At 35.7% G+C, this 72,089-nt stretch overlaps 3 protein-coding genes across 5 annotated transcripts; 1 reads left to right on the top strand and 2 right to left on the bottom strand.

The window, feature by feature from the left end:
* Positions 1–32,441: 32,441 nt before the first annotated feature.
* LOC136810492 (uncharacterized) lies at positions 32,442–35,486 on the top strand. Its single transcript, XM_067067059.1, has one exon. It carries the CDS (start codon positions 32,543–32,545, stop codon positions 35,384–35,386), a length of 2,844 nt encoding a protein of 947 aa, XP_066923160.1. The 5' UTR covers positions 32,442–32,542; the 3' UTR covers positions 35,387–35,486.
* Positions 35,487–39,544: 4,058 nt separating this feature from the next.
* LOC136810484 (protein O-mannosyl-transferase 2-like) lies at positions 39,545–59,348 on the bottom strand. 3 transcript variants are annotated; one of them, XM_067067051.1, is made up of 21 exons: positions 50,818–51,233; positions 50,615–50,699; positions 50,236–50,340; positions 47,498–47,606; positions 47,025–47,133; positions 46,836–46,901; positions 46,530–46,623; positions 46,032–46,138; positions 45,672–45,864; positions 45,212–45,278; positions 44,876–44,936; positions 44,236–44,314; positions 43,640–43,794; positions 42,879–42,973; positions 42,607–42,683; positions 42,386–42,457; positions 42,226–42,276; positions 41,736–41,841; positions 41,372–41,512; positions 40,633–40,744; positions 39,545–40,191 (listed from the first exon to the last, which is right to left on the bottom strand). In XM_067067051.1, the coding sequence occupies exons 1-21, from the start codon at positions 51,162–51,164 to the stop codon at positions 40,086–40,088; spliced, it is 2,337 nt and encodes a 778-aa protein (XP_066923152.1). In that variant the 5' UTR covers positions 51,165–51,233; the 3' UTR covers positions 39,545–40,085. The 3 variants fall into 3 exon arrangements, with proteins under 3 accessions (XP_066923152.1, XP_066923151.1, XP_066923153.1); XM_067067050.1 differs by lacking the exon at positions 50,818–51,233 and adding an exon at positions 58,923–59,348 and having other exon boundaries at positions 39,779–40,191; XM_067067052.1 differs by lacking the exons at positions 46,836–46,901; positions 50,818–51,233 and adding an exon at positions 58,923–59,348 and having other exon boundaries at positions 39,779–40,191.
* Positions 59,349–59,747: 399 nt separating this feature from the next.
* Positions 59,748–71,160, bottom strand: LOC136810483 (transmembrane emp24 domain-containing protein 10-like). The gene is made up of 5 exons (XM_067067049.1): positions 70,925–71,160; positions 62,520–62,631; positions 61,559–61,635; positions 61,145–61,271; positions 59,748–60,763 (listed from the first exon to the last, which is right to left on the bottom strand). The coding sequence occupies exons 1-5, from the start codon at positions 71,099–71,101 to the stop codon at positions 60,639–60,641; spliced, it is 618 nt and encodes a 205-aa protein (XP_066923150.1). The 5' UTR covers positions 71,102–71,160; the 3' UTR covers positions 59,748–60,638.
* Positions 71,161–72,089: the final 929 nt, after the last annotated feature.

The raw sequence follows: 72,089 nt of genomic DNA, 5'->3' as shown, positions 1-72,089 counted from the left end.
GAACCATCTAAACGTGTAATAATACAAGTGGATTCCTCAAAAGTTTTCGGTTGTCCACATATTCTCGTGTCAACGTGTCTCCTCGGATTTCACGACTGATCTTTACCTTACGTCTATATGTTTTTTCTCTCCAAACTGGTTAATTTCAACCGGTTTTTAATGTTTTATACGAAAAATTAGTTACCTATCATTTGGTTAAATTCTGTTTGTAGGCAAAAATTAATTGTCGTCGTTGTTGCAGCCAACATTGTTAGCATAGATTGCACCCCCCCTGATTCTGATCAAGTTCAAATCAACAACAAGATTAATCATTGCCAATGATAATATGTGATCCTCCAAGCGATTTTAAGTAAATAAAAATCTTTCCGGCAAACATCAGAAAATGATCCGCCACATTGCCGGCAATATTCGATAATCGTCCGCTCACTAATAGAATTAAACCCGGCAATTTATCGGTTCACGAAATCAAGCAATTTTTTTCCTTCTCAAACCTATAGACGGAAACTTTCCGGTTACCAGCCGTGAACGTCTATTTTTTGAAGGCAATTTGCCGACAATTTGCCGGCCTTATGGATGCCGGCAGACGAAGAATAAAAACATTCTAGCATTATGTAATCAATATACGGTATATCACGGAACGAAAGCTGCTTGCGAATTCTTATAATTCCGGCTGTTCTGTGAAGTATTTTTATTATACACGAGGTTTCTCTCGGATCAGATTCTTTCTTTACCATTTCAACTGGAGAGAAGAAACATGTTCATTCAATCAACAAAAGTATGAACAGAAAGTAAAAACTTCAACTTCTTGAACAGATAGACACACACCTTCCACAAACTTTGCTCAGAGCTTTCTTGACAGTGAATATATTAATTTTCTGCTGAACTTGAGTGAAGAAGAGTCAAAGGAGGTATGTAGTTTGACTTGGGACTATTATACTGTCCAGGGTTTCGGTAGCGTGGGAAGATCTATCCCACGTCACAGAAATCCTGAAAGCAGACGGGTAATCTATATCAATCTAATTACCAGTAGTAGATTTGTTATAAAAGTCAGTGCTGCTTAAGGAAGAGCTGAGAAAGGTTTCTTGGAGCAGATTGGGCTGCTTGACAATGAATAGAGAGGGATTGCTTGAGCATAGAAGGTGTAATCAGAACAATGTTTTGAAGAAAAGAAGATGAGATTGAGATGGGCTTTGAACATAGGTGTCATGGAAATGTCAGACGTGTATGCTAAATAAATCATAACATGGGGCTGTGGGCCCCCGGGGGGGGGCACTGGGTTTGCGGACTGACGGTATGTGCGGGCCAAAAATTGGCTTTTAAAATTGCACCCTTACAGTGCAGCTAAAATCAGTGAAAATCATACCCTTAGAGTTAGTCTAGGCGCTGGGGAAACTTTCGTATGCAAATCACTGCGTACAGTTGAAACCTTTTGATACGTGTTATGTATGTTCTAAAGTTTCTAAAAATTTTGGTCCCGTTCCCGAGGGCGGTGGCACCAACCCTGGAAACGCCCTTTTGGGCGTAAAAAATCGTTGCTTGGGTGGTTCCGCCAAAAGTGGTCATATTATATACCAATCGACGCGAAATTTTATACTAATTTAAAAAAAGGTTAACCTTATGGGCAAAAAGATCAAGTGTTCAAAAGTTATAAGCATTTGAAATATCAAAGGTAAACGTGTCAGGCAAAAATGTTGTGAAAAAATATTTTATTAAAATAATAATTAAATAAGTGTTTACAAATTTTTTTCTATATACGACTTTGTTAGAACTATATACTTATTGTATGTCTAGTTACGTGTAGGCGTATCATGGAATTCTATTTATTAGGTCAATTTCAGTTCAAGTTAAAGCTTTTATTTGCTTTTTAGATATCCTCATTCGTGGAATTGAAAATTTCAAAATTTTGCAGTTATTACAGAATTACATTACGAAGTTCTTATCTTAGCCTTTGAAATATTTTGTAAAAATGTTTTGAAATACTGAAGTACTCAGTCAAGTCAATAAATAAACAAGGTAATTTTTAAATAAAGAATAATATTGGTTGACTAGTTTTCAAAAGTAAAATCACCTGACATAAGGATTTTTGCAAGAGTCAGACTTACAGTTACAGTATTTGCAACACGACAATTGATGTTTTCGGCAGGAGCAGACTGTTTCCTTTGCACACTTAACACATTTACATGGCATAGGAAAGTCTTCTGGTAAAACATCGGTGACTATTTGAGGAATAATATCCTCACAAACAACATCTTCCTCCTCCATCTTGTAGCCAAAGTTTAACGGGTCGATATCCATCACTGCCAAAAAAGTAGCACGCAACCAGATAAATGCTTGCAGGAACGCCCATTTGATGTGAAAGTAGATACTGGAAGATGTTGAGGGCAGCCTTTCGAGGTTTATCTCAGTAGCCTTTTTGTGGTAAACAAAATTTCGAAGGCTATCGAACGTCTTGAAGTTAACATCTTTGGAGACACACCGAATCAGAAAACCCTCCGCGTCTTCGAGCACACGTCGATTAATAATCTCAGACTGACCGAAGGCAATTAAACCAGAGAAGTTTCCCGTTGAAGCCATTTTTAATGCAGACGTCTTAGTGCCAACTTTGCTTTGCTCTCGCAACCTGAAATCAAATGAATAAAATGTTTAATAAAAACGTTTCATTTAGATTAGAAGACTTAAGTTTTGACGGAGAATAGCAACAAATTCAATGCGAAAAAAAAACAAATTATAGTTTGCAAAATTCAAGCTAGACAGACTCATTCTTTGTTGTCTGTTGTTATCATCCTCTGGTGAATGTGAAACATCATTCGGTCATCAGCTTCTTCATGATTGCACCTTAAGGACTCGATATCATGTGGCGGGTTGACGGAGCATACTTTGATGCAAGCGGTGACGTTTTCTTCGCCGGCTCCACCTAAATAAACAGGTGTGTCGTTTATATAATTTTCTTGCACCCACTTGATAAAAGCTTGTTGGAACCGCATCTTATTCTCGGAAGATGATCAAAATCGATCCATGTCAACAGGGAGGTGTTGTTTCACGTTTTTTATGTGTGTTTCTATGGGGTCTTGTTTGCTTCACTGATTGCGCTCACTCTGTTTAATGCTACATCTCCAGTAGACATCAAATACTATGTCGATTCTCCTTGATCCTTTTGAAAGTCTTGAGAACATCTTCCAAAAAACACCAAATAAGTCCTCGTAGGTGTCTAAACGCATCTTTTTCGTTGAAACTTTTCGAGCGTACGCCATAAAATCGATGACTACGGCAGTTGGCAGGTCAGACTGTTGTAGTTCCGTAGGATGTGGTTTCTCTAGACGATCTTTTAACGCCCTAGTGAGCTCTGACTTCGGAGACTTTTCAGGTAAAATGACGTTGAAACAATTTCGTGTTTGAGGAGCCTTGAGACTTCAAGATTTTGCAATCGGGAATAATCGATCATTCGAAGAAAGTGAATAGTCTCCTTGTTTACGTCAGGGGGTGTCCAGTTCTTGCTTTTTCTCTTGGATTTTCTGGTCTTAAGAATTTTGTCAAATAGCTTCACAACTTTTTTCTGTAAACGTTCTTTGACAAATTTGCAGTATGCTGCCTCCTCACCCTTTAATAACAAATAAATAATGTCGTACCTGAAGGTATTATGATAGACGAAGGGTACTAGGGTATTTAAAATATTCTTTAAGAGTATTTTATATGAAATGAGGCAAGGTAAAACGATTAAAGAATAATTGATACCTTTTTGACACATGTCAACAGAAATGAAGATGACTCGGCTTCAAGAGTAGCACCGGTTGCAAGGTTTCTTATTGATTTCAACTCGAGATCAAAAGGATTGCCACGACTGTTTCACTTTTCTTGGTGGAGAACTCGTGATGTAATGAATATTCATCTTCCTCATTAACGCCGGAAAATTTTCTAAGCAAATTGGAGTGGTTGGACTTTTCGTGCTTTATCAGATCCCATTTACATACTTCATTTCGTCTCTTTATACCAATTATTCCGGATGAATTTTTGGCTTGTTTGTTGTATTGTGATTCCAACGCTTGATCCATGGGTACTGCACTGACTTTGCGGTTTGATAGTTTTGCAACAAAACTACCCTGAACGAAATCTTCATGAATTAGTGGAACTTTGGTGGCATGAGTTAGACTGTCTTCGAAATAGATATGCAGCCAACGTTTGTAATTTGTGCGGTCGAATGCAAACAAAAGTGGTATTGCACGTTGTACGGCGGAAAGTTCTTCTTCCAGTTTCCTTCTCGATGGGATCGCTTAAGGTCGCGTAAAGCTGGGTAGATGGTGCTGAGAAAGGTATTCCAAAGAGCAAACTGATGGCTACTTTGTGTACCATTGGATTGGAAGGTTTCAAACTCTTTCGAGGATGCTTCAACTTCAACTTTCCATCTTTCTTGCAAAACTAGTTAATACTACACAAAATTCAAATTCCTCTTCAGCGTAAGGAGACATTTCCATTCATTAAGAAAAAGAACATTTTAGATAAAAAGATCAATGGTTAAATTATGATTCAAATAAATAATTCAATTATCGTGAAATAAATAGAAACAAAAAAGTGTTAAGAAAAAGGTGTTAATCTATAATGGGCTTTTCCAGAAAAAATCTTACCCCAACTGTTGTGGATACTCATTTTTCGAAGTAAAGACCCCCCTGAATATCCACTCTTAAAAAATGCTCAATCCCCTGGATATCCTCTCTTATGAAGATGCTTACCCCTGGATATCGTATTTTTTTTACTTGAAAAGACACTTTAACCCCTGGATATCCGCTCCCTTGTAGATATTTAACCCCCTGGATATCCACTTTTGAACAAAAATGGTTAACCCCATGGATATCCGATATCCTCAACAGGGGGACACGGACTATTTCTGGAAAAGCCCAATATCTGCTCTTTTGAGTCATTAATGACGTTTAAATGGCTAATACGAGTAGATAATGCTTTAAACTACCCTTCCACATTCAAACGTTAATAACTTTTGAGAACTCGATTTTTTTGCCCATAACGTTAACCTTTTTTTAAATCAGTATAAAATTTCGCGTCGATTGGTATATAATATGTTCACTTTTTGCGAAACCACCCAACCAACAATTTTTTACGCCCAAAAGGGCGTTCCCAGGGTTGGTGCCACCGCCCACAGGAACGGGACCAAACTTTTTAGAAACTTTAGACCATACATAACACGAATCAAAAGGTTTCAACTGTACGCAATGATTTGCATACGAAAGTTTCCCCAGCGCCTGGAGTAAGTGCATTTTCCCCCAAATTTTCGATCCCTTTCGTGCAAAAAAAGGTCAAAATTCTAGCATTTTTGGTCAAAATATCTAGATTTTTCAAGAATTTTCTGAAATTTCTACCCTTACATAGTGCATCTCTAGTTTTTCCGACCCTTACAGTGCATTTTAAACATATTGGAAAAGGTACCCTTAGGACCCGCACATACCCGTCGGTCCTTTTGCCCAGCTGCCCCCCGGGTGTGGGCCATAGAACAAACTTTGAAAAGATGAAGATCCTATTTTTGTGTTGGAGTGGAGACAAAGTCATGTGGCTGTCTAGGCTTTTTGAATGGCCGTAATGGAATAGAGTTGTAGACAGTTGTCTAGGTGAGAAGAAAAGGAAGCATTTAGGACTCCCCCTAGAGTTAGGTGTGCCGGCAGGAGTAAACACTCTTTGCTTTTCTAGAACCACCCATCTTCTCTACCAAGAGACATGAATTCGATCAGGCGTCATGTCTCTTCAACTTATACCTGTAGACGTGGAACATGACATATCAGTGGAAGGATTCAAAGACTGTTATGTGCCTGAGTGAAGCCTCCAGAGGAGAGTGAGAAGATTGAGAGAAAGAAAAAGAGATGTTGAAAGAAATAGGTATTTTGAAAGCAGCGGGGAAGATTAGATGGTGGGTAAATGAACATAGAAATATTCTTACATTAAGGTGAAGTTTTGGTGTCTGTTGATGTGAGTAAGGTTCCGATGGTGGTGTTATTTTTGTATACTGTGGTCGGTCATGGGATGGCATTTGCCAATTCCTCATCTTCTTCTATGATCATTAATGGTAGATCTGATGTACTCATCTTTGTTTCTGTATAGAATGAGAGGTCCTATGGTTGCCACCATAGAGCAAAGTGTGATGGGGTATTGACAGGGCCTTTGCAATGTTGCGGTTAATGAGGGATAGTGGGTATCAACGAGCCAGAAAAACTTTGGTAAGGAAATTCAGTTATTTTGTTAGATTACGGTCATCGCTGATTATGAGAGGTTGTATCGTAGTCCTTGTGAGTATATAAATCCTTCTTTGACATGTAGGGGGTGATTTGATTGAAAGTGAAGGAATTGAGAGCGGTCCGTGGGTTTTCTGTATATAGAGGTGTGGAACTGATGGTTAGAGATAGAAACTGAGAGGTCTAGGAAGTTGATTCTTTCTTTGGAATGTTCGAATGTGAATTTTATTGTGTCATGGATTATGTTCATGAATTGTTTGAGACGGTTTAAGTCTTCATCTGACCTAATGAAAAGAAAACGTTGTTTCCAAAGTGGGATGTATTGTTGGAACTCCATGAGTATTGCTGCTTCAACATCAGCCATGAATAAATTTGCATATTGGGGTGCGTATCGTCCTCCCATGCTGGTACCATTGTTTTGTATGTAGTGGGAATTCAAAAACCGGAAATTGCTGTGTTTCAAGACGTGTTTGAGTAGTACTTTGATGGCAAAGGGGGAAGGTGCATTTAAGTGAAGCAAGTGCATTTAAGTGAAACAGGTGCGGAGATTGTTTGTAATGTCGGGAGGTGGCTTCCAGTCCATCACCATGAGGTATGTTGGTATATAACGAGATGACGTCTGCAGTAACCATGGTGATATTGGAAGGTGGTGGGCCGAATGAATCGAGGATAGTGAGCATATGTTTTGTGTTTTTATGTGTGAAGGTAGGTGTTCAACAAGTGGCTGCAGATGGTGGGCAATGTAGCGGGAAATGTTGTCGGTTGGACCATTAAAGCCAGACACAATGGAGCGAATTGGATTGTTAACCTTATGTATTTTTGGTAAGTCATAGAATATGGGTGTGCGTGGTGGAGCATGAGGTTTGAGATATTTAGCAGTGTGGTCGTTGATGTGATGTTTACTATGAAGGAAGTTGATAAGTATTTTGGTATCATGTGTGATGTGGGGTTTTGGATCGAATTCAGATATACGATACGTGTTTCAGTCGTTGAGGTGCTCTTCAAGAATCTTGTTGATGTATTGGTCTTTATCCATGACAACTATGCCACCACTTTTGTCGGCCTTCTTTATTATGAGGTCCCGGTTATTTTTTAATTTGAAAAAAGATGGGAGGAAATGGTAGTACTCAGTTTGAAGGTCTTGTTCGAATGGGACCAGTGGCGTATTATCGAGTTATTGGAAAAAGTTGTTGACAGTTGGGTGGTTGCTAGAAGGGGATTCCATGCGGTAGGGCCTTTTTTTGGTAGTTTTGCGGTTGGTTGCTGATCTTGGTTTTCTTGGTGGACGTTATTGATTTGGTTCATTGGGTTAAGTTGGTTGAAGTATAGGGAGGTGTGAATTCTTCTTTTCAAGTCTTTAATAACCTCTGTTGGATTTGACTGTGGCTTTTGAATGATGGAATATTGGGTGAGAAGTTGAGTCCTTTGGCCAAGATGTCGATTTCATATTTTGAGAGTTGGTAGGTGGAGAGGTTGTGTATTAGGGTGTTGTTGTAGGTATCGGTGTGTTCCTGGATGATTGATTTTCTGATGGAATTTTCCGGTTTATGGTGATGCCAGTGATGAGAGTGTGGAAATAGGTTACGGAGGCTTGGGAAATGATATCTTCTTGGGTGAAAGTTATTAGGTCTTTGCATGGTGGCTGAATAAACAGAAAGTGATGTCAAAAACTAGCTTGGATTTAGAGGATGTAGAAGAGTAAGTTGAAAGGTGGCTGAGTAAACAAAAGTGATATCAAAAGCTAACTTGGATGTGGAGGACCAGGTTGAAAGGTGGTTGAATAAACCAAAAGTGATGTCAAAAACTAACTTGAGTGTGGAGGAACAAGTAGGAAGGTGCCACCATATCCTCGCATATGGGTTGAAGGGATATATGTAGCGATAGAAGGATGTATTTTAAACGGAAGGACCAGAGTTTGTGGTTTGGGAATGCTTGAAATATTGGAAGAGATAGAGAAAATTTTAGAATTTAGTAAGATTAGATAGAGGGAAAGGAAATGTTTTATATCCCAGCAGACTTCAATGTTTAAAATGAGTAGGTTGTCATTCTGTTGTGGCAAATTGAAAGTTTAGTGTTATAAAGTGTGAAATGTTAAATCATGATATTGATGTTAAGACTATTATAACGCAAATTATTAACAAATTTGTTTGTAATACTAAAAACTTGTAAAAAAAACCATTTGTAGGAAACCATTTGTGAATAGAGTTTATCATTGTTGAGTTTTAGGTGTGCCGCTCAGGTAGCAATGTGATTGGCGGTGTACGTCATGATAGTACCAAGAACGTGTGCAGCTAGCTCCGGTGCACAGCCGTTTCCAAAGAAAAAGATAATTAGTTGGAACGCCTGTCTATCCCTGATGGGTTGAGCTCTAAAAGCTCTTTTTATATGCTGTGGCCTTGTGTCTGTTGGGAAGAAGGCGTCCCCATCTATTGTGTTAACAATTGACTGTCTGTGTTGGCGTGAGAATGATCTTTGGATATATTGGTTTTTCATGTTGGTGTGGGCGTGTGAGTTTGCAAATGTAGGTTAGTTCATGCTATAATAAAGGAGATGGTGTTGTAACTTTAAACGTTGATTTGATGAGGAATAGTTACTTCAACAAGAGGACTGAAGTTTTTCAGACTTTTTATGTGTATGGAATGTTTATTCTGGTCGAAGAGTGGATGTATAGAATGAGTGGAATAACAGGCAAAACAATCTAAGCGATTTAGATATCGCAAACCCTTATGATGTGATGAATTTCAGTGCTGAAAAATTGTATTAGAAATTTTTAGAACTTATGATAAAACTTAAAGAAATGAGGTGGTAGGTTTTAGTTTGAAGAAACAAACGTGTTTGAGCTTGAGATTCCGCATTAAGAGGAAACATGGTGTCTTGTGAGGTCTTGATATGATCGGATGTGTTAGACATTAGTGTGTGTACAAAGTTTCAAGGTAATGAAAAGATGTTGCTTGGAACTATGTGAAAATATATTAGAAGATTAAAATATTAAATATGGCAAAAAGAGATTATAAGATGGTCAGTAGTTAGTGTTCATAAATGTTTATAAAGATATTTGCGGGCTTCTTCATTGACTTTGTTCTGTATTTCAACGGTTATTCCTCGTAACATTATGGTTTTTATGGCGGAGCGTATTGTGGAAAGGATGTGGCCAGCGGGTTTGAGTCACTGGGGTTGTTATGGAGATGTTGTGGTTGTTGTGGGTGTTGGTGTTTGTGTTGTCATTGGAGTTGTTGTTGTGGATAGCAGTTGATTTGATGTCTCGGTTTCCGGTGATGTATTGGTATCTTCTTTGAAGTTTGGTATAAATTTTTGTTTCTTCCTGGGGGTTTCCAAGGTTTTGTAAGGTGGGATGAATTTACGTTTGCGTTTTCTTTTTGTTGATATTGGTGCTTCCGTGTGGGTGTCTGGTGGGTTCATCTGAAATAGATTGAAATGCCAGGTTTCGGATTGATACATTAAAAAATTATTAATAATAATAATAACAATAATAATAGGAATAATTATGGTTGTAGGATAAATAAGTAATTGTGTAAAGTAAGAGTTAGCTGTGTTAAGGTTTCAATTTAGTTAGAGTTGCATTTTTGTTAGAGTTTTTTAACTTTTTTAAAAAGTTTCAGTTTATGTGTCGGTTATTGGAGAGTCTGTACACGTTTTTCTTGTGCATGTATGGTGAAGTGTTGCTTGTGGCAGTAGCAGTAAAGATGTTTTGAGTTAAGTTTGAGTGATAGTCACCAATGTGTGGTAAAGGACCGTGCCTAAATCAGTTTTTAGTGATTATGATTTTTTTTAAATCTTTATTAGGAAAATCATTTTCTATGTTATTACTTTGTTTTTCAGACATGAATCAATTCTGTAATCTTAATATGCTTATCAGAGATAATGATGTTTTTGTGGTGGCAGGATCGAAAATATAACTGACCTTAAGACCCTCTTTTAGAAGGTATATGCAAATAGTGGTGTTGCAGAGGAGGGTATAGAAAATGAGTGGTATTAATTTTAGAAAGGTTGTGGTTTTCTTGTAATTATGAATTAAGAATGAATTACATATTATGATCAAAGAGTTTGAAAGTTTATATAAATGGTGTCACGAAAAAATGAAGTTCTTTAGCATTCATGTGTCTTTTGATACGTTTTGGAGATGGTGGTGTGATGTTTATAGTTTGGATGGTTTGTTGTATGGTGGTGGTTTTGGTGATTGGTCTTTTGTTGGTAGATGATCAGAGGTTCTTCATAGTGGTTTGTTGTTGCAGACGTCTGAGTGGGGGTTTGATCATTGGCCAATTCTTTGGTGTTGGGAGTCTTGGTAATTTTCTAGTTTTGGTCATAGCTGGTCTTGATTGGTGTATTGAAGACATTTTCTGGGGCGTATGTGGTACTAGAGTTGTTGAAGTCGTAGTTGGTATGGTGATCTTGAGGATATCTTCGTCACTGATCGTGAAGTTGAATTCAGAATTTTGTGAGTTGGGCATCAGAGTGTGCTTGAGGTACTTGATTTCGGTTGTTTCGATTGCCACCGTAGAGCGTCTTGATTGATGTGTTGATGTGTTGAAGTCGTAGTTGGTGTGGTGATCTTGAGGATATCTTCGTCACTGATCGTGAAGTTGAATTCAGAATTTTGTGAGTTGGGCATCAGAGTGTGCTTGAGGTACTTGATTTCGGTTGTTTCGATTGCCACCGTAGAGCGTCTTGATTGATGTGTTGATGTGTTGAAGTCGTAGTTGGTATGGTGATCTTGAGGATATCTTCGCCAATGATCGTGAAGTTGAATTCAAAATTTTGTGAGTTGGGCATCAGGGTGTGCTTGAGGTACTTGATTTCGGTTGTTTTGGTTGCCACCGTAGAGCGTCTTAAAGTTTTAATTGAAGGTAGATCACGTATATTACCTCCCAGAACATTCCACTGAGATATGCAGTACGGAAAAAAAGTGTTATGGAAACGCTCAGTTCGTATATTAAGAGGATAAATAGGATTTCTTGTTCTAAGGCCACCTGGTGCTGTAAGTCTTACTGGCAGGTACTTACGTAAATACGAAGGGGCTAAATTGTTAATAATTCCATAGAAGAATGTCATTCTTCTAGCAAAGCGCCTGTCAGCAAGACTTTCAAGACCAAGTTCTGAATATAGTTTTTCTTGGGACGAAAACAGCCTGTTATAGCTAAACAGGCATTATATTGAATAGATTCAAGCTTCTGCACAAAGGTAGCATTTCCTGGGCGGTCATATACGATATCACCATAATCAAGATGAGGCCTAATGAAAGATTTATAAATAGTTTAGAGATCTCCTAGGCACATGCTTGCGAAGTCGGTTAATAGACCAATTGCTTTATTGGCCTTTTTTATCTTCTCGTCTAGATGGCGATCAAAAGAAAGTTTTGAATCTAAGATTAGATCAAGATGTTTCTGGTACTCACTGGTCGCGATATTAGAATTATTAAAGGAGATTACTGGAGCATTAGGAGGAGTGAGTCTACAGGTAAAATAGACTTCCACAGCTTGTTTAGAAGGGTCAGGGCTGAAAGACAACTTCCATTGACGAGCCCACTCACTTATCCTGGCAAGATCTCTGTTTAGTACCCCAAGGCTCAAGAGCTGGTCCATCACAAGGGAGAATAAGGAGGTGTCGTCAGCAAAGATTTTGGGTTTTGACTCTAGGTTTAATGGGAGATCATTAATGTAAATTAAGAAGAATAAAGGACCAAGAATCGACCCCTGAGGTACCCCAGCATTGATCCTCTTCCACTCAGACGTTTTCCCATTCAACACAACTCTCTGATGCCTATCATCAAGAAAGTTACGTATTAAGGAAAGCAGAGGTCCGGTTACCCCATAAGATTTGAGTTTAAAAATCAAGCCATCATGCCACACCCGATCGAATGCCTTTGAAAAATCTAAAAACACCCCCCTGGTATCTAGAGAAGGATCTTTGTCAAACCCTGTATAAATATCATGCGTTATGGATAACAACTGAGAAATGCAGGAATCCCCCTCCCGAAAACCAGACTGACAAGGAGAAAATAAGTTGTTATTTTCAAAATACCTGTAAAGTGTATCATAAATACACTTTTCATTATATTTTACCAAACACAGGAAGAAGAGACGCTGGTCTGTAGTTTTTGGCTATGCTCCTGTCTCCCTTTTTATAGACAGGAACCACGTTACCTTTCTTCCACTGTGATGGGAAGATGCCAGAGTTGATAGAAAGATTGAATATGCTAAGCAAAGGTTTTACTAGAGACTTACTACAGATTCTGACCATACGAGTAGAAATATTATCCCACCCATGGGCTTTGTTAACATTCAAAGAATTAATAATAGACTCGATTTTATCTTCTTCAAATACAAGATTATCCAGTCTAGAGCTAGTAAGAAATTGTTCAGGTGGCAAAACACTGCCAGTATCGATAAGTGAGCATTGGTTTGAGAAAAAAGAGTTAAAAATATCGGCCTTCTCAGAAACATCACTTACAAGGACGTTTCTTTCATTTCGAATAGGTGGAATTTTCGGGGTTTTACGTACGTTCAGAAACTGCTTCAGAGTAGACCAGTATTTCTTACTTCCTATGTTTGGATCATTTAAAGAGTTGCCAAGACGAGAAAAATAACTATCCTTGGCAGTCTTGATGGCCAATCTGCACCTGTCAACCATGTCATCAAGTGTCTGACCATCTAAAGGATTTCTCCATTTTCTCCAACGACGATATATCTTAGCCTTATCCAAAAGCATCTGCTTAATCTCAGGAGTCATCCATAACGCATCTTTGTCTCTGATAGTGATAGTTTTATTTGGAACAAAATTAGAAATAATATTAAGTATATATTCAGAAAGAAGGGCAACACGATCTTCTACGTTGAGTCCCAGAAAGGAGGTTTCCCAATCAATGGCATTCAGGGCAAGCACGATCCCCCTCTCATCAGCACGAGAAAAGTCCCAAATCTTGCGTTTATAAGCTGGAGGGAATATAGTTCGAAAGTTTAGTTTTACGAAGGGTATCTGGTGGTGGCAACGTGGATTAAGTGAAGGTAAAACCCCGGAATCTAAAATAAGAGTCCGCGAAGATCAATGCAAGAAGGAGAACACCCAGGACGAAGATGAGTCGGCTCATCAATTAGTTGATGTAACCCATATTGTGAAGCTAACTCGCTAATGTCCTCTCCCTGAGAATTTGTAATGTCACCAGTCCACCAAACTGAGTTTCTTACGTTAAAGTCAGCGAGGAAAATAGCTAAAGTAGGAGAAACATCATAAATATTTCTGATAGTTTCCTCCAATTTTTGTTTAAATGCAGAAAATTCTTCTGCATTTTGACTAGGAGTTCGGTAGAGAAGACAAAGAAGAAGTTTTTTCGAACCAGAATTAACTTCACAAACAAGGCACTCGTCAAGAGAAGACAACTCAGGCCTTCTCTCAACAGAAAGACCCCTTCTATAATAAAGACAAACACCACCTATTTTTGAGTTAGATGGGTGATCACATCTGAGCAACTCATAATTTTCTATCTTCTATCTCGAATCATCGCTCTCGATAGAGGAATCAAGAAACGACTCACCAACACAGAAGATGTCGAACTTATGAGCACTCAGAAAGGCAGTAATTTGAGCAATCTTTGAAAATTTATCAACCCAAACGCTGTTTAGATTCCAATGAGAAATTGATAAGGTGTTATCTTCCTCTCTCGGCCCCGGGCTGGACTCGATATCTCCCGCTAAAAGAAGTAGAATAGGCTGAAAAAGTATATAAAAATATTGTAACCAGAAAAGATGTAAACGATAGGGAAGAAGATTTGGTAACCCCCCAAACGTAAGATTAATACACAGACTTAATCTCCCGAAAAGATATTTGCAAGAGCTAAAATTTTCAACGCACGCTCTATACTGCTGTAGACTTATTCCCATATCAAGTCATCCGGTTCGACAAATCCAAAACCTAAACAAACCTTACAGATGTAGCTCCAACATACACATAAAATAATAGTAAAAAAGGTAAGAGAAAACATTATAGAAAAAAAAAAGAGTTGATAAAAAGTAATTAGGTAGAAAATACTCAAACACAAATGTAATGGTAATCACACCCGTAATCAAATTGCAGGTGATAAAAAGACAAAAAGAAAAGCAATTAATAATCACTTTCAGTGTAGAAAAAGGGCATTATATAAAATGCAAAAACGGCAGATGGTTTAAAAATGTTATAAGAGAAACAATGTAGAGTTTGACGAAAAACAAAATCACAACAGAAAAAAACTCTATGTTTTCAAGATCTTACTCTTGAACGAATCAATATTGTCAAAAAAATTGTATTGGTTTGACTTCAATCTCGCAACAGTGTTGCAATTGATGTCCGCAAAAACAAAATCAACGTTGCAGTCCTTAGTGATAAACTCTTTAGCTTCATCCAATAATTTCAACCGCTTTTTTGTTAAGTCCAAGTAAACTTTGATGTTATTTTTTGCTTTTTTTCTGGCCTTGTAGATCGATGTACGTTTATCAAAAGAATAAAGTTTGACTATCATAGTACTGCGTTCTTTGTCTACACGATGAGCTCTGTCAATGTCTTTGGTTCAATAGCAATATCCATGTCCTTACAAACTTCGATGACCTTTTTAACACAATCAGCACTAGATTCGTTTTCCCTTTTCTCGATGCCATTGATCCTTAAACAACTCCTACGTGAATACTGCTCTTGATCGTCACTTTTTTTAGTCAAAAAGTCTACTGTGCTACTCAAAACAGCATTTTTGTCCTGAAGGATAAGCAAATTTTGTTCGAGGAATGATATTCTCTCCTCATGATCCACAGACTCTTTTTCAAGTGAGGCAATCTTCTTATCCTGATACAAAATGTTCTCATTAATCTTGTTAAAGATGCCTTTGATCTCAGCAACATCATCCTTCGAGGCCAAGTTTTCAAGTCTGTTGTCTAATATTTCTTCTATCATCTTAGCAAGTTCAGTTGAGCTTCTTGTCTTTTGACTCGTAATAACAATTAAACCAGAAGAAGAAATCAATAAACCAAGCCAAAAAGCAACAGAAAATCAAAAAACCAATAGTCAAGCAAAAAGATTGAGCAAAAAATTTCAAACGCCCTTTTTTAAAAGACACGTTAGCACATCAAGAGCATGACCGCACACCACGGGACTGAATCATGAAAAATGATTCGTCTTGATCTTGATTGATGTGTTGATGTTGTAGTTGGTGTGGTGATCTTTAAAATATCTTTGTCACTGATAGTGAAATTGAATTCAAAATCTTGCGAGTTGGACATCTGAGGGTAATAAGAATGATGATTCATGAGGATATTTGTTTTAGGAAAAATTTATGAGTTTTTGACTTTCAAAAAAATATTTAAATTTTTTAATTTCCAATAAATGTTTTATTTGTTTACTGAGCTGAGATTTGTGTGCTTGAGATGATGTTATTGCGTATTTTACAATACGCAGACAGAATTCAATAAGAATACAGTCATTTTGTATTTTGTATTCGACTTGAATTTAAACTTTGAAGCAGAAATATAATGTTAGCTCCTAATGTGTACTCAAAAGTCCCAAACTCTCAAATAATTTCTCATGTTTGTATAGAGTCTGCTAAATTGCGTGCGTTGCGTGCAGCGCTGTTTTTTTTCCTAACATGGACGGAAGTATCATCGACGGTCGGGAGTATCTCATTTTTGTTGTTTGGTTTTTTTTTTTGGAATTGCTTAGGTCAGGGTTGGTGGTAACGGCTTGTCACTGTGCCGGGTGCATACTCGCAGGGTTGCTAGTAACGGCTCGAATTTCAGTCAGGTTAAAAAAGGGGCAATTTTACCCATATTATAATAACATTACCCCCGTCTTTTTTGTCATCTTATAAGTATTTCCAAATTTTGTGTTCTATTGTGCGAGTGTAGCTCAACGGATAGTGCGCTGTGTTTCTGATCAGAAACTCTTTCATTTGGTGGGTTCGAACCCCGGTCGGGTCGATATTTCAAGGTTTCAGATAAGTTTAAGATACTCCCGCCCGTCGATGATACTCCTGACCGTCAAGATGAGATACTCCCGACCGTCGATGATACTCCTGACCGTCAAGAGGAGATACTCCCGACTGTCAATGATACTTCCGTCCATGTACGAAAAAAAATTTACGCGTTCAGCCTAGCGTGGGTCAAACTGTTGTTCTTTTTTTAAAGGAGTCTTTTGACTCAAGGAGAGCAATCTCTAAAGAAAGTATTTACGAAGCAGTGTCCGCATCGTAATACGGTGGATTTTTTGTCATTTTTGTAGATATATGTTTTTATGTGATAAATTAATTGAAGATTAATGAAATAATTGATTAATGGGAAGTGTTCTTGAGGTCATCAGTTGAATACTGTCATTCGAACGAAGCTTTCGGCCCTGATTCAATAACTTCATCGCGACAGTGGGCCAAATTGTACAACCGAGTTGAACAAAGTCCTCAACTTCTCATTTTTGTAGTATGTATGTCAGTAATTGTTTTGTTATAAGTGTTTAGTAATGGTTTATGTTTAAAGTAGTGGTGTGTGTTTAAGTATGAAATAAGGATGCTTAGATAGAATAGAATAGAATAACCATGGAAGAAAAATTAGAAGATATAAAAGGTAGATGTGATAAAAATGAGAATAATCCTAAAAGTAAAAATGAAAATGAATAATTACCTTCGATAATTGGAGAGTTAGAGTTGATGTTTGCCATGTTATCTCGAGTCTTGTTAGAGTTAAAAAAAAGAAGATTATTTCACACTAAATTTTGGCAATTTCTTAAGAATACTTAACCCTCATCCAAAGTACACTATTCTTATAAAAAAAGCGTGTTTGTAAAATTCAAAAACAGTATTTTCCAAATATTTTGTCAAAACTTAGTCAAGGAAACAAAATTTTATTTCAGTATGAAGACTAACTTTAATTAATGGCAAATCTTAATTTCTGTTTTAGTTAAAATTGAAAAAAATTGAAGTGTAAATTAAGACTTTGCAATTAAGCCCCTCTGACGTTTTTTAATCTGTTTTCTGTATGCCTTCAACTTGGCACCAACTTCCTTTTTCAACAATGATCTCAGATCTTTATGAAGCCCAAACTGGTGCAAAACAACATCAAAAATGATTTTTATTTCCTTTTTTCGTTAAACTTTTTGTACCCCTTGACCCTGTCGATGTTTGATTGCATAACCACATCATGGTCAAAGTCTTTAATTATTGAATTTTGACCCATTTTAATGGCTGCTTTGAACTTGTAGTCACTTATACTTTCACATTTGATTTTGTTGTTGTTGGTCATTTATCATTTGAGATGGTATGTTATGGTTGATCATTTGAGATGGTTGTTGGTCGTTGATTTGAGATGGATGGTGGTAGTGGTTAGTTGATTGAGGCAGTTGGTTGTGGTGGTTGGTTGATTGAGGCGGTTGGATGTTGTGGTTGGTCGATTGAGGCGGTTGGATGTTGTGGTTGGTCGATTGAGGCGGTTGGATGTTGTGGTTGGTCGATTGAGGCGGTTGGATGTGGTGGTTGGTTGATTGAGGCGGTTGGTTGTGGTTAGTCGATTGAGGCGGTTGGATGTTGTGGTTGATGGATTGGTGGTGCTGAGGTGGTTGTTCGTCCTGTGTGTCAAGTTCTTGAAGATCGAAAAATGCTGCACGGTCTTCCACAATTTCTAGATAGCTACGTTGATCCTTACCTGCTGCCACGAACGCATCCATGTCATTGCGATTGTTAGTTACCAAATTTTCCAGCCTACTCAAGCGTTCTTTCATCTCTCGCATTTCTGTCCGCAAAAATGTGTCCAAATTGTCAATTTTATTAATGAGTGCGCTCAATTTGGAATTGTCCTTTGGTGTCTCTTCCCTTTCATTGTCCATTTTCATTTTCAGAGCTTTGATTTTCTCTTTCAGTTCAGTATTTTCTTTCTTCATCTGTACCATCATTATTTTATTTTCTCTTTTACGCTTATTTTGTCATTGTCTCCGCTCTCTGTTTTTTGTCTGCGCCTCGCGTTTTTCGGCCAATTCAACTTTAAAGGCATCATCTTTGTAAAATATTTCAATCATTTTAACTTTTCTTAAAAAAAATAATTAAATACATCAAAGATAAATTTCATAAATTTAGAGTTTGTCGATATCACTTGAGGGAGTCCATCCTACTTTGTCAACACCTGACCCCTTTCTTATTTGGGGAAATTCCCTTTTGTCATATTTAGGGAAAATGAGTATTTCTCGAGATTGGCTTGGTATTTTTTTCTATTTTTTTGCATAGTGATATAAAATGGTAATATTTAATTTCTGATGGAGTTATGTAAAAAATGTAAACAAAAATCGAAATCGAAATCGAAAGTGAAAAAAGGACTTACAAGTAATTGTTATTGCTGGTTAAAAAGTTAAACACTTTAATGTTTTAAATATGATGTCAAAACGTAAACAAATTCGATCATGCCAACGTCAGGTTCAGATTCACTGTCAGATTGTGTTGATGATTAAGAGAGATTCGATGTTGCGGATGCTGTATTGTGCTTTTTAGAAAAATTTGGAATGTAGCGTTTAGACGTGGCAATGTTTATTTGAACGATCGTGTTGTTGAAATCGACAGTTTCTTCATCCTCGCCATCTGAATCGTGAAAACTAGAGATTCGATGTTGAATTTAGATTTTTTTGTCGTTGGCTCTTCATTCAGAGTTACCTCGGCCTAAAACAAGAAAATACTTACATTATTTAACGGTATTAAATTAGATTTTATTAAATCTCACCCATTTAAAGATCGTACAGATCTCTACAGAGCAAAATAATCCCCCAGAATTTGATAAGAAATAGCTCTTTTATAAAAACTTGTCAATTATAAAAAAAATCCATTATACTCATGGATTTAACTGCTCTTCTAAGGCTGTCATGTCGGATCCATTGATCATTGATAAAGATTTTAAAGTATTTGTCGACTGATTGTCCTTGACGGCTGCAATGTCGGTCAATCGCTGGAAACATTCCATTTTTATTGATTTGACGAATTTAAAACACACAGAACAAGAATGCTCTATCTATCTTTGTTTGCATCTCTATTTTTTTGTTTACAAATAAGCGCCCCATTTTTATTGTTTTGATTATGTTGTCTTATTTCACATACATGTTTCTGTAATCTGGATAATCCAGAACGTATCAGCAGATTTTCTCTCTGCAGTAACAGCAACGAAAGACCCAGTTGAAACAAACTCTGATATTGGAAGGTTGTCATCCTCGTTATTTTCATCATCTTCATCACCATTGTTGATATTTTCATTTTCATTATCAAGTTGAGTTTCGAACGGTGATTCACCTGATTCATGTCACCACACAATAAACTGTATTCCTGAAAAAGAGCACATGATCCAACTTCATGGTTCACAGATGCACAATCTACAAGCTGCCTTGAGTGTGGTTGAGTTTGGTTTGAAGATTATAACTTGAAATTTAGTTGAACAACCGTTAACCGTTGCAAATTTCATTTTGCTCCTCTTTCATTTTCAAGCTGCTTTACATCAATTTCTTTCACATAGTAAGTCGGATGTGTCCTATCTTTATTTTTTGCTAAAGAACTCAACCATGTCAGATGACGACACCCACATGGTCAACCTCTCATTTACCGTGGCCAGCAATACCATAAATAATTTTGTTTAGTTTGTTACATGTTCTGAACATGGTAAAAATACTGAGTGGACTCGTACTGATTGCTACAGCTATCACTCTTAAAGATGGTTGCGTTATCATCTTCTAGATCTGCTATTTGAATGACTTCTTCAATAGCAATTTTCACAAACACCTGGTCATGTTTTCTTGAGTCAGAGAAATAAGGATCGTATGATTTTTCTCCTAAGCATTAAGCAGCCCAGAATAAATAGATATTTTTGTATTTTGAACAATGGAGAGACTGGAGCTCGTATTTTACAGGGACAGTAAGGTTTTCAGAAAAGTCGATATCCAAATAGCATAGTTCGCACCCCCCCCCTTTATAAAGGGGGGGTAGCGATGTTCAGAAAATCTCAGAAAGGGGGGGGGTAAGAGAATTTTTTCTAGAAAGGGGGAAGTTTTCAGAAAGGGGGGTTCATCTAGAAAGGGGGGGGGGTAAGAAAAAAGAAAGTTATTTTCAATTTAGTGTATATATACCAGTTCTGGTTACACAGTCTGAAAGAAGTTCACTTTTACCTTTGATCAAAGCGTACACCACCAAATTCAGATTTCCTAATTATTTGCTTATTTACACTAAATGTTCTTGCTTTTTCACCGGTAGAATTATGGTAGGATTTTAAAATTTTGAGGGGGGTAGCATCAAATTTTAAAAGGGGGAAGAACCTAGGGTAGGGGGGTAGTGACCCCCTTCCGAACTATGAATAAGCAGCTTGAAAACATTTTTACCATTGAACTCTTTGGAAAAGAAACAGAACGGTAATGTTTTAGTTGGTTTCGGTGGTGAATCAGTTTAATCAAACCAGAGTCGATGAATTCATGATGGTCATGTTGATGTCGTTTTTAACAGCTTTCAATTTATGTTTCATCTCTGCCTTTTTTGTGATGAATGGGAGTTTCTGTAATGGACAATATTTTCGTTGGATTTTTCTTGTTAAATTAGTAACAAGAGGGGGAGAAAGTGTCTACTTCGCGACATTAAAAAAGAACGAAACAATTGTCCGTCGATGACTTCTTTTTTACCTTTTTGAGCACTGGGTTCTTCGCTTCTCAACCTCCAATTGTTCTTGTATGGTTAGTTTTGGCATATACACATGGATTTGTTTTGAGTGCCCAAGCAACACCGTCCAAATAAAATTCCGTCAGTCCAAAAATGTTTTTCTCATAGTCACGCGCAAACTTTTTATCACCTATCGATGGATGGATATTGTTTCAGGAATATTGGATAGACAACGCATTTCTTTCAATCCAATTTTTCTTGTTGGAGGGTTAGAATTTCGTCCTCTTTTCGAAGATTTTTCTCTTTTAAAAGAAGATTTTCGTTTTTCGATCGTTTATCAAACTGCGAGTTTTTGAAGGAGCCGCCTTTTAATTAAAATTTAGTGATGTGTTTTGTGGTCGCGTTGTTGGGGATGTTACCTGGTCATTACTTCTTCCGAAGTCTTATGGATTTGTCTGTTCGTATAACTTTTGTAGCAATCAGGATGCCAATGAACATCAGCTGCTTGTTTTGTCCATATGTTTTTTGCATTAACATCGACTCGGAAATTTTGACACTCCCCTCTTGCAATTAGTGCATCAATAAGTTAGTCCTTGTTCTGTTGGATTTCTCAATGCTTCTTTTTTTAGCATACTTTCCACATATCAAGCCAAGTTTTACGGGGCTCACAGCCTCATCGTCGTTTTCTATGGTTATAAGTATTAATATAGTTTTGTATTATTTAGTTTTAACATTTTTGGTATAGTTAGAATCGAAGTAACGAAAGTGCCAAATGAATTTCAAATTTTGAAATTTGAAAAGAAGTAAAAATTTTCAAATTTCAAAATTTGAAAAATGAAAAATACAAAAAAAATTTGATTTTCAAATTTTGAAATTAAAAAAAATTGTTTATACCCCAATCGACGTAATAAAAGTGCCAAAAGAGGTTTTTAAATTTTAAGTATAAATAAATTGGGCTATTCCATTTTTAAACTGTACAGGGGTATTGACGAAATTTTCAAGGGGGTCTAAGCCTTGATTTTCCAAGGGGTTTTTGTTCCTTTTTCAGCTTTTCCAAGGGGGTTATTCAAGGTTTATAGGGGGTTCTCCCCTCATAAACTGACATCAGTTGTTTTCCAGCCCTTTTTCACAAAATTTAGTTTTCCAGAGGGTTTGTTTCCCAATTTAAAGGGGATAATTTGCTATTCAATATTTCCAGGGGGGGCTAGTGAAAAAAGTTCGTCAATACCCCTGTATAATTTTTTTTAGAATAGCCCATTAGAAGGTTAGCAATCTGTGTTGACGTCAACAGGAGGTACACTAAAAGTGCAATAATCACCTTAAAGCCCTGCAATTCGAGTGATTCTATCTTTAAGAGAATTGATTGGTTGATTAACGTCACGTGACCCGTCAATAGACTTTTTGGACCTACCTCCGGGTGCCCCGGTGGAGGTTCTATAAATTAACCCATGTCCGTTCGTTCGTCCGTTCGTCCGTCCGTCTGTTACCAGCTTTTCTCAGGATTGGCTCATTAGTTTTTTCTGATTTTTTGCACAATGATGCAAAATGGCAATGCCCAGAACGTGACGGAGCCCGATTTTTGAGAAAAAATTTATTTGGGCAAATTTGGGCCAAAAACTATCTAAAAATAGGGTTTTTTGGACTTTGTGCAAAATCCTGTCATTACTTTTTTCTGATTTTTTGTACAAAGATGGAGGGCAAGATTCTCTAAAGAATGGCTGAAGTGGTTTTTCCCGGAAAATTCTTATTCGCCTTAAAAAACGGATTTTCGTATTTTGGGGGAAATTCCCTTTAACCAAATAAGAAAATATAGCTTTTCTCAATGTTGACTCATTATTTTTTTCTGATTTTTTGCACAATGATGCAAAATGGCAATGCCTAAAATGTGTCGGAGCCCGATTTTCGAAAAAAATATATTTGGGCGAATTTGGGCAAAAAACTGCCTAAAAATAGGGTTTTTTGGACTTTGTGCAAAATCCTGTCATTACTTATTTCTGATTTTTTGTACAAAGATGGAGGGCAAGATTCTCTAAAGAATGGCTGAAGTGGTTTTTCCCGGAAAATTCTTATTCGCCTTAAAAAACGGATTTTCGTATTTTGGGGGAAATTCCCTTTAACCAAATAAGAAAATATAGCTTTTCTCAATGTTGACTCATTATTTTTTTCTGATTTTTTGCACAATGATGCAAAATGGCAATGCCTAAAATGTGTCGGAGCCCGATTTTCGAAAAAAATATATTTGGGCGAATTTGGGCAAAAAACTGCCTAAAAATAGGGTTTTTTGGACTTTGTGCAAAATCCTGTCATTACTTATTTCTGATTTTTTGTACAAAGATGGAGGGCAAGATTCTCTAAAGAATGGCTGAAGTGGTTTTTCCCGGAAAATTCTTATTCGCCTTAAAAAACGGATTTTCGTATTTTGGGGGAAATTCCCTTTAACCAAATAAGAAAGTATAATTTTTCTCAATGTTGACTCATAATTTTTTTCTGATTTTTTGCACAATGATGCAAAATGGCAATGCCCAAAATGTGACGAAGCCAGATTTTTAAGGAAAATTTTTTTGGGCAAAAACGGATTTTCGTATTTTGGGGGAAATTCCCTTTAACCAAATAAGAAAGTATAATTTTTCTCAATGTTGACTCATAATTTTTTTCTGATTTTTTGCACAATGATGCAAAATGGCAATGCCCAAAATGTGACGAAGCCAGATTTTTAAGGAAAATTTTTTTGGGCAAATTTGGGCAAAAACAGCTTAAAAGGTTTTTTGGGCCTGAATGGTTTAAGTGATTTTCGTATTTGGGGAAATTCCTTTTTACCATTTTACATTATTTAACACACAAGCTTTATTTTTCCATTCTGAATTTTTGTACAATTATTGTCACTTTTTTGTTATTTTCATCTGATGTTAATCATTAGGTAGGTCCATTCAGCATGTTGCTTGTTGTTCCTAGTATACAGAAGTGTGATTTGCACACACTGTAACACCATAATTTGACCTTAAGAACGTTTAGGTAATCAACTTTACCATATAAGGCAAAGAAACCACGTTATGGGGGTTTAGAACGATGTTTACTTTCGACTAATAGTAATATAGCCTGATATCTGAGACAATAGGCAAAAAACAGGCTGATATTTTGTCCCTTGAATTTCACGAATATGTTTTTTCAAAGATAATTCTATTAGTTTGCTTCTTAAATTTCAGATAAATGAAAAAAGTGTGACAAATATAATTTTTAAAAATTAAACCTTTAATTGGCACTTTTATTACAACGAGCTTTGTCCAATTTTAAGCAATACTAAAAATTTTCCATTTTTCATTTTTCAAATTTTGAAATTTGAAAATTTTTACTTCATTTTAAATTTCAAAATTTGAAAATCATTTGGCACTTTCGTTACTTCGATTAGTTAGCATCCGAAAAAATAAATTAATTATAATTTAGACAAAGAATGAATGTTTCTTGCGAAACAATAACAGTGGTTGAGAGCAGTGGGTTTTGTGATACAGCACTCATCATTGATTGATTTTGATTGATTGATTGATTGATTGATTGATTCAATGATTGATTGATTGATTGATTGATTGATTCAATGATTGATTGATTGATTGATTGATTGATTGATTGATTGATTGATTGATTGATTGATTGATTGATTGATTGATTGATTGATTGATTGATTGATTGATTGATTGATTGATTGACTGGTTGACTGGTTGATTCACTGGTTGATTCACTGGTTGATTCATAAATATCTTGTTTTCTTGGAGGGATGAGAGAAACGGTTAAAAGGGTCATCAGAAAGAGTATTGAAGAAACTTTATGTGTCTTTCTTGCAAAACCATCACGACCCTAAAAAGATGGACGTCTTTCGAATAAATTCATCACCCTTTGGTCCGCCGAGGGTGGTTCTTTTGGTCGAGGACCACCACCAGTGCAATTTTGGTGTCTTTTAAATTTGTTAAACGCGAGCTTTGCGTCTGGTTTCATGTTTTTGAATTTCGTTTGGATACCATAGCAATTGTTCGAGGTGTAATCCCAACAACATGAACGTTGCTAGCTATTTTCGGCCAGTCACAAAGTTCATCGGAAAGAAAGCGTTGCCATTGATGGTGTTGGTTAAATCGAAGCGAGGGTTGTGTCGTATTGTGAAATGTAGGTATGAGTCCATTAACTCATGATAATGATAAGTATCGAGGAAGGTTCTAAAGTCCATTCTAAGAGAGATTTGCATAGTTCTTATTGTCCAATGAAGCTTGCATTTTGCTTCTAACAAGGGTAGATTTTGAAATTATTGTTTTGTTCAGCCTATTTGTTTGTATTGTGAAAGGAAAAAATTTAGGAAATTTAAAGTATGATATTGCAATATTTTTCTTTGTCATTTTATGTTTATTTGAAGTCAAAAATGGATTTAAAAAGTGTCGAGTTATATTTATCAAGGAAAGTACGTTGGTTCATCTTTGACGATGCAGTTTTACTTAGCATGATTAAAATAATTAAGTGAAATTAAGAAACCACGACTGAGGACTGAAGTCTCATCCTTGTCTACCGTCCCATTGGGGATTCTCAAGAGGTTTCTCTGATATGTGTGTACCATTAGGTGTACCAGCTAAAACTTCGCCTTTGTCAGCACAGCTGTTTTTCAGATAACTTGATGACAGTTGGGTAATTAACATCGTTATGGTCGATTAATTAATATTTTCTTCCACGAACTATCCAGTGTTGTTCACGAATTTTAGCAAGTGTAGTTTCAATACAAAAGTATGTACATAAAGATAAAAAGCAGTTTGGGGTCTGAATATCTTTCAAGAATACGCTCTTTCTGTGCTTTTCTGTGCTATCTAAAGAACATTCCAATTAAGTTTGGAGTTACACACAACACTTAATTCAAATTTTCTCGAGCTCATTTCAATTGATTTTCAAAACAATTCAAACGTATTTTTGAAAAATCTTCTTACCTGCAAAGAGGGCAGGTACCACCAGTATAAGCATTCAGGCATGTGGAACAATCAAGAATTTGCTTACAATATTCAGAAATCTCCATAGGAAATGCCAAGTCGCGACAAAATGTCTCCTTGATCGGATCAATGAGTCTAGTTGACCAGATGGCATCTTCAAGACCACTGATATTTCGGATGTTGGGGATCAAAGAATTTTGCTTCATGGTGCAATGCATGGAATCCAGCTTTTCGATCATCTCTCGATTGGCGATTGCGCTTAATTCGAATTAATTCAATATTTCTTTAATCTTTCCAAAGAAAAGAGACCAGCAAAGATTTTGCAATTTTAACCTAAAAGCGGCGTTAATTTTTATCATTATTTCTCAATTTAAAGTATTTTGGGTATGATTCGAAGACGAAAATTATCCATTGTTTTACTCCATATCTAAAACTTCAGTGAAAATTAATATATTTTAATTGATTTTTGATGTAATTTTCAACAGTTTACTACTGAAAAATTGACATTTTAATTCAAATTTTTGTCATTATTTACTAATTTGAAGCATAAGTAGTCATTTTTACAAATTTTGGCGTTATTAACGGCCCTAATTGGCGTAAGCACAAAATTAGGCTGTGGCGTAAAAGAGGCCGGCGTTTAATCAGGACCAGCGTAAAAAGGGCCGATAAGGTTTTTATTTCTTGTTTGTGAGATGATTTCGCAAGGCTTCCCTTTCGTGGTCGTGATGTTCTTTGATAGACTTGAAATGGTCTACATAGTGTCCTGGTTGGGTCCCTTCCTTTGAAAATTGAAAAAAATCCCTCTGCACCCCCCCCCCTTTTAGTTCCCCTCCCTAAGGTTTTTAAAATAATCCCCCTACTTGAAATTTGAAATTTTGATTTTTTGCTCATAACATAATACTGCTTCTATTCATGTTATCTCGTCCCTATATACAAAGAGAAAATGTAAGTTGTCACCACCTCGAATATAAAACACTATTACATGTTTTTAGCTTGAAGTTGAACAGATATATTTTGACACCAGAAGATTAGTTAGGGTCTTTTTCCAATAACTTTATCGCTTCAGAATATTCTGCTGATCCTTTGACAGGAATCTTGAGTGTTGCCAAGAGATATAGAGATAGGGTGTTGCCAAGAGATATAGAGATAGGGTGTTGCCAAGAGATATAGAGATAGGGTGTTGCCAAGAGATATAGAGATAGAGTGTTTCCAAGAGATATAGAGAAAGGGTGTTGCCAAGAGATAAAGAGATATAGTGTTTCCAAGAGATATAGAGAAAGGGTGTTGCCAAGAGATATAGAGATAGGGTGTTTCCAAGAGATAAAGAGATAGAGATAGAGTGCGTTTCAATACTTCTTGGCGATAATTTGTTTCTTTTTGGAGAACAAACCATTTAGAGGAAAGAATAACTCCGCTCTAGTGGTGACGTGTTTGATGGCGTTGCCAACAGAATCATGATGAGGGCGCACTGAAATGTGCGAACATTATTCCAGTGTCCCCAGATGATAGCATCTCACTGAGCACATCGACCTGCTCAACATGGTTTTCCTTCTTTCATCTTCTTCATAATCCACCTTCTAGAAAGATGTAACAGGAGACATTATCCAAAAGGATGATAGTTTCATTATTCGAAATTTCTGGAAAAAAGGGGGTGAGGACACTATGCGTCGATCATAATTTCAGTCAATTGAAGACCAGCATTCACGGAGACCCTGTCACACATCGTCTTTGCAGTTCGTTGCTGAATTGTTGTTTTGATTTGGATTGGATTTCCTTCACCTGTAGACCTTTTGGTGGCTCCATGCAGTGGCGTGGTGGCAGGGGGGCCAGGGGGGCCACCCCCCCCCCCCCCCAGCGGAGCCCTTTTGAGAAAGGGCGCCCAAAAATAAGGGACGCCAAGAAGGATTTTTCAGGCGCCCATATCGAAAGATTGACAAATGAAAAAACAAAAATGACGCCCCTCATCACCTCAAAATTTTCTGGCTCGCTTCGCTCGCCCACTCCCTTTTTTGTGTTCATAATGAGCGTATAGAGAGGGGCGCCAAAAACAAAAAATCTTTAAAAAGGGCGCCATATTTGCTTTGGCCACCCCAGAGAAATTTTCCCACCACGCCACTGGCCTCATGTAGCCTTTTTTAGGATATTTCTTTGTAGCCTAATCAACTTTCTGCTTTCACATACTCCAAACCTTCTTCATCCACTGATACAATAGTTGGGATTTCGAAATGGATGTTTTCATCATCATCACGATCCCCATGCTCAAATAGTTCATTTTCATCAACAACAATATGACTATAGACTTCATCTTGTGGTATGACATCGCCAATTATGGGTATATCCTCATCAAAATCAATTTCTTATAGTTCCAAATACTCTGTTTCTCCTTATAAGCCAATCGCATAGTTACCTGAGAAATGAGTCATTTTTTTTTTACCTATTTACCAGTGGATACCCCTTAAAACCACGTACCCCTTAAAACCCACAATGTTGCATTTTTGGCTTTCATAACTACCTAATATAACTATTTAATTTTATGTGGTATGTTTCACTTTTTTACAACCTCTTATAAATGTTCTTTCATAAAATACCAAATTTTAAGGATTTTAAAGATGCTAAAGTATCTTAAAATTCGAAGTTATTCAAAATTTTATCAAAAATCCCTTCAAAAAATCAGGTTTTTTGGACCTAGAAATTACACAATTGAATTTAAGGTCATAAAACCTATACTTTTTAGATACCTATACTTATGGTAGGTATGAAAAAATCATTTTCATCTTCGTGAATAGACCCCAACGAAAATGACAGGCCCTTAAAATTCTACTTTAAAGCACTTTTATGGTGATGATCAATAAAATCTGAAAATCGACTTTCTCAAAACCTGGTCATGTTGCATACCAAAATGTCACAAATTTGATGGAGATTTAGAAAAACATTAGAACCATAGGTCAAAAATGAAGCGAATGAAGGTTTTGGCCTTTCGTAGCCGTTTTTGACGAAAAAACCACACACAATTGCATTATGGGCATGAAATCCTGAAAAATGAAAATATTGTTGTGGGAATGAATTTCTAGCAAGTCTTTGAACCATTGAATCACGCAGCAACACCAAATTTGTATCCATCAGCTTGAGTATCCCGTTAGCAAGGGTCGGACTTTGTGGTTTTTAGCCTTATTTTTGTAGGTTTTAAGGGGTATCTTGATTTTAACACATATTTTTGAGATCATTTAGGTACTAATGGTATATTCATAACATTAGTAACTTTACAGTGAATCACTGTTCAAAATTTGAGGTCAAAAGAACTTTTTTGTAAAAAGTTATTCGAGAAAAACCATTTTGTAGGTTTTAAGGGGTAAATAGCTAAAACTGCACTTTTTCACTTCCTCGTGAAAAACTGAAAACTGTTTTCTACAAAACATCACTGCTAGGGAAGACAATCATAGACAACGTACTTTCAACACAAAAAGTTTCAGCCTTACACTCCAACTAAACAATGAGATAGAGGGTACCACTTTTTATTGTGGGTTTTAAGGGGTATCCACTGGTAGTCATAACTTCTGAAATATCAAAGATATATTGATGAAACTTTCCATAAATGTAACACAACTATTAACAATGTGAAAAATAAAATAAAATTCTAAAAATAGCAAAGACGGGGGTAATATTGGCCAGGGGGTAAAGTTCTATATTTTTCTTTTGACAGGTTTTTCTAGAGTTCTAGATCATTTCAACTAAATATTTTTGGCACATAGCTTTGTAATGAGAAAACGAAGAAAACTAATGAAATTTGTAAATTTTTGGATTCTGAAGGAGTGAAACATTTTTTTTTTAAATACTAAATTTTGCTATGAGTGTCATGAAAACATTAACTTACGGTATATTGAAAACAAGCGAAAAATGTTATAATGCCAATCAAACGTATAACCGTGTTAGCGATACCGCAAAAATGAAACAAAGCCTTTTTGCTTTTTTAATCCATGACACAGATTCATCAGGAACAAAACAAATTCTTACTTCCAAGGACACGCTTTCAGATAAAGGCTGGTTAGGTAAAGCCACGATAGTGGAAGGGTCAGCAGATAAATTGTCGCAAGGTTCGGCTTCATCGATGAATTGAACTGTATCTGTGTTTGAATTAGCACTTTCAGTTGTAGATGAAATAGTCATATCAATATCAGTATCAGCTTTGTACTTGATAATGTTCTTCAAATTAGCAGGTTTTGGTTTAGCGGGTGCCGGCTTAGCGGAAATTCTAGAGGGTTGACACTGTTTCACTGGTTCATTGGTTTGATGGAGTTTTAGTCGATTGAGTGGTGTTTGAAGATTTTGTACTTTTCAAAGGTTTGGATTGCTCTATTTGGTTGACTGAGACAGAAATAGCGGTGGTTTATTTCCTTTTTTTTCGACAGGCTGTGTTTCAGCTTGATTGTTGGATTTGCTTCGTAGTAACTTTCCTGACGTTTACTTGACGAAAAGTTTCTAGAAAAACCACAATTTTTACAGGTAATCCGAAGAAATTCAGATAGTCCCTTTTTGTTTCCGCTAAATTCTGCTCTGCACTTCCCGCACGCAAAACTGGAGGATAATACCCCAGCAAAGGGTACTGTTGCGTTTTATCTTATCGGTACTCTTATTTTTAAGGTTACGGAATTTTCTTTTTGCGATTTTTGCAGCAATTGAATTTTTCAAGGGAGAAGATTGAAAGATTGACTGATGATAGAATGTTTCACAGAATTCTGGATTGTAGTCTGTTGTAGTAGCAATTTGTGTGGTAGATGTAAAATAATCAGTAAAATTTAGCGCAGGAATCTGTCTTGATTTACTTTGCATGAAAAGCATGAAAGAAACAAAGAAAATCAATCCAATTTTCTCACCCGGAAAATTTTCGTCAATGAATTTTGAAAAGCGTTCACCCGTGATCCGCCAATCATGCTGTTTACAAAGTACCACGCCCTTCCCATGAGATATAGCAACAAAGTTATACATTTTACCATTACTGCCTTCCTTTCTACCTTTGATTGTGATCGATAATCCTTCTCTTGGTTTCAACAAGCCCATGGAGAAGACTGGACGCGCGTGCTTCACCGTATTGGTGCGATGAGCGAAACCAACTCCGTCAAAATAAAACGTTTCGTTCTTGGTCCGAAAGATTCGGCACGTTCTTCAGTGTCCGAGCAAACTTCAAGCGCTTTTTTAAGTCCTCTTTCGATAGAAAACCTGACTGTAACGATAACCATGCTAGCGTAAAATAGAACGTAAATAGTTTTCTTCTCGTATTTTCATGGCAGTAAAAGAAGCTCTCTGCTCTCTGATCTAAGTCGATGCAAAGTTCTAATAATTAAACGTTCATCTCTGAGACTACTCAAGACCCTTGGTCTCCCAGGGTTGGCTCTTCTTGCATCTCTCGGAATGTATCGTTTACTTGTAGATTTTTCGGCGTCTGGCGAGTATCTTCTTGCCAGGTCAGCATAGGACAAACCAATTCTTTGATGTACAGCTCTGATCAAAACACATACTTGTTCGAAAATTACAAAATCTGCGCAGGTATTACGAATCTGCCCAAATACGCACGAATATGAGCAATTAATTACAAATTTGCGCACAACATACTTCTTTGTAAAGATTCTAAACTTAGAGCTAGAGTTGATCAGTTCTATTTCGAGGTTCTCATCCACACGAGTAATATGTCTCTTTTGTAATTGTCCAAATTGTTTTTGTAAATGTATTGGGTCTTCTTTGATGTAGGTAGTCTATAAAATTTGAGTTCCTTCCCATAATTGTTAGTTCGAAAATCATTTAAGCAAAGTGATGAACTTCCAGAAGACTTTCCCGTTATCTTAGAACTGAGTTTTTTCGACTGCAAAACATGAGAAAAGTATGGCGGTCATGTCGCCTCGTAAAAACGTTCCTGCACACGGGACTTTGGCTAATAACATCAAAACGTCTCTTAGAGATTTATAAAGTTATTTTTCAGTTTTCCCAAAAATATTACAGTCCCATACGGGTATTCGCATTCGCCTGTTGGACCGTCGGGCATTATCAGATTTAAGTTCATATCGGTGATATAGGAGTGGCATTTTCGATTATAAATTCACGGGTATTTGTCTATAAAAAATTATAAAAAATACACATTGTATCTTTAAACTCCACATTTATTATTTATTTTGATGCCACTAAGACATGTCTAATTAGCAAGATTTTGTAAGGAACATATTATATCGTATCTTTTGTAGCTTTTTGTAGTAATTATAATTTATCATATAGCATAATATTATATAACATTGAAAAAAATATATACAACCTACTAGATAAGTTTTACTCTTTTAATTTGAAATTTTTTGGTTCTAGAAATTGAGTTACAAGCTATTATGCTCGAAAAATTATTTGCTTGCCTAATTTCAAAAAGCGGAGCCGACTCTTTTCGGTGAAAAGTTTGACAAAAATCGAAAATAGTTTACATTATTTTTTTCGAAACACTTTGAAGAAGTAGTCATGATGAATTTCGGAAGCCATTATAAATCAATATCGACTTTTGAATACTCCATACAAAATGCTCAAATATTAAAATTTTATCTCCACTGTTTGCCCACCTTCAGCATGCTATTTCATTTTCATTTTAGAAGAAATTCAAACTACAACGAAACAATTTAAACCGGCAAAACAATAATTTGCAGTGATGTTTTAATTTAATTGACACTTATGGGACATATTATGACGAACTTAACATGGCTGACAAAATTGAGGACCAGAATGAAAATGACGAACAAAACAAAGACCAACCAAAAGAAGACGATGGCTTCCCGTTCCGAAAACGTTTATCTTCGTTCAGGACTTTCTTAACACATTTTTACGTTGAACAAAAAGAAAACCCGTTCCAAGCTCTCATCGGGCCTGGTCCTGGAAATACACAATCATTCTGGCTAACACATTTATGGTACATCTTCATTCTATCCTTTATTCCGGTATGTAGTTTACTATCGACAGTTGGTTTCATACAACCCTACCTCGCGAGTGACAGCACGTTATGTGATTGGAAACGTGAACCGAAAACATGCGAAACGGTTATCATCGTCTTTATAACATACCGAATCGGGTTTTCGGTTTCGATTTTCTTCTTATTCACAGCTTTATTGTTGAGTAAACGGAAATCAAAGGATATTCAAAAAGAAGGATTCTCGACGCTCCATACTGGTTTTTGGATCGAGAAAGTGATCGCCGTGCTTGTGCTCTGTTGCGTCACCTTTGCGTTCCCGCCCGTCGTTTTTGACGCCGTATGGATCTACGTTGTCCTCCTTGGCGACCTTATACTGTCTACCGTTTTGTTGTTCTTGCTTTGTGATTTCATAACTTTCATTTACGAATTAATGGTGAATCGTTTGACGAAACAGAAGAAACAGAATTGTGAAAAATCAGTTGAAATCGTCCTGTGTATCGTGGGTTTTATACTATTGCTCACTTGCCTGTTAAGCTCTATTTACACGATCGAATATACAGATGATAATGGAGGAATCGTCGTATACTTGACGTTATTGACTATATTCTTGACAGGACAATTAATTTACGTCTTTTATGGACGCAAAAATGAACTGTACTACTGTTTTTATGCATCGATATTCTGCTACTTCCTATCCTGGAATTTTCTTATCAACTATAGGACATACACTGAAACCACCGACAAAATGCAGCATGGGATATGGACTGCGTCAAGTGTAATTATGTTAATTATTCTATACATGTTGGTAATTTACGCAGTCATTCGACGCGACGATAGAGCGCACTTTTATTATTTTCACTGGATTGTGTGTTCAGGGGGTACCGTCAATCGAACAGTTATTGAGCCTGACTTAAAACCACGTTACGTCAATCCAAACGAAACGTTGATATCAAATTCTTCGTTTGGGGGTGTCGATAGGAATTACGCCCCACATGATTCTCTTGAGTACGATGTAGTCTATAGTGAATCGTTTATACATTTATTCATGTGTTTGGTTTCGCTAAAAAGTACAGCAGTCGTTACGAACTATCGCGTCCTGATGGAGATCAACGAGGAGTTACAAGCTCATATTTCGACGGCTTCTATCATAACATTGTTCATCACAAGCGTTCTGGTTTGTATTTTATTCACCGCATATCTCGCTGTATCTGCGGATAATGATAACGATGCTTTATCGGTGGGATTGCTTTTAAAATCTATCATTCGAATTATTGGTTTTTATTTCAGTAAAATCATGTTTGGACGACCCAATGCATTATCTCGACCTGCCCTCACGAGACTTGTCTATTATATTTTCTTCAGCTTGTGTTTTATTTTAGCGTGTGTGACCATTTCACCGTCCTTCAAACATTATTTTCAACGGATTTCATTCTTTTGTGATCACGTGACTTCTATGGGAGCCTGTATGAGTCACGATCCTGCATTCACAACCCTCTACCGAATCTTTGCGACCGTTGCTATATTTTTCATGTTGATTGGTTTGGTGACGTCATTCATTAACCCTTCAAATCGATTACGTAATGATATCTATAATGGCTGCTGGCCGGTCAAAATTATATTATTGTTCGCAATTTTCGCTTGCGTTGTGAACCTACCGAATAAGATGAGTAGATATTGGTTATACTTCGATTTAGTCTCAATCCTAATTTTCACATTACTGCAATTGTTTTGCTTAATCGATGCGATCACTATAGCTACACAGTCGTGTAAAATGGACAACAATAGTTCAATAAACGCGAGTTCCACCGGTATTACGATCCTTCTTTACGCAATATCGTTAATCGCTTACGTCAGTTTTTATGTATATTACGCGCACAACTATCAGTGCGCCGTCACTCGTTTCTTTGTCAGTATAAACTTGGTTTTATGTATATCAGCAAGTATTATATCTATCCATCCAGATGTCCAAACTGGGAATTTGCTTCTCTCCGCCGTAGTGACTTCACTTTGTATGTATAGCACGTGGTCCGCTTTGAATTACAACCCTGAGGAAAAGTGTAATCCGCTAGCGCACACGCTGATGCTTGTGGAAGCGCGTCCAGGACGCGATGTTGTTTCTGTCACAGATCTCTTATTTTTGTTTATCACGCTTACATACTTTATCGTGCGTGTAAAAGAAGTGAGCGCGAGTGCATACGATTTATCACTGAGTTTGATCGTGAAACATCTTATGAAAAGGAAAACTGATGAGATAAACGTTATGGAAAGACAGGCTGAAGCTGAGGATAAAGTCAGAGATTGGCTCGATAAATGTAAAGATGTTTCTAAAGAAACTATTGATGAAAATCGTGCTAAACATACAAAGCGAGGAGAGCAAGATAAAGATGAGACAGACTTAATGTTTGAAAAAGAAGACTATTTCAGTACACTTTTCACATTGAGCATGGCGTGTTCGTATTGTTTTCTACTGCTCGCTCATTGGTTGGAACCGATACCGGGGTCTGGGTTCAAGGTTAGCCTTCATTGGGCTATTATGTCGGTCAAATTGATTGGAAGTAGTTTTTGTGTTTTGACTTATATATGGATATTAGTGCTACCGGTAGTAACTTCAAAACTATCTGGAGATGCAGTTTAAAATAATGCATTATATATTACAAAGCAAATTTAGTTGTATCTGTATTCGCTTTAGAATGGTCTAGCCTCTTGCAAGCCAAGAATGTAAAACATCATAGAAATATTCTTCTCTTGTTTTTTAATGCAGTTTTTGACGATATTGCAAGAGAAAGGGATACTTTGATCGGTAACCTACTTTTGTATAAAAGAACGAAACGTCATCATGAATTTTTAATGTTTCCTAGAAAACCAGTTGGTTCCGACAATTTGAAACCTGCGAGTAATTGAGCAAATATGATGTGTGTCTAGTCCTGACATCTCAAAATGAAAATTAGGAAAGTAAAAAATGTACTGCATTATCGTAAATATTTTCACTTGTTCTTCTCTCCACTGACGAAAGGCTGAATTCTTTATAGCGATATCGATAACACGATGACAATGAAAATGAATTTGAGGATTTTACTTTTCATTTTAGCAATCGTTTTTAACGTCAATGTCAAAGGTAAGGTTTTTTTGAAAATCTTACATAAGGCTCCGCCAGCAGACCCAACTTTTACGCATGTACACTTTTTTTACGAAATTCACGCACTAGGAGTTTCACGCTAACCCGGATTTTCAGGAAAAAATCTTGAAATTTTTCGGAAAGAATCAGGGAAAAACATTTGAAAATCATGGATATCTGTATAAAAAAAAGAAAAAATGACGTTTTAACACAAAATTAGTGCAGAATCACGCATTCAACGCAATCAAAAAGTGGATTTTCACGTTCATGCAATTCATGCACTTTTCTTTCGATTTTCACGTTCATGCAATTCATGCACTTTTCTTTCGATTTTCACGCATTCACGCAAACTGCTGGGGAGGGCTTATGTTGAATGGTCTTATGGAATGAAAATTATATACCGTCGTTTTGCACAAGATTTTACTTCCCACACTAAGATTCTCCTGACTTTCCGGTATTTGCCGCTATTTTCGTGGGATAGCCGGCATGAGATTGGAAAGGGTTTTCTTCTAAAGGTACGGAAAATCTTGTGTTTACTTACGAAACTGTCTAACTTTTCAAAGCTCATTTCTCAACTACCCAGATTTTTATTTTTTTCCGATTTAAAAGTGGCGGTAGAATCTTAGTGCGGAAAGTGGAATCTTATGTAAAACGACGGCAATGCTTTGAAATATCAATTCAACAATAAAAATAGACGATGGTATTGTCTGTTTACTTCAACAGCAAAAATCGCTCATACTACGCTGTGTATATCTCGACGAAAGATTTTTGAAATGATATATGGAACTACACGCTTTTTTTTATAAGAAAGGTGTAAATCCATTTCATCATGGATATTCTTAACTTTTTTGCGAAAATCATCCTAAAATATTCTTACAGCATTCTTATTACTTGGGGTTAATTGGCAATTTATAATTTAAAATGCTCTAAAAATGACATTCTTAGCTTGAGTAGCAAAATTCCATGATGGTGAAATTCTTAGCATATTCTTAATTATTTGGCCATTTTCATCATGGACATTCTTATAAAGTGTATTCTTATTAAAAAAAAAGCGTGTATTTTGGCTTTATACTTTAATGGGGTAAACTTTTGCGGGGACTAAATTTCGTGGATTTCGCGGATTTGGGTGTCATCTGCAAAAATCCGCGAAATTAAGTCCCAATGGAAATTTGGAAGGGTCTCATCCACGAAATATTTCTAAACAAAACTCAAAATATGTCAAATAAATCCTTTTTGAATGGTTACTTGCATCAAAGAGACGCAAATAATGTGTATTTCAACAACCAACATGTATGATTTGACAGTGAAAGTAAAAAAAAATCGTGAAAATATTGACACCTAATAGTGCCACCTGCGAAATTAAGTCCCCACAAAATTTATGAATTTCGTGGATAGACCCAACCGTGAAAGTTTATCCCATTAAATTTAATGGAGATTTTGAATGGAGTTACACTAGGTAAAATCTTTTGTGCTTATCTCTGATTCCAGCAAGAAGCCAACTAAAAAATACAAATGATGAAGCAGTGACCAATGACGTTGGTGATTTGTGTGTTGGACGTGTACCCTTCATTGTGTACGCATATCCTCACTCGCGTTCCAAATATTACATTTGTCGGAATAACGGCCAGCCTGCAGTTCGTGAATGTCCGGGTTCATCAGAATTTGATGCTGCACGAGTTAGGTGTCGCATAACTCAACAATAATCAAGACAGCATTTTGCCTGTTTCTAATATGGTCAAAAGGCCTTTTCATAGATAACGATTTTTGAAGTAAAGTCATAGGGTATGTAAGTAGGATTTATAATGTATTAGAAAATATATCTCAGATTCAATATCTTCTATTATAGCCCTGCAATACAACTGTCAATCATTTTTAAGAAAACTGATTGGATGATTAATGTCACGTGGCCGGTCAATATTTCCCCATAGTGACCAGTTATGAAATTGACAGCATTAAAATGTCAATTTTTACGATGTAAAACAATAGAATACACTTGTTAATTACTTTTATTACTTTATTTTTGCAGGGCTATAAATGGATTATTAACCTCAGAAGCCTGTCTCTCTTGCAAAATATCGACCTCGTTCGCTCGTATTGGACCTCGCTTCGCTCGTTCCAATACGTCACGAACTCGGTCGATATTTTGCCAGAGAGACCGGCTTTTCGGTTAATAATCCATAACAACCACATTCGGATAAATGAATCCATCAATTTACTATTGTAAATATAATGAAGGGGGCAGGAAATCTTTTTCTTCAAATATGACTTGATTTACCGGGTGTGTCAAAAGTAAGTTACCCTCCTTGAATACACCTTTTTGACCGTAGCCACCAATTGACGCGCAGGCATTTCCTTGTCCGCTTATTCCCACTAAAACCGTCCCAGTCCTTTTTCGGCAAAAATGTGTTAAAAAGGATTGGATCGATTAGTGGTATATAAAGCGGACAAGAAAATGCCCGCGCGGTAATTGGCAGCTACGAAAAGGTGTATTAAAAATTCAATTCAAGTTTTATCAATTTTAAAGAATCAAGCCTTTTTCGTTGGAAGAAGAATAAACTTAAATTCTAATAGGTCATTTGTCAGATTTGGTCCATTAGATCAAATGCTATGCTACAGTAAATAAACAATCTTCTGAATCTTCTTAAAATTCGCAATTTCTGAAATTGCGTAAATTCGTCAAAAATCAACCTATTTAATTTTGTGTTGATTTACAAGATATTTTTAACTTTCAAAGGAAGTTTACTTGTTCAGCCTAAGATTTTACATTAATTCTTTATTGAAATGTAATTTTTACACGACGAGCTACTTTTTTTATGACAACGAAACTAAAATGTTGTGCAAAATAATGCAGTTATTAAAATTTGATAGTTGATTTTCGACGTTTTTGAGCAATCTCAGAAAATGATTTTTTTTTTCATTTTGGCGTAACTTTCGATCTTGTTGTCCAAATTTGAAAAAAATACCCATCAAGGTTTTATTATTCTGAATCTATAGAACTCGAAAGATTTCACATTAACCCTTAGACCACGAGGGACGCGTATGCGTCCAAAACAAGCCAAAATACTGAGCCTCAGACTAAAGGCCATAGCTACTGACCACTTGATTTATAGGAGCATAAACCAGATGCTTTTATAAAGAGTATAAAAACAGCTTTCCAATGATTTACAAGCTTTTATTGCACTTTAAAGTTTTGAGTTTCACAAAAAATTAGAAAAATTTCAACTTTTTCAAAAAAAACAACCAGTACGCACAAAGGGTTAAAGAGATAGTTTCTTTTTTCTGGCACACCCGGTAGTTTGATCTGGATTTTATTGCTGAAAACCACGGGACTAGGACTAGTAGAGCCTATTGTAGTTTACAAATATTAATGAAAATTAAAGTCTGTCTCAATATAATCTGCAGCGGTGACAAAAAAGGATATAACTTTTTTCAAAGTCTTTTTTCTATTTGATAATATTCCACTAAATATCTTTTCAACGAGCACAACATATCTATCTTATTCGAATTACAGTCTTTTTCGTCTCAGCTGCAGATTATATTGAGACAGACTTTAGGTAGTTTTCTCACCTGGTATAGCAAGATCAGATCTGTGACACATCTATTGTCTTTTGACCACTTGTATTTTAATATTAAAGCACTTTGAGATGTTGGACCCACGAAATAACTTCAAAAATAAACTTGTGTAATATTTCAATGTAATATTTCTGATAATGTGTACTGTTACTAGATTCATAAAAATAAAAAATGACATTAAAAAAATTACAAAACAAACAGAAAAACATACATACTTCAGCTAATTCATGCCAATTATTTATCAAAATTCTTAAAAATTATATACTTTTAAAGCGTAGAGTATCATCTCCAAATAAATAATAAAAATATCTACTTGTTATTGAATTAGCCAAGCCCCCCAAATCATAAAATTTTCTAAAACTAGCAGTATAAAATCTTCATTTTGCATGGTAATTGCAGGCTGATTATGGCCTCTGTTGTCATGAACAAGTACTTCCCAAGAAGTTCCCTTTTCTTTCACAAAAAAACAGCTTTTTTTATTGGTGCTTAATTTATGCTCAGTAACCGACACTGCCTAATTAGCCGTTAAATTTATTACAGCTCCAGATTGTTCTCAAATATATTCTAGTTTGGTCTAGAAAGTGAATCTGTTAAGGTTGCTTCAATAAAAACTGTTTGATCGTCATTGCAGCATAAAAATGTCCATTTAAATATCCCAAGTATCGAGCCATCGATAAGCAGCCATGGTTTGGTTGGGTTGGTTTCCCATTGGTCCTGACATTCCATATGATAAACCACGGAACATGCAAAAACTAAAGAAAATCAAGGGAATAAATAAGAAAGGGTGTATGATTCAATAAAACAATACAAGTTTTTTAAGGCGATTTTAGCAAGAATTAAGGATTATTACAAAAATTAAGATTTTCTTAACTACCCCTTCGTTCTAATTTGAATTGCATAAATATATATCACACCAATTCGAAGTATTTATTTTCACACAGAAAAACTGAAAAAATATCAACCGTTGTGATTAAAGTTTAGCGACGATAAAACTTTTTTTTCTGAGTGGATAGTAGACTAGAGTCTACTTTTGGCTGAACTTTGCTTTTCGATATTTTTTATGACGCTGAGTTCAGTGAAGTACCATCCACTCTATAGAAAATGCTTTAGACCCTGGGCTAAGTGGGTAGCAAAGTCCTGGTCCTTTATAGCTCCCTGGCTTGGATAATCAAGATTAGTTTAATAATACTTACCTTGAAATAGCGATGGCTAGAACTGTGGATAAGCAAAAGTAGTAAACATGCTTTCTTCGTTCACCGCTGAACATATATGAAACGGTTCTTGACACGTGCTCTAATAAGATGCCTAAAAAGAAAATAAATTTAAAAGATTTTGAATCATGGTCCCCGGTATGTCAATCGAATTGAGGGGCCAAAAAAATATGTCGAAGTATTTTCGAATTTTCACCCTTATTTCACCCCTCTATACGGTATATATAAGCTTTTTTTAAGTAAAAAAAATTACTTTGCAAAATATTGGGGGGGGGGGCATGTGAATGCAACGTCTGATTCTGTCTGCTTTTGAAACAAAGACGTAGATTTGGATGATAAAAACAACCTCATCCCCGTCTCAAAGCTCTCTCAGTGGAGATGAACATTTCTATAGAAATACCAATGGAGATAGGAAATCTATTGCAATCAGTTCAATAACGCCAGTGGGAATGGTTTCAGAGTACAATTTTTACATCTTGGGTATAAAATCATAGGGCAATTTTCAAGTGGGGTTAAAATTTTAGGGTAATTTGTCCAACGGGGAAGATATTTTTGGCCAATTTTTCTAGTGGGGATGGAGTCCAATGGGTATGTGACACGGGGGTGTAAGAAAATTGTCGTTTGATTTAATCACAATGACCACCAGCTCAATCTATCAGAACGGAAAAAATTCTCTAAAATTCACGAAAACCGTCAACTTTTTAAAAAGATAAGACTCTACCTGAAAACATTGCACTAAACAAATATGCAGGGAAATAGTGATGGAAATACAAAACACGCCCCATGGCATAAAACGGGAGGTAATGAAGCGCCCATCCCATGAAAAGCCACGAACATGATGATACCATTGTTGTGTATTCAGCTGTAAAAAGATTTATATTTAATTTTAGGTTTCTTTCCTTTTCCTTTCCTTCTTTAAAATTTCATATAACTGTCTAGTTTCGCTTCAAGAATTATCAGGGTAAAATTTCCGATTGCCCCAGATAATTTCAATTTTCCCGCAAAAATTTGATTCATGTTAATTGTTAACGAATTGTTCAAGCCTAAAAGTATCAAATTTAAGTTGATTCAAATGGAATAATTACCGTAAATTGTGGCATCAAAATTGTAGCCTCGTTTCCAGCGTAGTGTTTGTATGACGTAAACGATGACGTAAAGAAAATACGTTCCGCAAATTAACCACCACACAATCTGCGGAATGAGACATCGAGAAAATCATTATAACGCTTTGGTCAAGTTCATAATTAAAGGCCGTTTGCAATTAGGCATTTTGAAAATCACATCTTTGTCGAGAGGGGAAGGAGGAAATAATGGGTAACAACCATAGATTTAGCCCGAAGGGCTAGATGGCGTACTTTTGCTAAATCCAACCTAGGTTACGTGACATTACAATAAAATGTCAGCACTTGACCAATCATAAGCTTTGCGGGTTTCGAAAACAATAGCAACAATATTTTTTTCGAAATTCACTTTTTTGGCCTGCGATGGCTTAAAGTACGCCATCTAGCCCTTCGGGCTTTATAAACCTATGGTAACAACCAAAAAAGAATTAGCAGAAAGAGTTGTCTTACTTACCGGGTTGCCAAGCAAATATACTCGCTCATCTCCTCCAGAAAACACTTGCCCCTAAAAATAAAATGCAAAGAAAGCAACTGTGAAATAGAGATTGTTGATCGGTGTTGAGATTGTAGTATAAAAAATAGTAATATTGTAATATTTGAAAATAAAACCTTACGCGATAATTGATGGGCCAATGCCATGCTTGTGACGTAAATTCCCCTTCCTTTGGTTTGAATCCGTTGTTCGTCTAGAATTGAGCAAAGAATTAATTGATTATCCAAACTAATTTACAAATCATTCTTCTTTCCAAAGTAAGAAAACTAAATACAAGTTTAAATCTTCTAAAAACTTGAAAGTAAATGGACACAACACCAGTGCTTTCCATTCCATTCTCACCTTTGCCATGACAACGTGTGATTCATAAACACTTTCGAAGAATGATGGTGACAACAATTCCACGCTGACTTGCGGTACTAGAGGTGGAAGAATGGGGATAGAACTTAATTAAACTTTATATATGATCTCAAAGGTGATTTTTGTGAAACACTTCCTGGCCTCGTTGAAAATAAATGTAGCCCTAGCGGTCACGTGGTTGAAATACCACATGTTCCAAAACACACCTGAATTGTGAAAGTTTTGAAAGCATTTATTAACATTTTTATTCCTACCTTTTTTATGAGTGTTACTTTCGATATTCCATTCGCTTCCAACGATGGTTACAAACTTATTTGGATTACACGCCATCTCTTTTTGTTCCCAACCCCTGAAATATGTAAAAAGGAGGGTTATACTTTAATGGGATAAATTTTCGCGGGGATTAAATTTCGCAGATTTCGCGGATTTGGGTGTCATCCGCGAAAATCCACGAAATTAAGTCCCAATGGAAATTTGGAAGGGCCTCATCCGCGATATATTTCTAAACAAAATTAAAAGTATGTCAAACAAATACTATTTGAATGTTTACTGGCATCAAAGAAGCGCTAATAATGTGTATTTCAACAACCAAAATGCATGATTTGACAGTAAAAGTCACAAAATCGTGAAAATATTGCCACCCAATAGTGCCACCCACGAAATTAAGTCCCCGCGAAATTTTTGAATTTCGCGGATAGGCCCAAACGCGAAATTTAATCCCCGCGAAAGATTATCAAATGTAAAATTAATTCTTTCCAAAACAATTAATCTTCAGATTTCCGATACTGTTTATCACCAAAAAACCTTTATCAATCAGGGACGAAGACACACGCGCCATCTTTGATCGGAGATTTTTGGTAGGCTGGGAAACTGCCTCCAGGGTTTATCACTCAGTAATTTCACTAAATTGGCTTTAATTGCCAAATCCTCTTATATAAAAACAATAAAAATATTTACGAAATCTAGTCAATATTATTAGACAAATCTATTGAAAAGGCCAAGAAAGAGGGCTTACCATTTGGGCAATTGTTTTTCAGTTTCTTGTAAAACACAACCAGTATTCCGATGAACCAATTGAAAGATGGTTTTGACCGTACTAATTCGATTGTCTGGGCCAGGATTTTTAGTAATTCGAATCACCCAAATATCATTGGCATCACCGTTACCATCCTAAGAGGTAGGAATATCGATATACAAAATAGAGTCATTTAATTTACCTCAAGTGGATATTCTCGCGAGACAATTTTTTTAAAAGATAATTTAATATTCGCGTGACTTATTTTGGCGTATCGGGCCCTTTCTCAATTAATTTCTTTCATTTTTCTAGGGGTTTTAACAAAAAAACTATGTTTATGGCAAAGCCTGCCTTTTTTCGGAAGCATTAAATTTCACGAATTTTCGAAAAAACTGGTGAAATATAATTCTCGCGTAAATTAATCCACTTGAGGGTATAACTTTTTTTCGGAAGTTAATCAAGCAGCATAATTTGAAAAAATAGAAGTATCATAAAAAGATTTTTGAAATAAACAAATAGCAGCGCGAGTTGTTATAATAAAGATAAAACTTTATGTAGGTGAAAACTCAAAACTGAACAGTCGTTTTTTAACTTACTTGTCCATATCCGGAGACTTGATGAAGGTTTGTTGAAATGGGAGCTTTCTCTGGATGGGAATGTAAATTGCGACGTGTTCTAAGGAAATACGAGTACGTGTAAATCAGTTAATCATCAACATGGTACTGATTCTCAAACAGAAACCGTTGTAACAAGAATCGTAATTGGCCCAGCGCGTAGCGCAATGGGCCTTTAAAACACAACTGGTCGAAAAAAATTGACTTTGTCGGGGCCTGTGCACGCAATTATCAATCGACGATTCCAGGCTAAAATCGAACTACCTGACTTTCTATTGTGCGTATGCGTAAGAAAAAAACACATATCATTAATACCTCCAACTTATATGGTCAAATCTTTCTTTCTTAATTAATAGAAAAAAGTTTAAAGTAATTAAATCTTTATTGTTCGCCCGACTCGAGTCTATACATTGAAAAAATTCACTCCTGTTGTATGGCGAATCTGCAACGGAAAAATATGTTGACAGTGCCAACACTGCTGGGCATTTACGCCGCTTAGGCTTTCTTGTCTTTTTAAATGAAGAAACTTTACAATTGTCAATAAATTGAAAGAGTTCACAGAAAACTGAACGTTCGTGCTATGTCTGAGGTGTAAGAATACGATGATTAAAATACGACTTACTGTACATGCATTAATCTCACTTCATCACCATCACGAACGTATTCCAATCGATCATCTTCAGCTAAAAAAAAATAGGTGATAAATTACCAGTCGGTGAGGTATTTTCCTTATTCTGATGTTTCTGAATTATCGCCTGGTCTTCCGTAATCGGTAAATTACTGCGTAATTTGTAAATTTAATGCTGCGCTCAACTAAGAATCGAAATAAAAAATACGGTCTACAGCTTGCAAATACAGGCTAGTTATTGCGTAAAACAAGGATGCATGAAAAATACTCATATTATTATAATAGAGTACAAACATAAAATATTTTCGTATTGATGTATAGAAAACTTACTGATGAGATGATGTGCTTTATTAATTTGCCAATCATTATTTGAATCTTTGTGCGAGTAACCAGTAATCTAAAATTTTGAATCAAAATGTCAGTTTAAAACTAAATTAAATTTTTAGATTACATCTATTTGAACTCAAGTTCAAAAGAAGAACATGGAAAAGATAAAGGACAAGAAAATGGGTGTACAACTATACAACAAGTAGGTCATATATATTTCCCTTTGTCGTTCCCTTGAGAACGGACCGAGTCCGAAACATGCCGGAAAAAATCGAAGTATAATAGCGTTCTTTTTCACGGTTCAACATGCCCCTTTGTAATTGATATACATGATTCAAGGTGTTTCTTGAATTCAAACAAACTTGATCAAAATTCAACCAGATTCAACCTCTAATGTAAGTTTTTCTCCACGGTCCATTCACTTAATAGCATTCTGAACTTGTAGTCTATCAACAATTCATACCTGTTGTTGTTCTGGAGGGTGTTCTTTAGGATAAAGATGTTGATGTGAATGAAGTAGTGTTCCAGCTGTTTTGTGATTCTTCAACGTCACCACAGCACCATAACCCAATTCACCAGGTAGAACAGCTTTGTAAAGTTTATTCCCTTCTAGTGTGGATTGGAAAGAGGAACTGAAAAATCCATCTCCTGGACCACTATGAAAGAAAAAGAGTGCCATTTTTTTTCTCTTCAAATTTTCATCAGGGATAATCAATTAAAAAATTGATCTTTTAATTTCTTAATTGATGACATAAAGAAAACCATAGAGCTAGACGAGGTCCAGATTCTCAAAAAAAATCGAGAACCAAAAAATTTAATCTACCTTTTAGGAAGTGCTTGGAAGTGAACAGCAAAGAAGAAAAGATAGATGAATATAGGAAGAAGTATCAAGCCAATAGCACGTGCTATGAAGTGTTTGCCAACATCAACCTGAAAAAAAAATTTAATAAGGAATCCATTATTTAAATTTTAGAGGTGTTATACTACAGCGAAGTGGCTAAATGAGGTTAAAATATTAGAAATGTACAACGTTTAAAAAAAACAGTGATTAAAAACAATATGCGACACTTATATATTACCTTATTACACGAATATTACTAGTCATTTTATGAACACAAATTATAAAATTTTGTGTTAATAAAAACGTCCCTTAATAAAAATCAGCCCTTGTTCCCTTGAAAAATTAGTGTTAATATTTCAGATCGTTCAAATTTCAAAGCCGTTGAATACCTGCCTAGTAATATTCGTGCAATAAATTACAATATTAATTATATTTACTGAAAACTCTTTCAAAAGTCCAAAATACTAAATAATTTCTTACCAGAGAATTTGATAGATCACCAAGAATGTCCCATAAATCTTGCACGGTTGTCATTCCAGCGAACAGAATCACAAACAAACCCACCCATTTGACGCTGAAAAAAAGTGAATTTGAAAAAGGTAAGGATTTCATCTTAAAAACAAATGTTATGCTTTCGAAAATGATTTAGAAGTGAGCTGGAATTGGGATCCAAAGAAAATCTTTTATTTACGTAAATGTACTGAGAACTTAACTGACAAAGGTAAGATGTGTTACTAAGGTCTGAAAAAATGGGATCAAAGTATGATTATAAAACAACTTATTCACCTGAAGGTACAAGCCAAGAAATATCCGGTAACAAACATCCAACCCCACCAATCAAAGGAGAAGGGGCTAAAATAAATGTACATGAGAGATTATTATTATCTATTTTATAATTATACAACACTATACCTAATCATTGAGAAATAAACAGCAAGTTCCAGGTTTCACAAAGAGAACAAAATAAATACTCACCAATCACGCCAACTGTAGAATTTCAATAAACTGTACACAGACATCATGATGAAAAACATCAAGATTGGATCCAATAGAATGTACTGTGATATCGTTATACACCCGTGATCTATGAAATAAATTAAAGATACAAAAAGAAGAGTAAGAATCAATGAAGTATAAGGGCTAGAAGCAAAACTTTAATCCAGGATTTGTATAAAAACCACACGGGCCGCCCAAGGCCGAACAACTTTGGTAGGATTTAGTGGCTTCAAATCCCACCAAGGAGATTCGATTCTAGTCCTTCGGGCTTATACTTCATTTGTAAGAATACCAAAACATTACATTGAAAATGAGAACATCAATTAATAAAACAATGTAACAATATATCTTTCAGGCCATTTTATTTCATGATAACCAAGATTATAACTTATTGAAAGATTATACACTACCGTATTAATGTTTTAAATAAAGCTTTGAAAATAAAATTTTACCAAAAAGAATCAATGAAGCAGCAAGTATACATGCAGGAAGATTGTGAGTCAATTCCCATACAATCAAATAAGCCAGTGGTACACAAAAACATCCCAATAAGGCACAAAACTAAAAAATAACAAGAATCGCAAAATTGCGACTAAATATTTCCTTAAAAATGAAGGTCATTATTGACATATATAAAAAAGCACACATAATAAAGTATACATATATATTTGTCCAGAAAGAACTGGCATGTTCTTTGCTTTGATTTGGTGTTTAAAAATATGTACTTAAGTAATAAGTCTGGTTAAATGTTACTTTATTCACAAGATTTAAGGATTACTGAAAAAATACTACTGCAGATGAACTAAACTCAAAAACTAAAACTTTACAATAAATTTACATTACGACAAAGTAAAAATCTATCTTTAATAGCAACAAAGAAAAAAATGTGGCTCAAAGTTTTAAAGCATTTAAATAGATTGTAAACAGTAGACCTTTTTTTAAAGAGGCAGCCATATTGAATAATTATGTACTCCAGCATAACAATGATACAGCCATGCATAATTACTGTATCATGCATATCTTAAAAATTCAGTAGGTATAGAGAATTCAAGATTTGAAAACAGACACTGCATTGGTTTACAAGGCTAGACTAGAGAAAGATGTCAACCATCCACACGGTTCATGAAAAAAATAAAGTATTTATCAAAAAAAGGTTCTCTTTTTTTGGTAATCAATACACCGTTTAACAGGTGTCGAAAACAGACACTGCATTGGTTTACAAGGCTAGACTAGAGAAAGATGTCAACCATCCACACGGTTCATGAAAAAAATAAAGTATTTATCAAAAAAAGGTTCTCTTTTTTTTTGGGAATCAATACACCGTTTAACAGGTGTCGGTTGCGCACGGGTATGAACAATTTTCTATTGTTTTGATTTTGGCAACCACAAGAAACTTCACTCTCCCCCGTAAAAAATGGTAGGTAAACATCCAGTTCTCATAAGAAAGCCCAGCAGAGAAATGGTAGGTAAAGAACTCCTTTTAATCATAACTTCTTTTCCTCTTGATGAATTTTTGTGAAATTTTCAGGAGAGATACATAAATTGTCATTAATATCATGTTCAAACATCTAAAACATTCTCTTTAAAGGAAGGAAAAAAAATGGCAATGTTTACATTTCTCTAACCTTCCAGCCACAGTACTAAAGTGAGCATTTTTACCTACCGCCTCTACGGTGGAGATGGCGAGACTGTTAAACGGTGTTTTCCAACAAACAACAATCAATATACCGTAACAGGATCCCACGGTGTAAACATTATCAACCAACAAAACCCACACCACCAAAATTGTAAAAATAAGTCAATATAATTTCTATCAACAATTTCTCGTAAAATGTTTTTTTTTCCAACATTCTGACTGTCTGATACCAATCATGGCTGGAGTCATCATGTGTAAGAGTGACTGTGTATAACAACAAAAGTTTATTGAAAATCATCCCACGGTCATGGTGAAGCTAAAGATTTATCAACCAAACAAAACTGACGCCAAGTCAAATCTGTCGCTTAAAAATTTCCATGAAAATTACAATCGAAACTTATCTCATAAAATGCCTTTTTCAACATTCTGGAGGTGTTCAAAGTTAGAGGTATCATATGTAGAGCCAATCAATACATGAAAAGTCATTTGCTATCCTATTTGCCATGAGATATACAAGTCAAGAAATCAAACAATAACCAACAAATCATGTCTCTTCACTTTCATGTCACATCGTGTTTATATAGGGTAACCAGAAAGTCAACCCACAAGAACAGCCATCTTCCTTTATTATGGAGTGTTCCAAAACTATTGGTAGGTTGTTTGGAAGTAAAGAAACCCACACAGTTTGATTTATTTTAAAGATTTAACTTGGTGAAAACAAACTGCATCTTTCTAGCAAAAACTCATGTTTCAACCTGCTACATAACAATTGCCAGTCGGGTCTGCTACTAACATGTAATAGTTTTATTATAACTGGGCTTGAGAATCCGTAAGGAACTTGTAACATATATTATATATATAGTCGACTCGAATCATGATACATTACTTATACTTCACTGGGTGCATTTTTCGCTGTGAAATTAAAAACGGGCGTCAGTCAGGGCGTACGGAAGGCGTTTTGACACGGGAAATTATGGAGAAAGCCCGTTTTAATAAATATTTCCCTTTTGGAAAACGGGAAATATTTAATAAAAAGGTGAGTATGATTAAATAGAGTATTGCAATAAAGAATTTGATGTGGTTATTAAGATATGCAGATCAGATCAAAATTCAACAAATAGTGGACAAAGGTTATTCAAGCCGAATGTTAAGAAGAAAGAAGATACTTTAAGCGTACAATACAAAGTTTCGCAAGCAGAAACTTTTGCGAGGTTGAAAAATTTACAACATTTACTTTCGCAAATTTAATGGAAAAATTTTCGCAAGCATAAACTTTCGCGAATCAAGAAGTAAACATGAAAATTTTCACATGAAAAAAAATAGCTTAGATGGGCAAATACTTCTTGGATTGGCTTGAAACTTTTGTCTTTTGTCTTATTAGCCTTTTAACAGGCTAAAAAGTGCCATAAATTTACATTTCATTTAAAGTTTGAAGTTTTACAGATTCTTTATTTTGTCAAGAATTTTTAAAGACATTTACTTTTGCGAAAAGGGCCATAATTGCGAAAGTTTCTGCTTGCGAAAGTTTGTACGCCTAAAGTAGTTTTAACATACTGCTCTCATTCCAACATATCTATGTTCTCCGTATTCCATGCCTGGCTTTTCGAATGAAAATTCACCATTATAGCCTGTCATCCAGCCTGCCAAAGCAAGCAGCATCTACAAAAACAATATATTTGATAAATGAATTTTTTTTTCAAGCTGAATAAAAAGTAAAGAAGGGTCTATAATACGATATTCTTCTTTCCTTAGATTTCCTTTAAACTTTAAATATTCAACTTTTCATTATGCTCCTGGAAGATTTGAAAAATTGTAGTGTTTCTTTAATCAATATTATCCCTCATAGATCAGCATTCTGTCAAAATTTTCGACCCCAATTTAATTTTCAAAATAATTAAAATTTACTTAAAAATTGACTTAAATGCTATCAAACCTTGCCAAGCGGTGGATGCACATCCAAGAAGAATGTTCCATTGAGATAGTGATTTGCAAATTTTCCAAAATGAGTTTCATCCCAGCTACAAAAAAAAGAAACAGTCAAAATACAAAAACTACTATGGTCAATGGTACGAAAGTAAGTAGGTAAACTTAAGAATGAAAAGCACAAGAATGATTCTATCAACAAAAACAATATACCAAATCTTTGTTGGATAATCTAGACTATAAAGCCTAGTAATCATTGACAGAATCCATACACAAAGCAATGACAATTTTTGGTTCCATTCATTATAACTATCATTTTCATTGTGTTGCGGTACTTCATTTTGCTCTTTATTTGAAAGCTCATCTTTGTCTGATTGAGCTTTTAATTGTTCTTTTGTTTCTACTGTTTCATCTATCTCTTCTTTCACATCTTTGGTTGCATTAATTTTTTTGTTTGGTTTTTCAAAAGTTTGTTGGTCTGTACTGGCGTCTTTTTGATTATTATTTACTCTGAGTTTATCCTTTTTAGGTGACTTATTTTCAGATTTACTTTTTGCCATGGTATATCATTATTTGTTGACTTTACCTTTATATTTTGTTTCTGTTTGCATATAATAAAGAAATTTGGATGATAATACGTTTTGTCCTTATTATCAGTCCTAGATACTTCACCCTTTGCTGACCAGGTTGAATTAGCCAGTATGAATTAGCCAGTATTTCTTCACCAAAAACAAAATTGCTTGTGGTTCCAGGAGGTTTAAAACTGAGAGAAAATATCTAGACAGAAGGGTATTCAATGTTGGAATTCTATGAAAGATTTCCCTAGAGTCTGCCTTAACTTATCAAGAGGAAAAATTGCCTCTATGTTGCTACCAGGTTTTGTTAATCTGGACAGAAATAGTAATTAGCCATTGGTTTCATGGGTCTTTTTATGGAATCCCCTTTTATGAATAGTGCAAATTATGTATTTTCATCTCTACAGGATGAATTGGGCTATTACATTTTTAAACCATAGAGGGGTATCGACGAACTTTTCCAGGGGGGTGAGCTTTGATTTTCCAAGGGGTTTTTGTTTATTTTTCAGATTTTCCAAGGGCGTTATTTTAAAGGTTTCCAGGGAGTTCTCTCCTCATAAACTGACATCAATAGTCATTTTCCATGTCACTTCCTAGGGATGTTGACCTCTCATTACTTGTGGATTTTAAAACCTACATAACCAAATACGAAAGTTGTTGGAAAGGAAAGAGTAAACGCAAGACAGTGAAACGCAAGTGTGTGAAACAAAGAAGAACAAATTAGTGGCAAAACGATGGAGCGTTTGACATCACTCGCGGGGCAAGTTACACACTCGTTATTTGTTAATCCTGGTTAATCCCATCGGGTGATAGGCAGTGAGGCGGCGGGCGTTCTCTAATTCTCCAATCCGCGTCCGGTCATTTTGAAGAAAACAAAAAAGCTAAAAAGAGTGGGCTGTCAGTGAAAGTTATTGTGACATGTTATGAAAGAAAGTATGATTGATAAACTTGGCGGAGTTATCAAAACAGATTTAACAGTAAGTGTAAATACAGGCCAGATATCAATAAGTCCCATGTTTCGACCAACCGTCCCAAGTTAGAGCAGAAGACGATAATGTTTTTATTCTATCCGAACTAATGTTAAAAAAGACCAAGGAAGCCCTGACTGTTTTGGATCATGGATTGTAACAAATATATGAAGGGTGAGATTTTACAGCCGCCCATCGTGCAAGGCACTGAGAGGCCACAGGTGCCAAAAATACGGGCCATGTGAAATGTAGCAAATTCATTGGTGGAAATTTGATAAATAGCTGCGAAGGAGCGCCGGGAAGCAATCAGAACAGATCACTTTTGTTTTTGTTGCAGATTTCAATATAAACTTCTCTCAGGGATTATTTGTCAATGTGTTGTGTCAACCTGTCAGCATTGTATTGTTGTGAAGGGAAAAATAAAAGAGGTAAGACTAGCCTAGTTTCTAATCCTGACGAGTTTAAGCTTAGACTGATAGCAGATGTAGATGACTGATGTTTTTTTCTGAAAGCTTGATTTCCTAGTGTGACTAACCATAGTGCGGAAATAGGTCTGATCCCCCCCTTCTTGGCATTCCCCTAACCTTTAAAAATGCCTATCCCCCAAGGGTTTTGGGCTAAATTTTCGAAAATATATACAGTAGTGTATAGTGTGATCTAATAATCCAATTCTCGCTGCTACCCCTTCTAAAAATCAATCTCCTTGTTTTCTCTCCCTATTTGTTTATGGTAAAAAGGGAAGGGAAACAGTAAAGAAAAATTAAGTCTGGCAATATGCAAAACCCCCCCTTCTTAAATGACCCCCCCTCACCCCGCATTGCTATCCCCTCCTTTTTTAATGAAAATTTCTGATCCCCTCCTTCTTCACTTTTTTGAAAGGTGTCATCCTCCCTTTAAAAAAGGGGGGGGGTCCGGACTATGCTAACAGACTATCTTTGCTTTTTTATTTGAATGATGCCGCTTCTCTACTTTTTCTCCCATCAGAATTTTTAAAGGCAAAAAGTAGTTGAGCCCCAACTTCTGGACTGCCAATGAGCTGGAGAGATGAAATAACGTAAAGTCGGGTAACTTGCATCAGTGGAGGCTAACATGCATAGCCCTTAATAAATGAATGATCTGGCTGGTCATTAAAATTTCAACCTTATTGGCTTATTGGACATTTTCGTCCCTCAGACATCTTAATTATTGGGAAAAACTCAAATCAGTAAAACTGTATGGCCTTGAAAGACGGAGAGAGCGGTATCAAATAATTTATAACTGGAACGTCATTGAAGGCAACGTCCCGAATTTTGATTATGACAAAAGCAAAGGAGGCATTTCCTACCATATAAATCAGAGATTGGGGAGAATTTGTAATCTAAAAGCTGTCAATATTAAACCGGTTAGTGTAAAACGCAGGTCACAGGTCACGGGTCACAGGTCAGTGTTGACAGGTCAGCTTTGATTACTGTAAAACACAAAGAAAATGTTTGAAAAACAGTTGTTAATGTCAATGATATAATTCCAAAGGTATTTTATTGATCTAGAACTATTTTAAAGCTAAAAATCTACCCACGTGTTTACCACGTGATTTCGCGTTTTTATGCCGTGTATAACACGGACCTGTAATACTTGTATTATATATTACATCTATATCACACATGCAAAAAAGTTATCTTTTCAATGTTATACGCATGTTACGAATGTTATATACAAAGAATAAAGAAATATTCGAATATCGATCTCACCTTTGCCTTAAACAGCCCCTAACAGGAAAATAGCTATTTCACAATCACTAATGTCATATCTCATTTTATCTCCTGCATCACCTTGGGTATGATAACAAGAATTGATGAAAATAGCGTCAATGGGATTATATTTTATAAATGTTTTAATATTTTTATCCCCTGCTTCGTATTTTTGATAAAATGACGTCACTATTTTCATCTCTCTAAAACGGCTCTCTTGGAGTATTTATTGTTTTCAAAACCTGTCAATCTATATCCACTTGCAGCGTCGGCATCCTATTACGCATGATAAATATTTTATTGTTATTTGGTGTACAAAACCTCATACTTTGAGATAACATCATTATTTACATAATTTAAGTGTCATTTGTTGTCAATTTTTGGGGTTGATGATTTGTCGTTTAAGTCTTCTAAATACCATATTTTGATATTACATTTCCATTACATATAATATTTTCAGGAACTTTTGTTATGAGTTGTATGTTACGAGTGCGTTACAGTTTTCCGGTCTGTAATTTGTATGACCTGTGACCTGTGACCTGTGACCCGTGACCCGTGACCTGTGACCTGTGACCTGTGTTTTACACTAACCGATATTAAACAGTTAGTCACACTAGGAAATTAAGCTTTCAGAAAAAACAACATCACTCATCTACAGGATGTATTTCGACAACAAGGATGAGAGTTACCTGGATCAAGTTCAAGATCCCAAGACAATCAGTTAAAACTTGAAAACTTAAAATGAGACAAAATTAACGATTGCGAACGTGCAGCAGCCAAATATCAACCAACCAAATTTTGTCATTCAATTCCCGAGACAGCGCTTCGATTTTTAAGGCCTTTTTTATACACTAAAGTAAAAATAATTCTGCAAGTATGTAAATGGGTCATTGTTTGAGGTCCTGCAAAATTTCCGGGAAATAGCCTATCTGGCAGTGCGCGGATCTAGGTAGGTTCAGTCTCCCCTGTAGATCTTTTTCTTGAGAAGTTGATCTTCAAATTAGTTCTCAAGGTTGGCTTGGCTCAAATTTTTTCATCTATGGCTCAAATTTTAGGCAATTTCTCATAGATTTTGAGAATGTTAAATTTATTAAAAAGCGCTGGGTTATTTTTTCATGAATCCCTTTAGATAGGGAGGTCGGGCCTTACGCGTGCGGCAGTAACAAAACATAGATTTTCGAAAAAAAATATTCAAGCTTACATACCTCAAGGAAGGAAACCTCTTTAGACATAAGTATTTTTTCCAAAGTGTAGAGAATTTATTCAGCTTTCTTTTGCAGAAAAAATCAGCACATCATGTCTTCATTTTCCTTCAAAATTTGAAAATGAGTACTCGCGGGTGAGTTTTTTCAAACTTCTTGTTCGCGGCACGGCAAAATTTTTTATCCGGGGGTTCTAAAATCCAAAGCGCTAGCCCATAGTTCGGAAGGGGGTCACTACACCCCTACCCTAGAGCTACCCCCCCCCCTACCCTAGGTTCTTCCCCCTTTTAAAATTTGATGCTACCCCCTCAGTGATCCACACTGCATTGCGAAAAAAATTGAATCATTTTGAATCGAATGTTTCAAACATACTAAACAATTAATAAAGAAGACGTTGCATTGTAAATTAAAAATAAAACTTCTAATTTGGGAAAACACAAAAAAAACATACCACTGACATCTTACCCCCCCCTTTCTAGATGAACCCCCCCTTTCTGAAAACTTCCCCCTTTCTAGAAAAAATTCTCTTACCCCCCCCTTTCTGAGATTTTCTGAACATCGCTACCCCCCCCTTTATAAAGGGGGGGTGCGAACTATGTAAGCCACCCGAAACAGCTATCGACCTGGAATTTTTTGCATCGTTCCCCGCGATAGTTTAGCTTTTGAGACGTACCACGTTCGTTGGTTGGAGCAACGTATATTTTTCAGGAAGTCAAATATGTACTTAAAATGCGTTTTTTCATTGAAAAAATCAAATTTTTTTATCGAACGTGAATTTTTTAGAAAGAACAATGTTTTTTCTTTCCAAATGTGAAAAAAGTAAGAATCAAGCTGTTTCCGGTGGCAAGCGCTAAGGGAAAGATTATGGTGTAATTACCCCCGTTTCAGCTACATATCTACGGAAAATAAAACTCGCACCAAACCTCCCGCGCGGAATTTTTCATATAAAACACTTTCGCTTTTGGTGCCGTAATGAATGTACAAAATCGCTGGCGATGCATGCACGAAAATGCTTGAAAAATTGAACTTCAAAATGGAATATCTTTGGTAACTTTAAAGAATTGGAAGGTAAATGACGCCTCATTTTTCTTCTGATGGTTATGGCTTTCCATTGAACTTGGTTTGGTATTCTGCAAGTAAGTTTGAAATTTCCTCTGACCACCCTACTTTAGAAGTTTTGCGGCGCATTTTTTTGCTTTGATTGAGAGTCAAGTAAACGATGTAGCGCTTTCGCAGCATTAATCTTTGATATGCATTTTGGCGGGACGCTAGTGTGACTAACTGTTAAACACAAAAATATCTGGAGGGGAAGTCTTTCCCAAGAAGGCCTTCGATTATTCAATTACCCTTCCCAGACCAATAGGAGATTTGACAAACTGCTCCAAAGAAGTATTCAAAAAACACTTAGACACCTTCTTCCTCACAACTGTTCCGGACGAACCTCTGCTTGCCCACTATTTCAACCTTAGGCAAGCATACTCCAACAGCCTCAAGGAAATGTCGAAGCATTGGACTCAACGAGTTGGATGACCTGTATGTTCAAGCAGAAGCCAAAAAGAGGTACGAGTCGAGGTAGGTTTAGGTAGGGAACATAACAGCCGTGCGCAGCTCCGCTCGCAGCTCTGCTTTACCATTTTTGTTTTGATTTAACTTTGTATTTTAATGACCAGCCAGGTCATTCATTTAAGGGCTATGTATGTTAGCCTCCACTGATGCAAGTTACCCGACTTCACGGTAGTTGGAGTAAATAACAAAAAAGCACATTCAAGCAAGTTTTGGACGTGGATATTGCAGCATTGCCTTGCTCTAATCTTAAGCCTTACGTCTTAGCAGGTCTTAGAATGAAATTTTGAGATTCTAAAAGGTATAAAATAAATCTTTTGTAAATAAAGAAGCAATGAGAGCCTGATGTAACTAAACTAAGTAGAACTAAACATCAAACTTTTTGAATAAAACCGAAAAATCTTGCCGGCAAGCTTAACGCCATCTTGACTAAACAACTTTGCCAAGCCTGACACGCTATTGAATATATCAAGCTTTTATTTTACTCTGCATTTTTTTGCTTTGATTGAGAGTCAAGTAAACGATGTAGCGCTTTCGCAGCATTAATCTTTGATATGCATTTTGGCGGGACGCTAGTGTGACTAACTGTTAAACACAAAAATATCTGGAGGGGAAGTCTTTCCCAAGAAGGCCTTCGATTATTCAATTACCCTTCCCAGACCAATAGGAGATTTGACAAACTGCTCCAAAGAAGTATTCAAAAAACACTTAGACACCTTCTTCCTCACAACTGTTCCGGACGAACCTCTGCTTGCCACTATTTCAACCTTAGGCAAGCATACTCCAACAGCCTCAAGGAAATGTCGAAGCATTGGACTCAACGAGTTGGATGACCTGTATGTTCAAGCAGAAGCCAAAAAGAGGTACGAGTCGAGGTAGGTTTAGGTAGGGAACATAACAGCCGTGCGCAGCTCCGCTCGCAGCTCTGCTTTACCATTTTTGTTTTGATTTAACTTTGTATTTTAATGACCAGCCAGGTCATTCATTTAAGGGCTATGTATGTTAGCCTCCACTGATGCAAGTTACCCGACTTCACGGTAGTTGGAGTAAATAACAAAAAAGCACATTCAAGCAAGTTTTGGACGTGGATATTGCAGCATTGCCTTGCTCTAATCTTAAGCCTTACGTCTTAGCAGGTCTTAGAATGAAATTTTGAGATTCTAAAAGGTATAAAATAAATCTTTTGTAAATAAAGAAGCAATGAGAGCCTGATGTAACTAAACTAAGTAGAACTAAACATCAAACTTTTTGAATAAAACCGAAAAATCTTGCCGGCAAGCTTAACGCCATCTTGACTAAACAACTTTGCCAAGCCTGACACGCTATTGAATATATCAAGCTTTTATTTTACTCAATGATGGTGCAAAACAACCCAGAAACTAAGCACACTTTATTCTTTCCCAAGCACCCACGCTTTATCCACGCGCGTAATAATAGCGCTTGGTAACGAAAATTTGATGATTAACAGATTAAGACCATGACTCAAGTGCGTAGACACACAGTGTTGTTTGTAGGCATTTCAATTAGCAAGCAATCTTATTACCCATTATAAATTCATCGTTATCAGTGATTTGAATCATATGTGCTTCATCTTATCTGGTTTCATCGAGACCTCGATCGAGACATTCAAAGATTCAAATACTCTCGTAAGCCGAGCCGCTGTTGAAAAATATTTTTTGCACGATAAGGATACCATAAAGTTTAAAACTGATTAATGTGACAAAATCCTTCCTTTGTTACAGCACCACGTTAAACGTTAAAGGGATTCTCTAAATTTTGAAAATATTTTTTTTGGATCTTGGTAGAAAAACTAGTAAAAATTCGTTTATTAGCAACTAATGATAGTCGAGACGCCATAAGAGTAAATATATGATGAACAAACTGAACGAGAAATATACTACACGTTTTTTCTTTTATTAGAACCCAGTTTATAAGAACATTGAGGCTGAAATTCGTCGAAAAATTAAGAACATCGTAAGAACATGCCCAGCCTCAGTCTGGAAAAAAAATGAGAAGAAACTACAATATTTTCCTCTTTTCAAGCAGTTTTAAACAAACTTAGGAATGGATTTTCTAAACCGAGAGTCAAATATTGTCCAAATTTTACCAATTTTAAGTTCTCTTTATTCTGCACGATATTGTCGATTTAGAGTAGTCTGAAAATTTAAGAACGCATCTAAGAACATTTCAGGCTGAAAATTGCTAAAAAAATAAGCACATCCAGGTGTTCTAATAAAAAAAAAACGTGTAACAAAATAGGAACATACTTTAAAAGGTACTTACCAAACATGTTTAGGCAATGTAATGGTGTAGAATCTGGTAAACAGAGCAACACTGAAGATCATATAAAACCAAAACAAATTGAAACCTTTCAACGGTTTATATTGATGTTTCGAACGATTGATTAACACTTTCCAAATGTGAAGAGGGACTTCAGCAAAATCTTGCTTTGAAAGTGTGGTTAAACTCTCGCGTAAGTTTCGTAGGTACAAAGAAATATCAAGATGTATTGAGATCAGAGGTCCGTTATCATTTTCCTTGACTTTCGATGCTGATCCATTTGTTAATGCTTTAGGGAAATCTGTTTTCTTTTCAGTTGCTTCTTCATTTTTCGTATTGTCATCTTTTGACTCAGAATTCGAAGTATGATTAGCTCTTTTTCGAACAGTCATTCTTTTAGTCAACTCCACAACCAAGCGAATCTAGACTAAAAGTTTTCTTTAAAAAGTTAAATTTCAAAAAATTAAAAACAATTGTTCTTTAGTAACGTTGTCGAAATTTTTGTGGATACAATGTTCATATTTCCATGGTGATACTTAACGACGTGAACACGTGTTTCGTAATTTCACACTATTTTTTGTCTCTTTCAAATTTTTTTTAGGATTCTGAAAACAAAACAATTAATATTGCGTCGAAACAAGTATAATAACCTAAAGGCAGTTTAAAATAAAAGATAGAAAGATTGAACTAAATCGAACAGCGAGTTTGACTTTCTTGAAATAAATTAATAAAAACCATTGCAACTGTTAATAAAAAAGTTAAATTAAAGATGCGGAAATATCCAACTAGGAGAGGAATTTCGAATAAACCTGAGACAAGTATTAGCCGTATAGGATTTTAAGTTTGTATTTTCATTAAAAATTGCGTGGAGAAAGTAAAAAATCTAAAAATTTCAATGTTTACTTTCCAGCCTATGAAATTAAATAATTGTTAAAATTCTAAAGTCGTCGAGAAAAAATTACCAAAATAGCTGTACCATAGAATCGAAAAATTTATACTCAAAATTGGAAATTGAATATTGTTCTGTTAACTATAAAGTACAGTGTTCAAATTGCGAGGGGAATATTCAGAAACTAAAAAGAGTTATGATGTATTCAGTATAGAAAGAAAGAAAGAAGTGGATGTAAGAAGTCAAGCTATATTGACATTTGAAAACTAGTCTACTCAATGCCACTACACCACACAGCACCCAAAAAAAAATTGCAAAATTCCTCTTTAGTTTGAAATATACAAAACCTATTTGGTTGGTTTGGAATATCACACAAAATAAAAATATCAACACAAAATTATTCAAGGAATACATAGAATATAATACTGTTTTCTAAACAAGGAAATGGAAAAAGCTAATGGATGTTTAGAAAAGAGCCTATAGAACAAGGGTTAAGCATTGTGAAGATTTTTAAGAGTTTAGAAAAGTCTTTTTAAAATGTATCACTTATTTTCAAACAAAAGGCAACAAATTTAGAGGGAGTAACGAAATCTCTTTCTAAACATCAATTTTTTAAGAGATTTGACTTAAAAACAGATATTTAATCCGAGAACGGATGGACAAATCCGAGAACGGATGGACAATGTCAAATAGATTACATTTTTGTTGAGGTATCTAATTTTAATACTAAATCGCAAAACATTTCAGTAAAATAGATGTAAATTAGATATTTTCCACAGAGCAGATATTGTAGGTGAATGCTTTTTTGAATGTTTTCGTTTTTTTCCATTTTAGTTTTCGATAAGCTTCTTGGCAATGAAAAATCTTCGAAGATAAAAGATTTGCCACATGGCCAACCCAACTAAACATAACATGGAGAAAACGCTGAAGTATAAGACACGGTCGCTGGTTGATTCTGTGAATTAAAAAAAAGATAAAAAGGATTAATGTAATGATTCGATTTGCGAAAAACAGTAATTTTCTTGAGACTTGGCTGTTTTCTTACTTTTTATCGAATTTACCTGAATTTGCTAACTCACCTTGCTTGTACGCTGAAGCAAAAATTTCACAAACTTTTCCAAATTATGAAACAAAATGCTATTAATTAATCTCCGAATCCTACTTAAGATCCTTGGCTGAACAAAGAAAATTTACATATAGTTTACAACTACCTTATCGGCTCTTTTTACGCCGGACCTTTTAACACCGGCCCTTATTACGCCACGAGCCCAAAGATAACGCCAATAAGGGCCGGTGTAAAATGGGCCGATAAGGTAAAAGAAAAAGTCGATCTTACCGTTAGTATCTCTCATCTGTTCTTCTCTCGCTCTCATGTAAGCGAAATCGTTGACAATAGCTTCGGATAAATCTTCCAGTTTCTTCAATTCTAATTCCATTGGTTTCAATTTCTCAGTCTTTTGAAGCTGTAAAGTGAAGTAAAATTACATCTTAAAATCTTTGGTCGAATAATTGAAGTCAGTCAATCTTTTACAAAAGAAAGTCTTTTATTCGGTGCGCCAAATATGAAATATGAATCTAAGAAACATAGTTTCCTGGCTCTGGCTCTACAGAAACTCCCTGGCTTGTATCTCATACAGTATGTCCGTAAAAAGATCTCTGGTAACTTTTTTGAAAAAAAAAAACACATTTTTTCTAGGTTTTGGTGGGCCTGTTTTAACCCTGCAAACCAAAAAGGTTTCATCATACTTACGTCATCATAATTTTTAGCTTCTACACCAGTTTTGACTTCTAATGAAATTTCACGATCAATTCCTTGTCCGTGAGTTCCTGTAAAGTCAATAAGAAAATAACTATTATGTTGCTTGAAGCGTTGTCAAATATGATCTTTATAATCTTTCTTCTTTTTGATTATAAAAAAAAAAACAATTTAATTTGATTTGGATGGCTTACCAACCAAGTGATCAAAAGATTATCAAATGGAAAAACTAATGCATTTTAAATATTTTAATATAATATTAAATATTTTAATATAATATTAAATATTTTAATATAATATTAAATATTCTAATACAATATTAAATATTTTAATATAATACTCTCGAACGTGCTCACCGCACTGGCTAAACTTCAGTATCTTTGAAATAATTCGTAGGCCCAATTGTAAACTTAATGGCTTAAGGAAAATTTTAGCATTTCTTAAATAGGTTTTAGCCTCGTTTAGGCTAAAAACTCGTCCCCAGGCCTCAAAAATGATAATTTTCGAAAAATAAAAAATCATCCCAAAATATTTTCCCAAGGAACAAGGGTGTCAAACTTCAGCCAAATCCGACCGTTTTTGAGGTCTCCAGCCTGCTCTAAAGTTTTAGCCACGTTTTGAGACTAAAACTCGTGACCACGCCCTTAAAAATGAAAAAAACAACTAGGGATTCACCCAAGGATCAAGTGTGCAAAATTTCAGCCAAATCGGACCATTTTTAAAGTCTCCAGCCTGCCCCAAAGTTTTGAGGTGACTGACAGACAGACAGACAGACAGACAGACAGACAGACAGACAGACAGACAGACAGACAGACAGACAGACAGACAGACAGACATTCTCAGATTTTATCTAGCTCAACTGAAGTTGAGAATTAATTTCTCGTATATGTAATATCCAATAAGACTTTGCAAATAACAGCTAGAAAATGAGTAATAGTTGGTCGGGGTTGCTTACCTTCACTTTGGAAACATACTTCAAACATATCATAATCATCAGTAGTGAAAGCGAACTTTCCTCTGGAAGCTTCTTCCTTTTTGTACAAAACATGTCCATTTGTGTCAATCACCTGAAAATGTTATAGTGAATAGTAGAAATTGAAAAATGGTGCCTGAATAAAAAAACCAAACTTCAAATATTGTCTCTTTGCTGCAGGGAGTCGTTTAAGTTATATAAGCAGCAAAGAGACAATGAATTAGAGAATGCAGTCAATTGATTGCTTGTGACAATTCTTCAAGTGGAGGGAACCAAGGAGAAATCTTAACTTATCCCAATAATATTAATAATAATGATTCTATCAATGCAGAGTTGTTAAAGGTTAGTTTTAGAAAAAAATACATCAGTCATCTATAGATGTGTTTGCAACAACAAGGATGATAGTTAACTGAATCAAGTTCCAAATCCTAAGACAATGTCATGAAAATTGAAAGCTAGAAACAAAATTAAAGGACTGATTGCTAAAGTTCAACCACCTAAAATTTGTTATTCAATTACCAAGCTAGCCCTTCCATTTATAAGGCCTCAATTACATGCTGAATTAAAATAATTGCTGCTCAAAAATGGTGAAATATCAGGAAAAAGCCTGTCTGGCTGTGAATGGATCTAGGTGGGTGTCTTTTGACCTGTAGATTTTTCTCTGATTAATTTTTGAGGCTAGCATGGATCAAATTTATAAATTGCTAAAAAATTGACGTCATCCATCGGCAATTAATTTTTTTTTTGTTTCATTTGATAGAGGGCAATAAATATTGCTAAGAAAAACGTTATTTTGTGAAATGCGTTTGACTTGACTCTCAAGCTTTTAAAGATTTCTGGGTGTGCCCTAACCTAACATTTTGCAGGCAAATTTAATGAATTACAATTTGGCTGACAGGGGCCTATTTTTTAGGCGATTTTTTTGTAGTAATACTCTTTGTTCCCTAGCTCATCCTCTATCAAATGAAACAAAAAATTTTCGATTTTGATGATTTTTGAATTGCCGATGACGTCATTTTTTGAGCTATTTTCTTTTATAGCTTCTGAAATATTGATTTTCAGATATATGTTGTGATATTTTTTGAAACCTTGGGATGAATATCTTTTATTTGAGCCATATTTGAACTTCTTATTTTCACTTTCATTTTCAAGCCTCACAAAAAGTGATGATGTCACATGGGGACCAGCAAAATGGTCAAAATTTTTCTCTCCACTCGTTTTTGCAATCTTATTGACCTAATTGATCATTTAAAACAGTTAGTTTGCTTCTAGCCTGGGAATACAAGTTCATAATTTTAGAAAAAAACAAAAAAATACCTCACCTCACAAAGTTCTAAAATTATAGAGCTTGGGCGAACCCAAAAAAATTTTTGTTTCCGGTCCACCGGCAGGATGAAAATTTATTTCGTCGTCACCCGGCCGCATTTTTTTTGTACAGCATTGTTAGGGTTAGGGTTAGTTTGTTTGCTTGAAAAACTTTTGTGAATCAGTGTTTGAGCAGTTTGAGGCGTGTGATTTGTCACGTGATATTTCATATTCCACTGTAAAATGCATGCCTAGAAATCACTTGGAATGAAGGTTTTATCCTGATCATTGTTATAGAAATGAAATTTTATTCATCTCAAACTAAACCCTGCATTGTTTTTGTTAATTCTTGCTTGCAACTCAACTTTTAAGAATATTTTTTTTAATATACAACTTGGTTTTTATAAAAGAATCATGCTGATTTGTGAGTAAAATAAATAGAAACATTCAGCAAAGTGGGGACTTTTCAGTAAGTAAACAGCTTTGTTTTTATAAAAGGAATCATGCTGACTTGTGAGTAAAATAAAAAGAAACATTCATAAAGTGAGGATTTAAAAAAAAAATTGTGGAAATATTTCTCTCAGTCTACTTTTTTCTCAAAAAAGTTCCCTTCTTAATTTCAGTTTGGAGCCTTTAGCAATTGAAGATAAATATTCAAAATGAAAGAGAGTGTCCAGTTCCTAGAGATATTGTAACACAATTGAAAATATAAAAGATGAAAATTAAGTATTTGAATAAACGCACGCCTAGACCACTATAAATCAAAATCTAGGCGTGCGATGATCACACGTGAATTTTTCTTATGCCGAAGCCTGTAGGGTTGTCAAGTTACTACAGATTTAAGGTAAAGAAGACCATAATTTTTACTTCTACGAGTGCTTTAAAAAATCGAGTTTTGGGATCGAAATTAAGCAAAAAAAATTATTTTGCGGCCGGCTGGGTGAGTGTTTTTTTTGTCACCCGGTGGACCGGAAACAAATTTTTTTTTCGTGTTCGCCTTGGTGCAGGTGGATTAGTCTGACACAGAATGAAATTCACGCATTCACGCAAATTTTCCCTGAGTTTCACGCAATAACCCGATTTTTCAGAAAATCAGAAAATGTTCGGGAAAAATCAGGGAAACATTGGAAAATCGGGAAAACTGCACAAAATTGGTGGGAAAAAAGAGAAATTCACGTATTCACGCACAAAATAGCCGAGATTCACGCATTCACGCAATAAAAAAGTGGATTTTCAGAATAGTGTACTTTGGATGAGGGTCAAGTATTCTTAAGAAAGTGCCAAAATTGAGGGTGAAATATTCTTAACGTATTCTTACTTTTTTAGACTTGACTTTTTTACAAACATGAGAAATGATCAATTTGAGAGTTTTGGACTTTTGAGTAAACATTTGGATTAAAACTACGTTTCTTTCCAGGGGGGGGGTCAGTACTAAAATTTTAGACATCATGACTTTTAGTGACGTGGTGGTATTACAAAAAAAGCATTAAAGCATTTTAGTACCATGTGTACTAAAATCCTAAATTAGGTGGGGTCTTCAAGAAATTTTGTTTTCAAAAAATGTTTTCAAAGTTGAATGCTTTGTTTTTGTAAAGAACCATGGATAACTGAACAGAAAAGAAATAGCAAGCTGTAAATTAGAGGTGAAAAATAACCAATCAATCTTTGCAATAACTAAAGTAGAGCAGAGCAAAAGTGTCTTGACTGTTTTTGAGTCTTTATATATCTAGAATAGAGAGATAGATCAGGTTCATTGCCAGCTTAAATAACCAGAGTTGGCATTTTATTGAAAGTCTAAAGACCCATTCTCTGAAACGAATTCCTAATTTAGGTGGTCACTATGCTAAACTGTAAAAAAAATTTTTAGTACTAAAATTCATTTTTCAAAAATTAGGTGGGGGTATGTCAAAAATTGTCAAAAAACCTTTTAGTACTCATATATGTCTTGGATTTTAGTACCGACCCCCCCCTTTCTTTCTCAAAGCTTCAATTCCTCTCTGACAAAGGAAGTAGTTTTTTTCTGTTAACCAAATACAAAATGACTGTATTATTATCAAATTCTGTGAAACTCGCCCTAGAGTTTCTTACGATCTTACGATTTGGCCAATTTTCACCCTGATATTCTTATAGAAGATATTCTTATAAAAAAAAGTGTGCATGTTTTCATTTTTCATTTGTTTTCCTTTTTTCTGCAGAGTCAGCTTTTTCCATAAATTATGCGTGCAGATCGAAATTATCAAAATGCATGCAAAAGTATTGCTAAGTAATAGGCACAAAATCTGGCCAATCAGACTGAACCTGCATTGCAGGGAACAATCTCTTTCGCTGTGACGAAATGAAGATACCAAAGTGTCAACTAAACTGAAAGATTTGACACACTCAACCAATTGAACCAAATAACAATAATTGCTCCTTATACAAAACATAATTTTTTATTACAAATTTGTTAATTTTTTAAACACGAGCAACAGATTCAGAATAATAGAGGTAATTATTTTTACAACTCACACTTTTTTGATCGTACATTAATTGACATCTTGACATTATAGTCATCTTGTTACAGTCAACTGCTCTAACTTGAGACGATTGGTCGAAACATGGGACAACATTCTGCTAGACTGCATGGGAAGTTGGGAAGTTGATCTTCAAATTAGTTTTCAAGGTTGGCTTGGCTCAAATTTTTTCATCTATGGCTCAAATTTTAGGGAATTTCTCAAAGTTTTTGAAAATGTTAATTTCATTAAAAAGCGCCGGGTTATTTTTTCATGAATCCCTTTAGAAGTTTTGCGCCACATTTTTTTGCTTGAGAGTCAAGTAAACGATAAAGCGCTATCACAGCATTAATCTTTGATACACATTTTGGCAGGACGCTAGTGTGACTAACTGCCAGGGATAATTCTCTAGTTAAAAGATATCTTTTACCTTAGTTAGGAGATTTTTTTTTACTCTGCTGATTTTTGACCTTCCAATCATCTTGCGCATGACGGGGATTTTCTTGTTGCGTGTCCGGGGATTTTAACACTACTTTTTGGTCAGCCTAAGCTGAGCATTCAAATCCGTAAAATTCATTTCTTCTTCTTCTTCCATAAGACGGCAAAAAAAAAATCCGATTTTCCGATCTCACTTTGATTTCTTAACTTTCTTCCGATCGGGTTAACTTTTTGGTTACTTTTAGCGTACGTTGTTTTAACAGATCATAATGTGGTGTTTCAAGATGGCGGCTCAAGCGATAGTCAGATGTGATAAAAGTCAGTGTTGTACCAAAGTATTTCCAGTATAAATCTGTTGCAAGCTTCAATTTCTGTCATTTATTTTTTAACTCGGCAATTCAAACACATGATTTTCATCAAGGGGACTCTTTTTCTATATCTTTTGAAGCTTTAAAGCCGTTTGCTCAAGTTTTTGTTTATGTTGAATTTTCTGATACTTTTTATTGCCGTTTTTGCAATAAAAACATATTTTTCTTGTTTGCCTCTAGGTGGGATTGATGGTGTTATAATGTTATTGGAATTTGATAAAGTTTACAAAAGTACAGCTACTGTCTAAATTTGATAAAGACTGGATGCAATTGTGCTTTTTTGGACTAAAAGGCGAATCGCAAAAAATTGTTTGGTTCCCGTCATTTCTACTTTAAAAAGTGGGGGTCGTTCGGTCATTCGGTTGAAAATATTTTTTCTTTTAAGAAGCAGCTACATCTTGTTGAAAGGGAATCCGTCGTGTGGACTGATCCGAATTAAGAAATTGAGAAACCGTGGATAAACTGGTTTTCGGTTTACTCTCCATTAGCATGTGGCTCGCTACTTCGATTTGAAAACTTGTAAACACAGAGCGTGCAGAGGTCGACAGTGGAAATCCAGCAAAGCAGCGGAAAAGCTTTCCGACTCTCCAACTCTACCTGCTGACCGTAAATCAGGGTCGGTCAGATGACGGGAACCAAATGATGACATCACATCTCCTATTATTGGACTTGCAAAATTATGACAAATGGTCTTTGGAATTTGATCAATTATATTAATATTATATTAATATTAATATATACAGTTCTTGTTGAAATTGATCAAACTATTTTTCATGCAGTTCCGGACGCAGATTGTGTTTTTCTAACCTTTCCTAACTTTGGCGCACGTTTTGACCGAATAATGGAATGGAATGAATGGCGATAACAGTTTATACATATCTCTTATCAGACTTGCAGAAAGCGGACTGCAGAAAGTTATGAAAAATGGTTTCTAGAATTTAATGAATTATATCGCCAAGTTACACAACAACAGATCCATCTGGTCTTCATTTAACATTGTTTTAAAGTTTAAAAAACACTGCCAGTGCTTGGCACAGAAGAGAGGACTCCCAGTTGAAATTAATTGCTACTTCGCTGCCTTGTTGAATTTATTTATTATGGTCGTGTGTTTATTCCGCTAAGGCGGTAAGGCGATCGCCCAAATTCATAGACCAATCAAAAGGGAGTTTAAAGCAAAACGGGGAAAAATGAGCTTCCCCGCATAGTTATGAATTTTAAGTTTTGCTTTCGATTATCATTTGCGACTAAACTACAAAATTTATTTACGCAGACTGGATGCAAATTATATTTTTCTGACCTTGCCAAATTTTGGCTTTGACTGAATAGCAGTCAGTATTTACGTACCTAATTGCCCTTGCAGACAACTGATAAATGGTTTCTGTAATTTGACCAAGTCTACCAAAATACAGTTCCTGTTGAAATGTTATAAATATGAACTACGTTTGTAAAGTTTTTTGATGCAATTGTGTTTTTCTGGAGTTTGCGCTTTGTGACTTAAAGTTTGTAGCTTGTTAGTTTAAAGTGAAATTGGAGTTTTATCAAGTAAAACAAAAAGTACAGTTTCTGACGTTTTGGCAATTTTCTTATTTATTTCTAGTATAACACTTTGGTCAGATATGGATATTGTCTACATCGAACAGAAAAAATGTATCATAACTGACTGGAATGAAAATAACAAAAAGTTTAATTACACTATGTTTCTCTTTTATTTTATAGTAATGAACTATAGCTTAATTGTTTGATGTCATAAAAACAGTGCTACAATGCTAAAGAGAAGTATACTTTGAGTTTCTCGTGGGGGGGGGGAGGTGTGAAGGAGCTCTCAGGCTTGTTATCAAATGTTTCACATTTTGTACATTACACGCTTTTTTTTTATAAGAATAGTGTACTTTGGTTGAGGGTAAGCATTATTCTTATTTTTCTATTGTTCTAAACAATAGGCCTATTGTTTTAAACCCGAAATCTCACCCTGATATTCTTATAGAAGTTATTCTTATAAAAGAAAAAGCGTGTATTCAACATTTTTAGTCTACTCTGTTTCAGTACATCTCTTACATCTGTTAACCCACTTATTAAAGCTATCTAGCTAAGCTCTATTGGCTGACCTTCCAGCCTCGGCTGGTTTATTTAAACTTACCCTGGACTGAACGCGCGGTCTGCGCAATGTACTTATATGATCAGGCGATTACATGGGCGTCAATTTTGATGCATTCACATGAACTTAGTTGACCGCCGTGTGTCGTCCGCGTGTTAACTCGTGACCACGCGTTCACTTTTCTCCAGCCACGCGGTTTGTTTGTCCTGGGATAGAAATATTCTTTTTTCGTTCCCCAGACATTTGCCCCATATATCGTCCGGGGAATCGACAGGGTGGTCCTTAGGCAAAAACTCCTGACTGTCTATTGTGGATGATGGCTATAGCTGTGATTTTAAGGTCAATTACAGTATATTTTGATACAATAAAAAGAGATGATACCCTGAAGTCGTGTAACTTGCATTAGTGGACAGAAACTTTCATAGCCATCAAATGCCTAGCCTGACCAACCAAAAGCAGAAAAATTTCAAAACAAATCAAATGAACTATCCAGACGATCTCAATCGACAGTTAAGGAAACCATCCAGGATCCTGCCATTCTATCAGCCAGCAAAAACTGAATGACACTTGTAAACTTAAGTTTCTTACCATTTTCCATCGAAAACAATCGAAAACATTACTACTTCCCAAAGCCGGAGACCAAAGCAAATGATCTCTCTTGATGAGAGCGCCCTTTCAGATCTATTGTTAACTCATTTAAAATGGTGGACAGAGTTGCGGAATGGCAAAGGCGCCCACTGCTTCGAGGGTGGTAACTCCAAAACGCCCAATATGACCAGCCAACCAGTCAAACCAAATCGAGTGCAATCAATCGATAGACCTTTTTTCAAAGAGGCCACCCTGTTGAATAATTATGCAGTCCAGCAGAAGAAAAATGATACAACCATGCATAAATTATTACAATATGCATGATACAGTAATTATGCATGACTGTATCGTTGTTTTTCTGCTGGACTACATAATTATTCAACAGGCTGGTCTCTTTGAAAAAAGGTCTATTGAAATTTGATTGTCGAACGCAATCGAATCTCAATCGAATATTACCGCAATTTTCAGATTCAATTGATATTCGATTGTGTTTGATTGATGTTCGATTGCGTTCGATCGTCGATTCATTGACCCCCGGATTGTTCATCGCATAATTTCTACGGGAAATCGAAATTAATTTCATTCGGCTTGTGATGTTTGAGAGTTTGGATGTTGGGAAGCTGCAAAAATAAAGCCAGACAATCTGAATCGAACGGAATCGACGATCTAACCAGTCGAACAACAATCGAACCAAATCGAATATTTCCCAGAATTTTGACGTTCGATTGAGATTTGATTGCGTTCGACAATCGAATTTCAATCGGTCGATTGCGTTTGATTTGGTTCGACTGGTTCGATCGTTGATTCCGTTCGATGATTGAGATTGCTGGAACTATGCAGCTCCGCTTGCAGCTCTACTCTACCATTTTTGTTTTAATTTAAGTTTATATTTTAAAGACCAACCAGGTCATTCATTTGAGGGCTATCCATGTTAGCCTCCACTGATGCAAGCTATCCTTACGGTCTGACGGTACAGGTTGCACCATTTGTAATTAGGTTTCTAAACTTGGTGTCCCTTCCTTCGGGTAAATATATGTTTTGAATTGAAATTGAATTGAATTGAATTGTCAGTGAAAGAAGTGGAGAGTATAAAAAACATACCGTCAAATGTGTTTGAATAGGGGCGTCTGAAAGTTTGTATTCGCCAGTTACAAGGATATCTTTGTGAACTTCTTCCCTTAGGCACTTCTTATTGCCTGCTGATAATGTAAATGACAAACCATTTGCATGGAATACCAGTGACAAACAGAAAGTTACAAGACTCAGAATCGTCGCCATCTTTGTTGCTAGCTTGTGTGCAGCGTCTCTGATGAACGTGGCATTTGAAAACCCGAAAACACTGTTTACAATCTATAAAATGTATGCGTAATCCTAAAAGCAACAAATAGCGGCCAAAATTTCAAAGAAGACATCGGAGTAAAATGTTCGATTCGGCTTTGCAAACAAAATGATTATCATTTCAAAGATTGAACTTAAAATTTTGAATTTGAGGGACCCAAAATCACGAGATAACGCGACGTCAAAGTGGGTCCTGGCACCACCCTGATGATTTGAAGCAAAAGAAGAAGATAAAGGATCACGCAAAAGAAATTCCAAATCACGTTAAATTAAGTTAAAAGTTAAATTTTCTTACTATCACGATCACGTTGTTAGTAGATCCAAACAGCTTAACCCCGCCTAACTCACCTGGTGGGGGGTGGGGGGGTTGGTGGGTTACCCTGGGTCCTGGCTGGGTGGTACCAGAGGCAAGTTTTCGTAGAGAAAAAATTTTATTTTCGATATTTTTCGAGCTGTAACACGGGGGGGGGGGGGGGGGGGGTTCATGGTTGGCGGAGGAGTAGAATCGGCCTTATTGGGGTTCTCTGACGGAGACGGACAATTAGACAATTTTAGTGCGGAAAAACGGAATTTATATTATAGCAAAAAGTTTTGCAGAATTTCGGAATTGGCAAAAAATATTCAATTCAAAGTTCGCGGAATTTTTGACAAAAATCTTGAATTTCATAGGAAATTTCGGTGGCGGAATTTTGGTTGATTTCTAGGTTTGACGGAAATTGGAGGAAAAAATTGAATTGGCGGAATTGCTGAATCGGGTACCCCCTGGAACCCCTGAAGGTCACCTTTTTAGCAATTTAGTCTCTCTCTGGCTCCAAAGAGCTCTATTGTAGCCTTTCCGTATTTCACAAATACGTTCGTAAAATCTTTTCATGCTCACTAAAAAAAATTCAATTTTTCGCTAAAATTTAATCTTTAGTCAAAGCTCGAA

The sequence above is a fragment of the Clytia hemisphaerica genome, unplaced genomic scaffold, assembly GCF_902728285.1.
Source record: "Clytia hemisphaerica strain Z4C2 unplaced genomic scaffold, Clytia hemisphaerica genome assembly, whole genome shotgun sequence".
NCBI lineage: Eukaryota > Metazoa > Cnidaria > Hydrozoa > Leptothecata > Clytiidae > Clytia > Clytia hemisphaerica.
Note: the sequence above shows the minus strand (reverse complement) of the source record. Positions and strands in the feature narration are given on the sequence as shown.

What these genes read in the sequence shown, in the direction of transcription:
- LOC136810492 (XM_067067059.1), top strand. Translation starts at nt 32,543, where the DNA reads ATGGCTGACAAAATTGAGGACCAGAATGAAAATGACGAACAAAACAAA.
- LOC136810484 (XM_067067050.1), bottom strand. Translation starts at nt 59,311, where the DNA reads ATGACTGTTCGAAAAAGAGCTAATCATACTTCGAATTCTGAGTCAAAA. An exon ending in TGCATCCACCGCTTGGCAAG is followed by an intron (nt 50,341 to 50,614) that starts GTTTGATAGCAT and finishes TTGTTTTTGTAG; the next exon opens with ATGCTGCTTGCTTTGGCAGG. An exon ending in TATATTTGCTTGGCAACCCG is followed by an intron (nt 41,842 to 42,225) that starts GTAAGTAAGACA and finishes CTCATTCCGCAG; the next exon opens with ATTGTGTGGTGGTTAATTTG.
- LOC136810483 (XM_067067049.1), bottom strand. Translation starts at nt 71,101, where the DNA reads ATGGCGACGATTCTGAGTCTTGTAACTTTCTGTTTGTCACTGGTATTC. An exon ending in CTATTCAAACACATTTGACG is followed by an intron (nt 62,632 to 70,924) that starts GTATGTTTTTTA and finishes TAACATTTTCAG; the next exon opens with GTGATTGACACAAATGGACA. An exon ending in ACAGATGAGAGATACTAACG is followed by an intron (nt 60,764 to 61,144) that starts GTAAGATCGACT and finishes TTTAATTCACAG; the next exon opens with AATCAACCAGCGACCGTGTC.